Here is a 72089-nt window from a genome sequence, read left to right as displayed (position 1 = left end):
AATAAAAGTTTTAGTCACTCAGAATTGGAACACTGCATAAGGCATGGCAAAATGTGAAGGAAATTAGCTTCAAAGCCACAAATTCTCTTAACCCCATGACAAAATGTGTAGAAATGCAGGAAATTCACATTAAAACCGTAAAATGTTGTCTCTACCCATGGCAAAATGTGTAGAATTGTCTTAAATTAGCTTTAGCTTTTTTAGGCGAGGGAGCAGTATTCGGAAGTTTGGATGAATGAGGTGCACAAAGTAAAGTGCCAGTTACTAAAACCCAGAAGCTAGGATATGCATATAATTGGTAGATTTGGACAGAAAACTCTAAAGTTTCTAAAACTGTTCAAATTATGTCTGAGTATAACAGAACTGATATGGCAGGCGAAACCCGAGGACAAACCATCCCCCCACAAACAAAACAAAAATCAGCCTACCTCTATTTTCAATGGCTGTCACTTTGATTACAAGGCAAAGTCCTCCCAGATTGCAGTTCCTAGGGCTTTCACTAGATGTCAACAGTCTTTAGAAAGAGTTTCAGGCTGGTTTTTGGAAAGATTAGCCAGAAATTGTAGTTTTTCTAGGTGGCTCCCATTTTGGCTTTAGTGTTTCCAAGCACGTGGAAGAGAGCGCGTTCTTTGGTATTTTTCTCCGGTAAAGACTATAACAATTCACAGTCTTAAATTGTATAATTTATTTATGTATTAGGGTACCTAAGGTTTGATCATAAATTTTGTTTAACTTGTTTGGAATAGTTTATTAGTAACATTTGGGATTAATTTTGTATGCATTTTGATGGAGGGAAACTGGGTGGATTATTGACTGAAGCAAGCCAGCTTAACTGAGTTTTTATAGATATAAAGAAGGACATTATCAAACAAAAGGACCATTTGTGATGCAACTGGGACCTTTTGGAGTGCCAACAGAAGAAGATCAAAGGTAAGGCACTTTTTATATCGCTATTTCTGACTTTCGTGTTGCACCTGCCTGGTTGAAATATGTTTTTCATGTGTTTGTATGCGGGGCACTGTCCTCAGATAATCGCATGGTTTGCTTTCGCCGTAAAGCCTTTTTGAAACACGGCGGTTGGCTTAACAAGAAGTTAAGCTTCATTTTGATGTATTACACTTGTGATTTTATGAAAGTTAAATATTTATAATACCGTAGTTTGAATTGCGCCCTCTGCAATTTCACCGGATGTTGGGCAGGTGGGACAGTAGAACGATGTATAACACTTTTTATGAAATGTTTATTATGAATTTGGCGCTCTGCAATTTCACTGGATGTTGTCGAGGTCGGTCGCTATCAGCACGCCTGCGCCAAACAGGTTTAAAAACTTCGGACAAGAGCCAGGCCTTTAAAATTGTCTGAGACCATACCATTGGCTACACCCACTATGCCTTGTCTGGATAGAATCTAAGTATTCTGCATGTGCCAAATCCATCTCTTCTGCACCTCCTGCAGTATAAAACAAATTGAATGAAAATCCACTAAATAAAGCCATTTAGAAACATATGACTGTAAAAAAAAGTACCCTATATGGTCTACTTAATCTACTTGCATGAAATATTGCATTCCGTGTAGCACGGGTGAAGCAATAGATCGATATGACATTCACACACTGCTGGAGGTGGATTTTGTGCATGCGTACTAGGTCAAAAACAATACTTTTTCCAGAAAAGGCATTTTTTCAGTTGCATGTAACTTTTTATTTTGACCTTTAGAGAATGGATGCCTTTTGTTTTTACCCCCCCAGAAAAAAAGTATAGATTCTTCTCTATCCTAATTCAGAATACATAGTACATAGAATACAGAGCTATTGAAGGTTGAATTATTTTTTAAAGGCATGGACTTTTCTCTATCCTCCCGATTCAGAATATATCATTTTCATAGTCATGTAAAACTTGGAGTTATTGGAAATGAAACCCCCCCAAATGTTGTTTATAACAAATTCACGCACCAAAAAGGCATGTATTTTTCTCCATCCTCCCGATTTAGAATATATCATTTTTAGTCATGGCACGCTTTTTTGAAGAGCTATTGAAGATTTACATTTTCTTCAGGAGTTCAAACAAACAAAAAAGGTGTGGATTTTTCTCCATCCTCCCAATTCAGAATATATCATTTTTAGTCATGGCACGCTTCGTTAAAGAGCTATAAATATTGAAATCTGAAATCCTATTTTTTATTTGACAAAAAACAAGTGTAGATTCTTCTCCATCCACCCCTTCAAATTAGTGTATTTGGCTATTTCATTCTATATTGGTAGTAACCACCTGGATGTCACCATGATACAGTCTACACTGCTCAATGTGGAGAGTTTGCAGAGCAAGCCGACAACACAAAGAGGTACAGCACGTCCTTCGACCCCGGTTGCCGTAGTAAGGGAGAGGGAAGTAGCTAGATAGTGTAGCCCAGGGGTTTACAAAGTTTCTGTCCCGCGACCCCATTTGCTACTTTTTTTTGCAACCCCACCATGTAAAATAATAAATGTAAAAAGTGAGGTAATTAACACCCAATATATACTTTTTTAATTGGGGCTAGAACAATTAGTCTGACAGTACTTTTGACAGTATTCCAATCTGAAGGAAGTATGGTTTGAAGTGACAAATGCATCAGAAAAGGTATTGGGAAGTTCAGAAGATCGGGCAAGGGTCTTTTTGCAAGTCTGATTTAGTGCCTGCCACTGTGTTCTAATGAGTCCCGGCCGGCTTGTGGGCAATGTAGATGGGGAAAGAAACAGAAACCGCTCCTTACAACAAATGTGGCTCTGTTAATTACAATTCCATCTAGCGACTACCGGAGACTAGTACCGTAACCCAGGTTCTATGAACCAAGTGTGTTTTTTTATTACAGAGTCTCTCTCACGACCACATTTTAAAAGCAGGACCCCTAGTTTGGGAAATGCTAGCGTAGCCAATATCAGGCAAGGATGACAGCTAACGCACATTTCTTGTAGTGATTTTCACCGAACTACGGCATAAAAGGCTAACTCTATAAAAACAGAATGATTCTGAATACTCCCAAGTCCCAACTTCAGCAGACAAGTTTCAAATAATCGCTGAAGTTTCTAGCCACAATCATTAAACTAGCTAGCTGGGAACCAAGCTAACATTTCAAGGGAGAGAATGTTTTTGTAATGTTACTAATAATGTTCTGATGTTTGAGTGTCCAGTTTGCCATTAGTTATGTGAACATTCTATGTCAACAAAAACCTTCTGACAACCTATTTAGCATGTTTTGGAGTTAAGAGAGCATTTCCTTAAAGCAGGAATCTGCAGGTCGTGGCCTGTTCTATGTACTGTTAATGTCGGAAGGTTACATACACCTTAGCAAATACATTTAAACAATTCCTGACATTTAATCCTAGTAAAAATTCCCTGTCTTAGGTCAGTTAGGATCACCACTATTTTAAAATGTGAAATGTTAGAATAATAGTAGAGAAGGATTTATTTAGCTTTTATTTCATTCATCACATTCCCAGTGGGTCAGAAGATTACATACACTCAATTAGTATTTGGTAGCATTGCCTTTAAATTGATTAACTTGGGTCAAACGTTCCAGGTAGCCTTCCACAAGCTTCCGACAATAGGTTGGGTGAATTTTGGCCCATTCCTCCTGACAGAGCTGGTGTATCGGAGTCAGGTTTGTAGGCCTCATTGCTCGCAAAAACTTTTTCAGTTGTTCCCACAACTTATCTATGGGATTGAGGTCAAGGCTGTGGGATGACCACTCCAATACCTTGACTTTGTTGTCCTTAGGCCATTTTGCCACAACTTTGGAACTGTGCTTGGTGTCATTATCCATTTGGAAGACCCATTCGCAACCAAGCTTTAACTTCCCGACTGAGGTCTGAAGATGTTGCTTCAATATATCCACAATTTTCCTTCCTCATGACGCCATCTATTTTGTAAAGTGCACCAGTCTCTCTTGCAGCAAAGCACCCCCTCAACATGATGCTGCCACCCCCGTGACACAGTTGGAATGGTGTTTTTCAGCTTGCAAGCCTCCCCCGTTTTCCTCCTAACATAATGATGGTCAATATGGCCAAACAGGACATTTCTCCAAAAAGTACAATCTTTGTCCCCATGTGCAGTTGCAAACCATACTCTGGCTTTTTTATGGCAGTTTTGGAGCAGTGGCTTCGTTCTTTCTGAGCGGCCTTTCAGGTTATGTCGATATAGGACACGTTTTACTGTGGATATAGATACTTTTGTACCGGTTTCCTCCAGCATCTTCACAATGTCCTTCGCTGCTGTTCTGGGATTGATTTCTGTCTTCGCACCAAAGTACATTCATCTCTAGGAGACAGAACACATCTCCTTCCTGAGTGGTATGAAGACTGCGTGGTTCCACGGTGTTCATACTTGCGTACTATTGTTTGTACAGATGAACGTGGTACCTTCAGGCGTTTGGAAATTGCTCCCAAGGATGAACCAGACTTTGGGAGGTCTAAATAAAAATCTGAGGTCTTGGCTGACTTTCTGTCTTGGCTTTTGATTTTGCCATGATGTCAAGCAAAGAGGCACTGAGTTTTAAGGTCGGCCTTGAAATACATCCACAGGTACACCTCAAATTATGTCAATTAGCCTATCAGAAGCTTCTAAAGCCATGACATTACTTTCTGGAATTTTCCAAGCTGTTTAAAGGCACCATCAACTTAGTGTATGTAAACTTCTGGCTCACTGGAATTGTGATACAGTGAATTATAAGTGAAATAATCTGTAAACAATTGTTGGAAAAATTACTTAGGACATCTACTTTGCGCATAACACAACTGACTTGCCAGAACTATAGTTTGTTAACAAGACATTTGTGGAGTGGTTCAAAAACGAGTTTCAATGACGCCAACCTAAGTGTACGTGAACTTCTGACTTCAACTGTACGTGAAGGACACTTGTAACACTTATTTGGTGGTAATGTTCCCCCACGTAGTCAGAGAATTGATGGTTGAATTCATAAACGGTGCATACGTTTATTTATTTTTCTCCCCAATTTCATGGTATCCAATTGGTAGTTACAGTCTTGTCTCATCGCTGCAACTCCCATACAGACTCGGGAGAGGCGAAGGTCGAGAGCCGTGCGTCCTCCGAAACACAACCCAACCAAGCTGCTCTGTTTCTTGACACAATGCCCACTTAATCCGGAAGCCAGCCGCACCAATGTGTCGGAGGAAACACCGTACACCTGGTGACGTGTCAGCGGGCACTGCGCCCAGCCCGCCACAGGAGTCCCTAGCATGCGATGGGACAAGAACATGCCTGCCAGCCAAACCTCCCCTAAGCCAGACGACCACAGGTCTCTCGGGTCACGGGCCAATGGACTCGAACCCAGACTCGTGCACCACAGGTCTCATATTCCATCAATATTACATTATCAAATCAAAATCTAAGGGTATGCACGATACGCTGCATTGTACTGTTTACTATTGAAGTAACAATTTGTTTTCACGTGTTTTCATGTTTTCACACAGTGCCTGGACTCGCTCTTATCCAGAGCGACTTACAAATTGCATTCATTCCTTATGACATCCAGTAGAATAGTCACTTTACAATAGTGCATCTAAATCTTAGAGGGGGGGTGAGAAGGATTACTTATCCTATCCTAGGTATTCCTTAAAGAGGTGGGGTTTCAGGTGTCTCCGGAAGGTGGTGATTGACTCCGCTGTCCTGGCGTCGTGAGGGAGTTTGTTCCACCATTGGGGGCCAGAGCAGCGAACAGTTTTGACTGGGCTGAGCGGGAACTGTACTTCCTCAGTGGTAGGGAGGCGAGCAGGCCAGAGGTGGATGAACGCAGTGCCCTTGTTTGGGTGTAGGGCCTGATCAGAGCCTGGAGGTACTGAGGTGCCGTTCCCCTCACAGCTCCGTAGGCAAGCACCATGGTCTTGTAGCAGATGCGAGCTTCAACTGGAAGCCAGTGGAGAGAGCGGAGGAGCGGGGTGACGTGAGAGAACTTGGGAAGGTTGAACACCAGACGGGCTGCGGCGTTCTGGATGAGTTGTAGGGGTTTAATGGCACAGGCAGGGAGCCCAGCCAACAGCGAGTTGCAGTAGTCCAGACGGGAGATGACAAGTGCCTGGATTAGGACCTGCGCCGCTTCCTGTGTGAGGCAGGGTCGTACTCTGCGGATGAGCAAGAGTTTCTCAAGGAATTCAGTGCTAAGGGCTTGGGGGGAATTTTGTTTTACTCTTTGGCGTTTTAGGCTGGATTTCTGTACAGCACTTTGACATCAGCTGATGTAAGAAAGGCTTTATAAATACATTTGATTGAAAATACAGAATGGCAGCCATTATGCTCATTCCAAGTATATTTCAGTTATTGTCTTCAATAATAAGTGCATCGACAAAACGTCCCCACAATGACAATACGTACATATCCCAACCAGAAGCCATGGATTACAGGCAACATCTGCATTGAGTTAAAGCCTAGAGCTGCCGGTTTCAAGGACTAATCCAAATGATTGTAAGAAATCCTGCTACGCCCTCCAATGATCCATCAATCAGGCAAAGCATCAATACAGGACCAAGAACCAATCCTACTATATCTTCAGGGCCTGCAAACTATCACGGATAACAAACACAAGCCAAGCTGGGAGCTGTTCAGTCACACGAGCCAACCAGACGAGCTAAATACCTTGTATGCTTGTGCGGAGGCTAGCAACTGCGGAGGCTAGGAAAACTGAACCATGCATGAGAGCACCAGCTGTTCCCAAAAACTGTGTCATCACGCACCATAGCCGATGTGAGTAAGACCTTTTAAAATCAGGACACGTACACAGAGCATGTGCTAACAAGCTGGCAAGTGTCTTCACTCGATAACCCAGCATGTAATACCTACATGTTTCAAGCAGACTACCATAGTCCCTGTGCCCCAGAACACCAAGGTAACCTGTTTAAATGTCTACCACCCCATAGCACTCACATCTGTAGCCATGAAATGCTTTGTCTGTTTGGAGCTCACTGGAGTGGAAATTGAGGGCCCAGAATATTTTATACAATGTTGCAAGTTCGCAAGCTTGAGCTTCAGGCCAGACCCAAGTTAATAGTTGTTACAATGTTTCAAGTTCCTTGCAGACAAGCCATGAATAGTCAATGTGATTTATATGATAAAAAAAAAAAAAAATTATCGGGATAGTTTCTATGTAGAGTACTTTTTACCTAGTTGGCAATGGCAAAATAATTTACTTAGAGAATTTTGATTAATCACATAATTGAGATACGAAGACAAGTATAAATGAAATTGTTCCACAAAAAAGTCAATATAAAAATCATAACTGGCACTCCAAATGGAAAAGGTTGGCAACCCCTTGTGTAGCCTATTAAGAGCATAAGAGCAGGAGCGTAACCAGGTTATCTTTAGCTCTGGCTCCCTCAAGTCATTTGTGCCTTGATAAATTCATCAGTGTGCTTAAACATCAGACAAGCTCAGTTGCCGACATACAGTTGATTTTATTAAAACACATAGGGTGTGTCTATATTAGGGAAAAATACCTGTTTAAAAACTTTGACCAATCGAAATAACAGATGACTATGTTGAACCAACATTTTTGAAGGGCTCGGGGACAGCCCTACGTTCTAAACCAGGGCTCGACAATAACGCTTGTCTGCTTGTTCAGTGCAAGTAAAAAAATATATATATATAAATTTGTTAAAAGTCAGACAACCAGAATATAGATTTCAGTTGTCCAAATTACTCTGATCAGAATTGGATCAGGCAGCTCACAGCAAGGCAGTGCATTGAGTAAATTGTCTATATTCCTATAGCCTATTTCAATAAACATGTTATATTGACACAAAGCAAGAGAACAATGTAGAAGGAGCGAAGTATGAGTCTCACCAAATCAGCGGAAATTATCTGGTCAGAAAACGGAGAAAAGAATCTCTCGAACGTTGGATGATCTGTGGCAATAGCCAAATGTTATATTTAGCGGATACTCCGTTGTCTTGTTATAGAAGCCCAAATTCTCTCTTTTTGATAAAAGAATTGGCCTACTAAGTCACTCTTTCAGTTTAATGCATACTACATGATTTACATTTACATTTAAGTCATTTAGCAGACGCTCTTATCCAGAATTTCTCCTACTACACTATTTCATGATCAAACAATTAAAAGAAGCCTATAACTCTGCTAGATATCTCAAAGTTCTAAGTGTTTTTTTTTAATAACCACAAAACATGGGAGGCCTAAATTAATAATGAGAAAGACAGATTAAATAGTAGCAATATATAAAAAACTAATGAGAAAATGTCAACAAACCTTATAGTTGAGCAAAGCATTAGAAGACTGAAATAAGGCAGGCATGTAAGGCCAGAAAACAAATCCCTCCTTGCCATTGCGAACCAAGCAACCAAAAGCCTAATCCTACTAACTGAAATATCATAAAAGCAAATTAAGACAAATTAAAGTTAAGTATATTTTCCAAACTATTCTAATAAAGTATTTAAATGTCCTGAAGTTGTAGCTTTTAAAATGGGAATAACTATGAAAGTCAAGGTCTATGCTATTCTCATTCAAATATTGGTTGGCCAGAAAAATTGAAATTGAGCAAACAATACCTAGATGGAAAAACATAATGAGGAGTAAAAAAATACAAATAAAAAACTTTGACTACAGCTGAGAAAAGCTTTTGAAAGAAATGTAAAAATAGGCATAGGCCAACTACACATTATTCTACCAATGTGCAACCTAACTACAAAGCATTTAAACTCAGTAAAAAAAGAATCAACACCTTTTCAGGACCCTGTCTTTCAAAGATAATCCAAATAATGTCACAGATGTTCATTGTAAAGGGTTTAAACACTGTTTCCCATGCTTGTTCAATGAACCATAAACAATTACATGCACCTGTGAAACGGTCGTTAAGACACTAACAGCTTACAGAAGGTAGGCAATCGAGGTCACAGTTATGAAAACTTAGGACACTAAAGAGGCCTTGCTACAGACTCTGAAAAACACCAAAAGAAAGATGCCCAGGGTCCCTACTCATCTGCATGAACGTGCCTTGGGCACTCTGTAGGGAGGCATGAGGACTGCAGATGTGGCCAGGGCAATAAATTGCCATGTCTGTACTGTGAGAAGCCTAAGACAGCACTACAGAGAGACAAGACGGACAGCTGATCGTCCTTGCAGTGGCAGACCACGTGTAACCCCTGCACAGGATCGGTACATCTAAACATCACACCAGGGGGACAGGTACTGGATGGCAACAACTGCCCAAGTTACACCAGGAACGCACAATCCCTCCATCAGTGCTCAGACGCTCAGCCTATTGCAGACGGAGGCTGGACTGAGGGCTTGTAGGCCTGTTGTAAGGCAGGTCTTCATCAGACATCACCGGCAACCACATTACGTATGGGCACAAACCCACCGTCGCTGGACCAGACAGGACTGGCAAAAAGTGCTCTTCACTGACGAGTCGCGGTTGTCTCACCAGGGGTCATGGTCGGATTCGCATTTATCGAAGGAATGTGAGTTACACCGAGGCCTGTACTCTGGAGCGGGATCGATTTGGAGGTGGAGGGTCCGTCATGGTCTGGGGCAGTGTGTCACAGCATCATCGGACTGAGCTTGTCGTCATTGCAGGCAATCTCAACGCTGTGCTTTACAGGGAAGACATCCTCCTCCCTCATGTGGTACCCTTCCTGCAGGCTCATCCTGACATGACCCTCCAGCATGACAATACCACCAGCCATACTGCTTGTTCTGTGTGTGATTTCCTGCAAGACAGGACTGTCAGTGTTCTGCCATGGCCAGCAAAGAGCCCGGATCACAAACCCATTGAGCACGTCTGGGACTGTTGGATCTGAGGGTGAGGGCTAAGGCCATTCCCCCCCAGAAATGTCTGGGAACTTGCAGGTGCCTTGGTGGAAGAGTGGGGTAACATCGCACAGCAAGAACGGGAAAATCTGGTGCAGTCCATGAAGAGGAGATGCACTGCAGTACTTAATGCAGCTGGTGGCCACACCAGATACTGACTTACTTTTAATTTTGAGCCCCCCTTTGTTCAGGGACAAATTATTCAATTTCTGTTAGTCACATGTCTGTGAAACTTGTTCAGTTTGTCTCAGTTGCTGAAACTTGTTAATAAAAATATTTACACGTTACGTTTGCTGAAAATAAATGCAGTTGACAGTGAGAGGATGTTTTTTATTGCTGAGTTTATGAGCCTAATAAGAGAGGAGGATGAGGGGGGAAAATGCAATAATTATCCAGTTCTGAGAGCCCATGATTTTACACAAAACCCACTCTCTTCCACTCTTCCTATTCAAGGCTTCATCTTCTCTATCATCTATTTAATATCTCAATGTCCAAAGTTTAGCAGATTCCAAGACGCACAGCCAGTGAGGCTTGCTGACTCTGTCAGCCACTCCATCTGTACGCTTCGGCACACAGACATGCCTAGACTACTACTCGTCTTTCAGGCCACAGCTCCGCCAGTGGAATAGGCTGATCGAAAAAGATTTGTCTCCTCTCGTCCTTCCCGTAGCATGCCAGCCGCTACAGAGTGATAACATATAATTTTCAGTCACCCATTTGGTTGATGGTGTTACAGAGCTTTTTCTGGGGGGGTCCGAAAGACAAATGGCAAAAAAAGTTAATGTCAAGCCCTGTAAACAACATTGGACACATGAATGTTCTTGCAACATTCCCATGAAATGTGTCTACAAAAAATATATATATATTCTGAGAACACGGCAACCATGTTCTGTGTTTGTTTGGTATGATGTTGATGGGCGATTCTCCCAACTCTCAGAAAACTAACCTGGAATATTCTTGCACCGTTGCAATAAAAATGTCAGGGCTTAACATTAACTTTTTTTTTGCCACTTTTACATTGGACAAGACTCATGTTTTTATTGTCCAAAAAAACAGAAGAAATGTTCTTACTTGTGTATGATGCAAGGAACAAATACATTACTATCTTTTTTTTAACCATAATTTTTTCTAAGGATACCCTCTGGCTTCTTCACATATTCAAGCCTGTCTCAAAATACAACACTGCCCCTTTAAGGCTCTCCTGGAGAATGGTTGGCAACCCTTGGAAGCATATAAAATATTCCAACATTACAATAACAGCCAAATACTTGTAATGGCTTTATAAAAGAATTCCCTCCAGGGCTCAAAATTACCCATTGCCCTTTGGACGATGAAAACATGTCTACGGTTCAAAACCAACTCTGGGACAGTTCTGAGATGACAGATCTAAAATTCATAAAAACAATGTTGGAAAGCAATGAGGATCATGCAACAGAGCAGACTGTTGGCTAAAAATGTCTAGTTTTATTTATTCATATTACACTGAACAAAAATATAAAATGCAACATGTAAAGTGCCATGTTTCATGAGAAAAAAATAAAAAATAAAGCCCTTTCCTGGGGAGAAACAAATTCTGATTGGCTGGGCCTGGCTCCGCAGTATGTGGGCCTATGCCCTCCAAGGCCCACCCAAGGCTGCACCCCTGCCCACTCATGTGAAATCCTTAGATTAGGGCCTAATGAATTTATTTCAATTGACTGATTTCCATATATTAAGAATAACTCAGTCAATTATTTTTTAAATTGTTGCATGTTGCGTTTATTTTTGTTCAATATATATACATACACACACAGTGTATTCGGAAAGTATTCAGATCCCTTGACTTTTTCCACCTTTTATTATGTTACAGCCAAAATTGTTTACAAATTTATGAAAAATAAAAAATAAATCATGAAAATTAAGCTATTTTCAGCAGAATGTGTTGCACGGATGTATTTTCTGTGAAGTTAAACTATGGTTGTAAGTCCCTGATCACAATATTGAAGCAAAAAAATCATAAACTTTCAATATAAAACGCAACCCAGGTCAATACACTGCTGGACTCACCTTCTCCTGTTTTCTCCAGTAGTGGAATTTACAAACAAGCACTCAAAACCTCAACTGTTCTGGGGAAGTATAAAGCTCCATAATGTGAAAGGTGAAATGAAGAACATGCTTTATCTCCTTACACATTGCACAAGTTGGCTGCAAGTATTTATTTAAAAATAAGCTACAAATATTAACATTTCTTTAAAAACTAAAGTAATAGTAAACAGTGTTGAAAAAACACCCTGTGGCTATTTCCAAATACCCCGGTATAAGGTATACCGCCCAAGCCTAATAGATACGCTAGCCTACTAGCCACATAACTGACTTCTGATCCTTGCCCTTGCTAGTTTGATGATCTTGACATTCCCAACCCGAGTTGCATTCGTCCGTTTTTGTCAAAAATATTGAGTCATTTGAAACAAACAGTGCATCCTGAATGGAGGCTGCAAATAAATGTACCAGGCCAGCTGTGATTTACAACCTGATAGCTATATATTTTTTGGACTACCAAGAAAGTTATTGGCGAATTATATTAATCATGCATTGAACAGCATCAATCTATTCTGACAATGCCTTAATGTACATCATGCAATGTTTATTCAAACATAACCTATTTTTAAAACCTCTTATAAAGTTGGTTTTGCAGCATAAACTGGGAAATGTATATTTCACTGATTTAAGTGTGTTTCATATCAAATAAAATATTGGCAAGGCATATTTAGCATAGGTTATTGCGGGTTTTGCGAAATGCTTGTGTTCCTCGATGTAAAGTAATTAAAACGTTGTCAGTTTCCACTTTATGGGAAAATTCTAAAGTTGTGGGAATATTTGTTGTTGGCTGGGAAAGGCTCATCAGGATGGACTCTCTGCACGACGTAACGTCATCAATTTGGGGACCAGGCGATACCGTATTGCCTCCCTCGATTGTCATAGTCATGACAATCGAGGGAGCTATCGATTATAGAAAAAACGAATATCCCAATATAAAACTTATTATACCGGATTTGACATTAAACAAAAGCCACGGGTTTAATGGAGAATCGCCATATTCAACATCCCCTGTAAAGCCGGATTCTTGTTCAGGCATGTAACCAAAGACAGGCAGAAACTGATTCTCCATTAGGAATTCCCAATCACACTTGTCGGCGATGTCATGGCGACGTTGAATAGCTAAGCGCATGCGCACAAACACGTCATCGGATCGGTCGTCTCACGCCAAACAGCGCAGGCGCACGCAGTCGAATCAAAGGCACTCCTTTGATCTAAAGTTGTTCTTGACGAAAACGTGCCAGTTTGTCACTTTCACAAGGTTGGAGTAATAACATGTTAAACTACTTAAGACATTGGCTCGAATCTAGGTTGGGTCTTTCGTTTTCGGAAAAAAATTAACTAAGAAAGAATTATTTTCACTTCTCTCATTGCTTTCTCAAACCCAGGCCTGGTCTGTTTCGCGAACGTTCCCGGAAGTCTCGCAATTTGCGCCTCTGGATTTAGAAACTCTGATGTAACGTAGTATGTGTGTATAATACCGTTATAGGTTAGAAATACTGCCTCGTCACAGCTAACGCTAACTATCAAGCCTACTCTATCAAGTTAAAAACAGCCAATAATCACTGCAATAAAAGCTATTAACCAAGTTGGCTAGCTAGGTAATTTATTATCTGATATGATTCGTGTTAGCTCGCTAGCTAGTTCAGTCCTGCTAACTTGGCAAATCGCACGTCATGCCTAAAAATAATACATACGCCAAAACTAGCTACTAGTTACAATTTAGTTCATGTGCAGACTGAAGGGCTTCATACAACCTTACCAGTGTATTGAAGCGATAGATCTTGTATTTTCATCCAGTTGACATCGACCCATCAGCACCTCGTCAGCAACACTGAAGTACTTCCGGGTCACGGAATTGATAGTGTTCAAATTAAAGTCCTCCACGTAATAGAAAAGTGTCATTAACCTATAGTATTTTAAACCTGTATTTATGAATAATGTATGAAAAATATTTGTCTAAACATTAACAATGATATTTGTTCATATCTAATTTACATTTGCATTAAATGTTGGTTTTAAAACATGTTCCAATGTCAAATAAATGCCCCCAATGCAAATCACTGTATATGCATTACATATTGGCTTAATCTTCAAGCCTCATATCCACTGAATTGTCAATGAAGAAGTCCGCGTCGCAAGGTTGCGGTGCGTTCTGTGTAACACGTGTTCAATATTTTCAACTCGTGCATTGCTTGACTGGTGGTAAAAACGGAAGTTCATAAACAGTCAAGCCAGTTAGCTTGCTATCTAACAAAAAAGCTAACCACTTTTCTAGATAGTTTAGCTAAAAAACACATGGCAAAGGGTGCATTTGGTGTACATATGGCATTATTTTAATTTCACCTTTATTTACCTGGTAGGCTAGTTGAGAACAAGTTCTCATTTACAACTGCGACCTGGCCAAGATAAAGCAAAGCAGTGCGACACAAACAACAACCCAGAGTTACACATGGAATAAACAAACATGCAGTCAATAATACAATAGAAAAAGTCTATATACAGTGTGTGCAAATGAGGTAGGATAAGGGAGGCAAGACAATAAATAGGCCATAGTGGTGAAATAATTACAATATAGCAATTTAACACTGGAGAGATGGGTGTGCAGAAGATGAGTTATAAAGAGACTGTGGTACAAATATAGATTTATTTACATAAGTATTCAGACCCTTTACTATGAGACTTGGAAAGGGCACCAAAAAACTCTGCAGCATGAAGGTCCAAGAACACAGTGCCCTCTGTCATTCTTCAATGGAAGAAATTTGGAAATATAACATTATTTACATACGTATTCAGACCCTTTACTATGAGACTTGGAAAGGGTACCAAAAAACTCTGCAGCATGAAGGTCCAAGAACACAGTGCCCTCCAAAGAAATTTGGAACCACCAAGACACATCCTAGAACTGGCCGCATGGCCAAACTGTGCAATCGGGGGAGAAGGCCCTTGGTCAGGGAGGTGACCAAATACCGATGGTCACTCTGACAGCGCTCTAGAGTTCCTCTGTGGAGATGGGAGAACCTTCCAGAAGAACAACCATCTCTGCAGCACTCCACCAATCAGGCCTAGAGTGGCCCAGTCAGAGCCCGGACTTGAACCCGATCGAACATCTCTGGAGAGACCTGAAAATAGCTGTGCAGCAATGCTCCCCATCCAACCTGACAGAGCTTGAGAGGATCTGCAGAGAAGAATGGGAGAAACTCCCCAAATACAGGCGTGCCAAGCTTGGAGTGTCATACCCAAGAATACGCGAGGCTGTAATTGCTGCCAAAGGTGTTTCAACAAAGTACTGAGTAAAGGGTCTGAACACTTACGTAAATGTGATAGTTTTCATTTATGAATTTGCAAAAATGTTCTTGCTTTGTCATTATGTGGTATTGTGTGTAGATTGATGAGGGGAATAAAAACAATTTAATCCATTTTAGAATAAGGCTGTAACAATTTTTGGGGAAAAAGCCAAGTTTCCGAATGCACTGTATATCAACTGAACCCTAACCAGTTCATGTAACGGTTTTCTTCTGGTGAAAGAGAGGCGGACCAAAATGCAGCGTGGTTAGTTTTGTACATCTTTAATAAAGATTAAAATACAACAATCTACAAAACAAGAAACGTGAAAAAACCAAAACAGTCCTATCTGGTGCCACAAACACAAAGACAGCAACAATCACCCACAAGAGACCTAAAGAATATGGCTGCCTAAATATGGTTCCCCATCAGAGACAACGATAAACACCTGCCTCTGATTGAGAACCACTCTAGGCAACCATAGACTTTCCTAGAGTTAGGGTTTTAAGATCCCCACCAAGCACAGCCTGTGATTGGCTGACCAGGTCACATGACTCTAGCCAGGGAGGGTGTTCTGGAGGGGGCTTTGACAACCACTTAGCAACAGTAGCCATGGCCAGAGGTGTGAAACCGGGGCATGGTAGCCTCTGCTGGGGCCAGAAAGTCCTTAAGTTTGTTTCCAACACCCCCAAGGCCAGAGAGAGAGTATTCTAGAACAGGTGCTCTGCTCAGTGCTCACACAATCCAATCCTCACCCATTAGTCCTTCTGGTGGATTGGGTCAGGATTTAACATCTGAAACACTCCTTCAGGGTTTGTAAGCACATCACAGAACTTGACTAGCCACGAGCTACCCAGTGACATGAGCCTACCAGATGAACTAAATGACTTCTATGCTCGCTTCGAGGCAAGCAACACTGAAACATGCATGAGAGCATCAGCTATTCCGGACGACTGTGATCACCCTCTCCGGAGTAAAACCTTTAAACAGGTCAACATTCACATGGCCGCAGGGCCAGACGGATTATCAGGACGTGTACTCAAAACACGAGCTGACCAACTGGCAAGTGTCTTCACTGACATTTTCAACCTGTCCCTGACCAAGTCTGTAATACCATGTTTCAAGCAGACCACCATAGTCCCTGTGCCCAAGAACAACAAGGTAACCTGCCTAAATGACTACCGACCCGTAGCACCCACGTCGATAGCCATGAAGTGCTTTGAAAGTCTGGTCATGGCTCACATCAACACCATTATCCCAGAAACCCTAGACCTACTCCAATTTGCATACCACCCCAACAGATCCACAGATGATGCAATCTCTATTGCACTCCACACGGCCCTTTCCCAACTGGACAAAAGGAACACCCATGTGAGAATGCTATGATTGACTACAGCTCAGCGTTCAACACCATAGGACCCTCAAAGCTCATCACTTAGCTAAGGAGCCTGGGACTAAACACCTCCCTCTGCAACTGGATCCTGGACTTCCTGACAGTCCGCGGCCAGGTGGTGAGGGTAGGTAATTCTCAACTTGGGGGCCCCTCAGGGGTGCGTGCTCAGTCCACTCCTGTACTTCTTGTTCAACTATGACTGCATGGCCAAGCACAACTCCAACACCAACATTAAGTTTGCCTACGATGCAACAGTGGTAGGCCTGATCACTGTCGAGACAGCCTACAGGGAGGAGGTCAGAGTCCTGTCAGTGTGGGGCCAGGATAACAACCTCTCTCTCTATGTGATCAAGACAAGACAAAGGAGATAATTGTGGACTACAGGAAAAGGAAGAACGAATAGTCCGGCTACCCGGACTATTTGCATTGTCCCCATTTTTACGCTGCTACTATGCTCTGTTTATTATCTATGCATTGTCACTTTACCTCTACATATTACCTCAATTACCTCGACTAACCTGTGCCATCGCACATTGACTCTGTACCGGTACCCCCTGTATGTCGCCTCGCTACTGTTATTTATTGTTCCTTTATTGTCTATTTTCTTCTATTTATTTTTTACTTCAGTTTATTTTAGTAAATATTTTAACACTTTTTAACACATTTTTCAAAAAATGCATTGTTGGTTAAGGGCCTGTAAGTAAGCATATCACTGTAAGGTCTACCTACACCTGTTGTATTCAGTGCATGTGACAAATAACATTTGATTTAGATTATTTTAATTGACAAAGAATATAATTTCTCAAACACAAGTTAAGTGACATGGTCAGTCTGAGGCCTTCTCAGAGGTTAATCCCACGAAGGATCACAGTCATCACCTTAAAATTCCTGAGTGACGCAGCGGTCTAAGGCACTGCATCTCAGTGCAAGAGGCGTCACTATAGTACATGGTTCGAATCCAGGCTGTATCACATCTGGCTGTGATTGGGAGTCCCATAGGGCGGTGCACAATTTGCCCAGCGTCGTCCGGGTTTGGCCGGAGTAGGCCGTCATTGTAATTAAGAATTTGTTCTTAACCAACTTGCCGAGTTAATTTTTAAAAATCATTTGTACAATTTGCAGTTGCACTGATAAACCAAATATATTTGTTCTCTGTCTCTGATACATATTTCCACCCACAACTTACTTACTTTCGCCAGGTCATGCTTTTAGCCATGGCTAAATCAAAGTTTGCAAATAATGATGCATCTCTTCTCTGTCCTCACAGCTCCCACATGCCCTTGTGTATGCCCAGGTGGACAGCACTGTTTGGTCCTGGAGAGCAGGAAGAGCAGAGGATTGTGGAGAGTTTCACCTCAAGCAAAGGCTCTTTGTGCTCAATTCCCTCATAGAGCGGGCGTGTGAAGAGAAGTGGTACATTGAGGATGATGTCTTCACTGTCAAGAAGTTATACTCACATGAGCAGGAACATCACACAGAGAAAAATGTATTTAGTCTTGGGGCAAGAACTGTCCTTGTTCAGAAGGGCTTTTGGCAGGGCAGTGGCAGAAGCCTTGAAGTGGAAGACATTGAGGAAGTAGATGAGGATGATGACTATTATGATGACAATGACAGCGATTACGATGGCGATATTGATTGAAGGATAGATTAATGAGGCTGAGAGTGAGGCAGGGGGGTCTGCCTTGTCTATTTGTTGTCAGTTTTTTTGTTTTATTTAACATGTCCATTCTGTTTTAATTTAGGTCATTTTATTCCTTGTTTTTGTTTAAAATGTTATGTTTTATTGCTCTTTTTCAGTTAAAAGATTAAAAGAAGCACTAAGGATCTGTGGACATGTCTGTTTAATTGTTAGATGCGATTACAGGCCATTGTTGCAAGTCATTTATCATTTATGTCATTGTGAGGGGAACCTGAAGTGTGCCTGGTATACCCCAACCTGAGTCTAATAGAATAGACAGGTTTGCTTCCTCCAAGGTATTGTATTTTAAATTTACCTGTTAGTTGTGGAGTTTGTAAATATCAATTTAGATTATTTTGTAAATATTGTAATTTGAACATCTAGATCACCATTATCATCTGTAAATAAAATAACTTCTGCACCTGCAACATTTAACGGCCCCAAAATGGGTTTAGCAACTAAGGATTCTGGCTTTAAGCGTTAAGTATGTAGCCTACAGCTAAATCAAGTTAGAGATCATGCCTTGTAGACTTGTAATATCTGATAAATTGACTTTGCTGGGGAGACGAGACTCAAGGCCATGATGTGGTCGAAGTAGCACATTCAATAAATAGTTATTCTAAACAAACCACAAAGGGGTTAGAACTTCCGGTCTCTGCTGCAGGACACGATGCAACGTGAAACAGGCAGTTCTAGTTCTTCACAGAAACATTGCCATTTTTGTTTAGTAATCACAATCACGAAACACCCCTTAAACATATTATACAATGTTCTCACTACAATGTAGGACTCTTCGGGTGAATTTTATTTTTGATAAATAGCCCTATAGGCTTTTAGCTAGGGTTGAATATGCTCATCAGTAAACTTTCTAAACAGCTTGATTGTACTACTAGACACTCTTAATGATAAGAATAAGCATTTCTATAAAAATGGATCAGATGGGTTTTTCCACATGCCAAGGCAACAGGCTCTGGGCGAGTGCTTAAAACAAAAGTTTTCACAATCTGAACGCCTGAATCACTACATAGGCCAGGCTACACAGTCATATACAGCATACATAGGCCTACAAGTTGTAGGTCATATGAGTTTTAGGTCAGAGGCATGGTGCCGTCAGGCATTGCCTCACTTGAAGCTAACTGCTGCATGACTGAGTGACCCAAGATAAATGGTCATACAGAATTCCCTTCTGAACTCTGACCTCTCCTACCTGCTGTGGATGAAACAGCTTTAGCGGAGACTGCATTATCGGTAAATGCTGCATATGTCAGCTCAATCTAAAATGACCTTAAAATATACTGCGTATGTTTCAGATGTGATTCTTTCAGAATTTTCTGATTAATCAATTATTGTTGCTCTATCGTTGTTTCGTTTGATTCACAACTATGTTATCATATATGGATTGTTTTAAATAATGTACAGTGGGAGAACAAGTATTTGTGTCACGCCCTGGTCTAAGTATTTTGTGTTTTTCTTCATGTATTGGGTCAGGCCAGGGTGTGGCATGGAGTTTTTGTATTGTGGTGTGTTTTGTCTTGGGGTTTTGGTGTGTATGTATTTGGATTGTAGCTAGTGGGGTTATCTAGCAAAGTCTATGGCTGTCTGGAGTGGTTCTCAATCAGAAGCAGGTGCTTATCGTTGTCTCTGATTGGGAACCATATTTAGGCAGCCATATTCTTTGAGTTTGTCGTGGGTGATTGTCCTTAGTTCCTGTCGCTGTAGTTAGTTGACAAGTATAGGCTGTTTTGGTTTTCATTACGTTTTGTGTTTATTTGTATTTACGTATGTTTTCATTAAACATGGATTGCAATCTACACGCTGCAGTTTGGTCCGACTCTCCTTCACCACACCTAGAAAGCCGTTACAATTTGTTTGATACACTGCCAATTTCAGGTTTTCCCACTTACAAAGCATGTAGAGGTCTGTAATTTTTTTATCATAGGTACACTTCAACTGTGAGAGATGGAATCTAAAACAAAAATCCAGAAAATCACATTGTATGATTTTTAAGTAATTAATTTGCATGAATTACTAATGACATTGTTACAGAAGCCAGAAGAGATGTGAACTACAAACATGGCACCGTTTTGTAGTTTCTCCTAAACCTATTTGTTTACAAATCATTAAAGTGTGGTTACAATTGACCTTTGGAGTCGCCACTGAGCCCCCCCCCCCAGGGTTATGGGGTTGGAAAATTCTCTCAGAATCATCCCAAAGATGTATTTGTGCCAAACCCCAAGTCTGAGCTACAAAATACAATAAATATTTGGCTTGAGAAACACATAGGGTATTAAGGCATCAAAAGCTGAATAATAGGCCAAACAAGTATGTAAATGTATACATAAAACCAAAATTATATCGACATTAGAGCCTCAACAAACAAAAAACGCTATTTAGCCTTTATATCATATGTGTGGCCATTAAACCTCCTATAGCCTATACTGGCACATTATCATAGGCCCTATGTCTATTTAGGATATTGCTTGACAATGATGCACTGAATTCATTATCATGCAAATAGAAGGCCATGATTTTTGTTTTAACTTTTGATGATGTTTGCCAAGAACAAGTAGGGCTCAAGCAGATAGACATGTTCTCCACCCGCTGCAGGGCCATGTGATGCAAGCAGCCTACCACCATACGTTAGAACATTAAAACCATGCAAATAAGTGTGTTGCCATATAGATCGATGTCAAGTAGTAGCTTATAGAGCCCAAGCAGACATGCTCCTATCGCATCCTTGCGTCTATAATAAACTCCACTATAAAGATGTGCTTATTATCGCATAGGCCGATACCTTCAAATAGGCTATTGCGTAGGCTAAGTCAGCCATATAACATCGACTGTTCCTTGTTATGAATCGATTAAACATATTGGCCTTAATAAAATTAGCCTAATATTATGGAAAGTGAACTACCAGTGGTTCATTCTGTACCGCAGCTCCGTGTTTTGGATGTTAGGCCGATAATTTTTATCTTTATCCTTTTTTGACGTTGCTTACTTACTGTATATTTCTCTGACTTCTTGTCTGTCGGTCATACCCATGCAAATTCATCAGGAGAAAGTAATACCCCGGGACGCGCCCGGCTGTAGCCTTTAATGGTGCATCATTCAGCCCCTCCAAAATGCCCCAATTCATTTGACATACCCCTCACGCAGGTCCAATGTCAGAATCAGTATTTAAATGTCAAAATGCAACATTCTCATACATTTATGATTTTTTCTCATTAAGAGACATTCCCTAAGAGGCTATAAGTTGTTCAGACCAATGTGCTGCGCTAACATATTAACATCATGCAATGTGACTATACTGTAGCCGACATCTATAGTCTACTGTAAAATCATATGCTGCTTTAGGCTAAATACTATAGTTTGTGTGCTTCAATAGGACAAATAGAAAGAGTACCTACTGTATGTCCTACCATTTGAAATTGTGGTGTAGTGTACTTACAATACACTGCTTAAATGTATATGTTGGGTAACATTCCACTAAATAGGAGTGATACGGTTGGATAGGCCTTACTATTGCTGGATTTGGAAAGTCACATTTTAGAAAGGTATTATTGTAGTGTTGCAATGGGCAGAAATGTCTTTATACAGCTAAATAATTCACACATACTTACGTGGATGATGTCTCCGTAGTCTAGGACTGGAAGGAAAGTTGACCGAATGATCTGCTTCTACTACTTAGCGAGAGGCCATTTTCCTGCTGCTCCTATGAGCCGTTCTGGCTTGCACAAGCCAAGGCTCCTTCTTACTTACCTACATGGAGCCATTTGAACCCTGAAGCACACTCCACCACACCCTTTTCTTTATCTGGTGAGATGTTGTAGATCACCATCTACAGCCCATTAGTTAACATCCTAAATCAATGAGAAACATGCAGTTTAAAGTAATGTACCAAATGGATTGAGAAACGAAGATGCTACGTCCATCGCAATAGAGCAACACATGATTTCTATCTGGTTTATGTATCTCTAAATATATTGTGACATTTTCATTGTTCTCATAGCCCTTTAAGTAATGACATTAAGGACAGTGACCGTAATATAAGGTAGTATGCATGTGTGCTATGCTTACTGCTTCCAGAATTTATAAGAAACGTTTACAGTGAATGTCATTTTATCTGGACCATGGATGACAGCGCTGACAGTTTTAAACATATGGCTCAGTTGGTATGAGCAATACAAATAAAAATGTTTTTCTCTTTATTAACAATATGCATACATCCTATTCATAATACTGTACATGCAAACAACTGATTGCAGCATTACTGCAAAAAAGAAGGCACGTGAAAAGGGGAGAAAGTAGAGAACTTGTCTGTCTACCCTATATTAACAACCAAAATACAACTAGGAAGATTTGTTATATTTGAAATGTTCATGAAGTTGAGCGATAACCCCAGACACCCTGGTGACATTAGACATCTGTAACAAATGTATTAGGACTCATAAACAACTGCATATTTATGAAATTGACTAAAATAGTAACATGTACTGCCTTGCAGTTAAATATTATCCCACGCATAACATGTAAACAAACAAACTATTAATTAATTAAATTCATATATCACATAAACAGCAGGTAGAATAATTATCCTCATGATGGAAGCATTTCATGTCAATTTTTTGTACACTTAATTTTGGCCCATCCTACCCCTCACCTTCCCATGCATGCAAATGGGCCAACGTTTGATGATGTAATAGAGTTTGTGTTTTCAGTCAACTTGCTTGGTAAAAGAAGGGCCAATAAAGAAATACAAACTGCTGAAAGAAGTAGTAAAGGACAACATAGCTAAAAAAAAAAGAACATATCAATTCCTAGGTTAGACAAAATACAGCTAGGAATGCGTTCAGCCCAACGTTAGCTAATTCTTTACACGCAAATGGACTTCCAAGTGCAAATTCAAATCAAATGTGATTTGTCACATGCGCCGAATACCTTACAGTGAAATGCTTACTTACGAGCTCTCAAACGATTTCCCCTTTAAAAGCCTAATGACAAGTAGCTAGCTAACCAGATTTGATATGTCCCCTGTTGAAGGGTATTGTTGAACATAGGGAGAAGTCATTATTCAGTGGGAACAGATCAATTACATGTAGCTACAACGTGATGAGGATAGCTAGCTAATCTGTTTATAGCTAGCTCCTGAAACTAACATTATTTTGGCAATACTAGCTAATTTAGCTAGCTCAGAGACTATAAAGTAATTCAAGCATGCTTTTATAAGAATCATGCTAAACCTAAATACGATAGAATATATCATTGCCAGTGACATAATTACGTTGTAGAAAAACTTCCCCTTCCTGTAAATATTACACTGTACACCCCAGGTCAAAAGCTCAAACACAATTTCCCGCGAAACCCAGGAAAGTGACGGTAAAAACTCCCTGGAAACGTTTCGGCTTTGGGTTCTATGAAGCACACAGTACGATGGATGTGTGGTTCTGAATCACTATTAAAAGGTAACGCGAACCAGACATGTGCGGTACTATATGAATGTGATATGTACGATGATTTCTACCTTTTAATGGGGTGATTGTCGTCTAATCAGGTGCGAGCATACACACCACTCCGGACCACCCCACCGTTCACTCACTCAGTAACAACCAGGGGCCGGTTTCACAAAACCTTCTTAAGAAGAATTGTAATTCTTAACTGACATTTTTTCCTTAACTATAGACTTAAGAAGAAAGTTAAGCAAAGTTGTTATTCCTCAAAAATGTTGTTGGAAAGTCTCTTGCGCTATTACTTATGATTCTCCTGAAGCAAAAAGTTTAAAAGAAATTAGAATCTTGAAAATAAAGTTATTGAAAATGTTCTTAAATTCCAAGATAGCTAAACCCTTGTCTTAAACGGCTTGGCATGGCTTGGCGTCGCACCTCCGTCACGTGACGTGGCAGAGGTGCGACCTATGAATACACAGAAGCCTGATTTACCATGCACACTTATCCTCTCTTATCAGCACAATCAAACTTTACATAAAACCTTTCAATATTCTACCTTGACATGAGTGAATACCTGTGTGTAATATGCACTGACCGAAGTGCGCACAACTAAGTCATCAACTTCTGACCAAAGTTCCTGTCTTTCTGGTCAGGCGCAGTCTGTGGGCAGCTATGTTTGGGCTCCGTCTGTTGATTCTAATAGCCGTTTTCCGCTCTCTGCCTCTTGATTAATATCCACGATAGCTATCTTGACTCGAGGAGGTTGCAGCGTGTTCCTTCAGAACCATGGCGTCAGGCGAACCAAGAGCGAAGAAACTCCGACTGTCAGATGAGAAAAAGGAGAAGAAAACCCCAGAAAAGAAGACCCCAGAGAAAACTCCAGAGAGTTCAAGGAAAGCCCCGACCAAACTGGGGTAGCTATAGTTAACTCAATGCAGCTCTACTGAGCATGGCTACTTACGACACGAGTCTGGCTGCAGCTATAGCTAGTTAAATACTTTACACGTGCTTATGCTTTAGATGTTTGCCAAAACCTTGAGGCGTGGGCCTAAAACCTTGAGGCGAGGGGCTTGCTTGTGAACTCTGAATCAATGAGATATCGATCAAGCATTTAAACTTCAGCATCGTTCATTCATTATTAGTCTGATCACGTCAATGGAAAGAATGTAACATCAGCTAGCTAGTTTATGCAATGCGTACATGTTTTGTCCGCTAGCTGTGTGTGGAAGCATTATTTAGTTGTGCCTTCAGAGTATGTCACACAGTATGACATACTCTGGATGACCTAAAATTAATAAATATCATATCTTTCACACTCAGGCCAACCCAATGTGTACTGTGCAAGAAGCAAATAGTAGGCCTACTATTGAAACTGACCAATTAGGCTGTCAACTGAGTAAGAAATTCACAGGTTTCAGATTTTCCCTTTTTTTTATTGTTCAGGTTTTCTCTCTTCCACGCTTTAGTTTAAAAATGGAAAGACTGAACAAACTTGGAAGTTCTACATCAGTGCTTCCCAACCAAGGGGTACTGGCACCCCTAGGGGTACTTGGCCTATCCACATGGGGTACTTCAGAAGACTCATGAGACCATAGGCTGGTCTCTACTGCTAAAATACACTTGAGGGGTACTTAAGAAATAATCCGGGCAGAGCCAAATTCAGTTGGTGGGACAATAACTGTAACAGTAACAATGCTTAGACTACTTTTGAGGTCTGAGAAAAATGTACAAAATGTAGATTTGAGTGACCCTTTCCCTTACAGAAAAAAACAAGATTATCATAAACCTTTATTATAAGAATATTATAGTACTGGGCTCCACCTCTTCCCGCGGCATTGTCCATTATTTCCAACTTAATGTACAGAACGTCAGCGTTTATCCCTTATGGATTCATAGGCCTAAACAACCTATAGGCTACTGACGTTACAAATCATGTCTTATAGTTAATAAACATGTTTATTATCATTATTGAACAATTCCATCAAGTAAAGAAGATTAAATTACTGAATAAATATATAGGCCTATCAATCACAATGTAGATCTATATGATTTGGCTTCATTGTTGAGCTTGGACCTCATTATCTGTGGTTGAGTATTGGTTAAGTGGGACACTTACGCTTTGTAATGGATATTTTTAAATGTGTACAATAACAACCAACCATCAATGACTGTGTTAGTGAGGAAGTATGTGATGATAAAATGCGTTGGATGGGTGTGCCGTCATCATTGTGGGCGTGGTATCCCGTGTAATGACACGTGTCTCTAGAGTCATAGGCTGCATTCCAAACACTTAACAGACACACGCTCAGCCCTCAAATTAAGTGGACACTTTTGGCAACTTATGACGTCTGATGAGTTTACACTTGCAGAGCAAGGGGTGAGGGCGGAAGGAATACATTTTAAATGGACTGCCCTTGCCCGGAAATTCGTCACTCGTTCGTCCAGCGACGATTGTGTTTTCAGCCACCGGTAGCTTGTGGTACTCTATAAGCGTCACAGTCAATTATAATTGCATGTCTACTTATATTAACTATATAATTATTAATATACTCCTACTGTATGCCAGCTAGCAAATTAATTATCTAACTAACGTTAGCCTGTCTAGCTGGAACTTCTGAAGAAAGAAAATGTTTTCTTTGTAGAATTTCCTAAATTTAACCAAACAAAAACATAATTTAATACTTCTGAGAAGTGTTTGTGCATTAGTAGCACAATTTCTAACTTATTTACATTCGTTTTTACTTCCACTTGTTTGTTGACTCCATGTTGAGGTTTTAAGTTTTGGCTGACTTTGATAAATGGAATTTTGCCTCCCTTGATAAAAAATTAAGTATAAAATAATAGCCAATCAGCGTTGAGTTCAACTGTGAATGGTCCTGGAGAACCAAAAGAAAGTGTCAAGGGAAGCCCGTTTGTATTTGGCATCACTCCAATCGCATCAAGATAAATACGTTGATGTCCTCCAGTGGCTGGCAAGCTAGCTAAAATTGTCCTTTTCGTAATTTAGCCATGCATGGAGATGGGGATTTGGACTTGTGGTAAAAGCGTGTAGGCCTATGTATGGCATAGTCATATCGTTTCGTCATCATTAAAGAGAGAAGGATGGGACTGGCGTTTCTCTACAAGTAGGGTGAGTCAACAATTTTTTCTACTTGCACGAACGCAGGCACACACAAATCAGAACTGTGGACAGCCACATCATATTTGGTGTACATTGACGGGACTAAATTGCTTTTGTTAATCTTTTAGTTGTCACTGTATTAGACTAAGCATAGATGATTTGATGGTGTTGAAGTTGAAATGTTGCTGGAATAGTGGAGGCAACTCCTGTGTTCTTTGCGACTTGCGGTAACTCTCAGTGGTTCTAAATCAATAGTTGTTTAGTAGTCCAAAAATGATGAACATTAACTTGCTTGACCATGCTGTAGGTCATGTAACTGGTTGTTACTTTGTGGACAACCGGACAGAGGTTGCTCCGGTTTTGTGATGAAAAAAAAGGTGTGGTTGAATTTATTCTGCCACGGTCTTATTGTCTCGGCCTTAGGCCTATATATCACAGTCGCAAGGCATATGAACTAACAGGTTATAGAGCAAACAACGCAGTTATCACAACACATAGCTTCTAATATGTGACGCGTTTCAGGAAACTAGGCACATGTCACAAGTCACGACTTCACAGAAAATACATTTTAAAGTTTTTTTTTTTAATCAAAATGCATTTTTGGCAGAAATGCCATCTGGAAAATGTGAATTTTCATGTGCCTTAATAACAAACTTGTCTGACATCTGTAAATACGAATAAAATAGTTAAATTACGAGCCTTGTTGGTTAAGCCACAGAAAAAGCCGGCAACCTTCCCACTTGCCGTGTTTGGCTGAGATAATGAGTGGATTGGACATGCCAAGAGAGGAGTTCGAATTGGTCTGCCATATAAACTCAGCAAAAAAAATAACTGCGTTTATTTTCAGCAAACTTAATATGTGTAAATATTTGTATGAACATAACAAGATTCAACAATTGAGACATAAACTGAACAAGTTCCACAGACATGTGACTTAACAGAAATGGAATCATGTGTCCCTGAACAAAGGGGTGGGGTCAAAATCAAAAGTAAGTCAGTGTCTGGTGTGGACACCAACTGCATTAAGTACTGCAGTGCAACTCCTCCTCATGGACTGCACAAGATTTGCCAGTTCTTGCTGTGAGATGTTCCACCAAGGCACCTGCAAGTTCCCGGACATTTCTGGGGGGAATGGCCCTAGCCCTCACCCTCTAATCCAACGGGTCCCAGATGTGCTCAATGGGATTGAGATCCTGGCTCTTCGCTGGCCATGGCAGAACACTGACATTCCTGTCATGCAGGCAATCACAGAACGAGCAGTATGGCTGGTGGCATTGTCATGCTGAAAGGGTACCATGTGAGGGAGGAGGATGTCTTGTTCCCTGTAACGCACAGCGTTCAGATTGCCTACAATGACAACAAGCTCAGTCCAATGATGCTGTTACACACTGCCCCAGACCATGACGGACCCTCCACCTCCAAATCAATCCCGCTCCAGAGTACAGGCCTCTGTGTAACGCTCATTCCTTCGAGGATAAACGCGAATCCGACCATGACCCCTGGTGAGACAAAACTGCGACTCGTCAGTGAAGAGCACTTTTTGCCAGTCCTGTCTCGTCCAGCGACGGTGGGTTTGTGCCCATGGGCGACATTGTTGCCGGTAATGTCTGGTGGGCCTACAAGCCCTCAGTTCAGCCTATTGTCGACAGTCTGAGCACTGATGGAGGGATTGTGCGTTCCTGGTGTAACTTGGACAGTTGTTGTTGCCGCCATCCTGTACCTGTCCCACAGGTGTGATGTTAGGATGTACCAATCCTGTGCAGGTGTTACACGTGGTCTGCCACTGCGAGGATGCCTCCTTGCAGCATGCCTGAGGCATGTTCCCACAGATGAGCTGGGACCCTGGGCATCTTTTGGTGTTTTTCAGTCGGAAGAAAGGCTTTTTCAGTGTCCTAAGTTTTCATAACTGACCTTAATTGCCTACCTTCTGTAAGCTGTTAGTGTCTTAACGACCGTTTCACAGGTGCATGTAATTGTTTATGGTTCATTGAACAAGCATGGGAAACAGTGTTTAAACCCTTTACATTGATGATCTGTGAAGTTATTTTGATTTTTACGTTATATCTTTGAAAGATATAGCTTTGAATGGGCAGTTTTTTTTTGTTGCTGAGTTTAGAAGGTTTCTGTCTATTTGAGCTCGTAAGTCTGTGTTGGTAATCCTGTCGAACGCGTCTTTAAAAACAAATGTGTGGTGGAGCTGCATAAGTGTTGCTTTCCACTTTCTGGACGATCGAGTTGAGAAATCAGTGGAATTAGAAAACACCTGTCTTGCATCTTCAAACTAAGGGCAACCGTGGCGTGGCATCTGTGACAGGGAGACACGTCCATCATGCATGATGTTGTATGCGGACGGGTAAGATAGTCTAGACTTAGCAAGCTACATTTTCAGATATTACATGTTTCTAATTTTGACAAAGTGGTTTCATTTCAAGCTAAAGTGTACTGTTAGTTAGCTGGCTAGCTCTGTAGCTAACGTTATGTGTATGACATCATATTAAAGTAATCTTGGAGTCATGCGGTATGTTGTCTTAGCCTAGGCAACCGATAGTGGATGCTAGGATTGATGTGCCCAGCCGTTAATACACTCCTGTCCCCCGTGGGCCGGCTCGTACATAAAGCATCCACCATTCAGGCTGCAAAGGCATAATCTGCAAAGGCAGATTTTCTGACTTGTGGAACATCCTAAATTGTCTGAAAATGTTGGAGGAAAATTGTGTTTTATTAAGATGGTACACACGTTATTGAGTATCATAATTGTGGAGAATGAGCGGAGGGGGTTGCGCTGTTATTCAAAAACATTTCCCAATGTTGACAGGTCTGCTATTTGTGTGTTGAAATGCATCTGTGTAGGCTACATTTTGTTGTTGGTGACCCTGCATGCAGAAAACACTATTGTAAGCTACAACTGAAAGGTAATTTCACATTCCTTATATTAAGCGAACCAGATGTCAAGATTTGCTTGTTTTTTTAAATTAACGGATAGTCGGGCACACTCCAACACATCATTTACAAACTAAGCATTTGTGTTTGGTGAGTCCGCCAGATCAATGGTGGAACAAACTCCCTCACGACGCCAGGACAGCGGAGTCAATCACCACCTTCCGGAGACACCTGAAACCCCACCTCTTTAAGGAATACCTAGGATAGGATAAAGTAATCCTTCTCCCCCCCTTAAAAGATTTAGATGCACTATTGTAAAGTGGCTGTTCCACTGGATGTCATAAGGTGAATGCACCAATTTGTAAGTCGCTCTGGATAAGAGCGTCTGCTAAATGACTTAAATGTAAATGTAAATCAGAGGCAGTAGGGTTGATAAGTGTGTGAATTGGACCATTTTCCTGTCCTGCTAAGCATTCCAAATGTAAAGAGTACTTTTGGTTGTCAGGAAAAATGTATGGAGTAAAAAGTACATTCTTTCAATCAACTGTCTCATATGCATTATGAAGGTAACAATTAGATCTGCCATTCACAATACTGTATGCACAATAGGATGAGGATATTAAGTTGAGTAAGATGGGTGACTGAAGCTTACCCAAATGATTTACCTTTCCCTCCCAAGCACCTGCACTTCTTTGAGAAGCGATGGAAGCTCCACAAAACATTGTTAGATTTAGTCATTTTAAAACTAGGGAACACATTGTATTTTGGCGGTACAAACTAATTAATCAAATATAAAAGTAGTGTGTCAGGCTACAATAATATTTTAGGAAATTATATTTATACCACAGCATTGTTGAATACTCGTTTCTGATTAGCGAGAAGGGCGTTTTAGAATGGACATTAAAACCAGATAACGAGACAGTTGGAAAAGATACCGGGACACCTTGCAATCATGCAGACCGTATTTTGCCACAAAATGACAGAAAGCTAAACCCACAACTACACAAACTGAAATTGGATACATTGCACTCAGGTCCAACGAGGAAAGAACTTTGCTTAGCTTAGATTTGTTATTCCAGACATTGATGATTACCAAACGTGGTGAGTGATGAACACTAATTTATCTTGTCCCTACTGCTGCAGTCATGACACGTGGCACTATGCTGTCAATTTTATTTGTCACAATAGGTGTAGACCTTACCGTGAAATGCTTATTTCCAAGCTCTTAACCAACAAGGCAGTTTGAAGAAAATAGAACACCTAAAGTATCACAATAAAATAACAAAAATGAGGGACCAGGTGTTTTCAGCAACATGTATTTTGTTTTGTTTGTGATATTGGCAGGTTTGCATGCAACAAACTATTTAGCTAGCTTCTAGCCTAGTGTTAGATCTCCCTATAATTAACAGTCAGTGTTGACGAGTTTCCTGACAAGAAGGCAAACTTTTCTAGCTATGCCAGACAAAATTGGGCAGTATCAGCTCATTGTTATGGATGTATCATAGTGAATGTCAATATAAAACAGCTACTTGGCTGTTATTCTGGCTGCAGAAGTCTTGACTGTGTTAGCCATAGCTAGTTGGCTGGCTAGCGAGCTAGGAAACAATGGATAGGAATGTTGCTACCGAGCATGGCAACGGAACATAAAAACGAACAACTGGGTCAGCTCCATAAATATTGAACTAATCGAACAGACTGGGTCGCGTTTCTAGCAACCAAAATATGAGAATGTATGATTTTGTTTATATAAATATCAATAACAACAATGTGCTTAGTATTGTTTTCTTTGGCAACTGTGGTATAACCGGCTTAAATGCAACGGAATAAACTTTGCTGTTATTCTTGCTGCAGAGGTAGTGCCTGTGTAGTCGTAACAAGTTGGCTAGCTAGCAGCAAGTAAGGGATAAGATGGCAACGGAACTTGAAGAACGAACAACTGGGTTGTGTCTGTAAATATCGAACTAATCAAACAAACGATTGGGTTGCGTCTCTAGCAACCAAAAGACGAAAAAGTATGAATTAACTTACAAAAATAAATATCAACGAAAATAATTATTTCTACCAGTGAATGTGTGCTTTCATATTGTTTTCTTTGGCAACTGTGACATAAGTGGGATAAACGCCTCCGTTCTGTACATGACCATGGAAAATGAACTCTGCAAAGGGACTCGGCTCCAAGGTAATGTACAGAACTTCGGCGTTTTATCCCTTACTTATCCACTGTAGTGATTCAAGATGAAGTGCTACATGTGCCTGACTAGGCTACTCTTATACAATTCTAAATAGCCAAAATAGCTACTAAAAACAATTGGTAAAAGGCATATCTCATCAATACATTTTCATCATGTTATTCTCAACATATCCCTACGCTCTGTGTGAACATTCATTGGAGTCCACTCTGTTGCCATGACAGGCGAACTTGACTGGAACTAACATTAGGCGATGTTAGCTTCTATGCTAACAGAGTTTTATAAATTTAATTCAACTATATATATATATATATATATATATATATATATATATATATATAAAATGTCATCAAAATATAACAGTATCATTCAACTCTGCTGAACTTGGTGTTTCATATCATATGCTTTATAACTCGCTCACTGTGAAGATACGGATTAAAATGATTTGTTTATCTGGTGCTTCTCTCCAGTTTTCAGTTGGCTCTCTCATTCAACTGACTCGCTAGCGCGAAAGCCACTGTAGAGCGAGAGCACGTGATCCAACCACTAGAGCACGCGGCTCCCTCTGAGTGCAGAAACAAGCACACCCCTTGACCACAGATGGAACAATGAGTCAGATATTTCACCGGATGTATGAATCCGGTTGGCGTTTACACTCACTACCAAATATGGTGATGAGCGGAAGCCCAGTGGCCAGCAGTGGGAGAAGATGGAGCGAGATGGATTTTAGCCAACATTCTGCAAATATTCTCATCGATGAAACATTTGATCTCCATACAGTTTTCTTTTTCCAAAACTATAATCTGTACCTGAGTGGTCTGCGTTTTTGTAGACTTTACCAATGGTGTTTAGAAGGAGTGCAAGAGTGAATTGAGTTATTGCACACGTGCTCTTCAGAGTAGGTGTTCCCTAAAGGAAATATGCTAAAACATGCGACTAGGATCTCACTAGCTCGTGCTTGGCTCTGCCCACTATGATTTTATTTGCTCCCATTGGAAACGACCGGCTCTGGTCCATCTTGGGTTAGTTATACAAATATTTGCCTTGACTATACATGATTACAGAATGTAAAATATTAGGCTACCATATCTCACATTCTCCCACATTTGTTGTTGGCATACAGGGAACCCAAACATGTGCAAAAAATGTTGTCTTTGATGTTACAAAATAGGACCAACAATAGTAGCCTAATGCCTCTGACTTTATCAGAAACGTGCACATGGTGGTATATTTATTTAACTAGGCACGTTAGTTGAGAACAAATTCTTATTTACAACGACGGCCTACCAAAAATATAAATGTATCATTATAATACCATCCAACCTATTTTGACCTTGGTGGACTTGTTTATTTAATGCTTTATACTACCATTGTACCAAGGTAACGCACAATTAATAAAGATGGTACCATGTTTTTTTGCTACACTTTATCATAATTCTGAGGTACCATAGTAGAATGTATGGTGCAGGTTAAAACCATGGTATTTCCATGATCCACATCTTTGAAGAATAATAGTACTGCCATGCACCGAAACAATACCATGGTATTGCATCATTTATGCCATGGTATTATTTAGGTGCATGGCAGTACCATCATACCTCAAAGCTAAAACCATGGTACATTTTGATTATTCAGATCGATACCATGGTATAAGTAATGCAATACCATGGTAATATTTGAGTTGTGTAAATAGCATAGGGTCTAGCTATCTGAGATTGGTAAATAGATGTCAACTACATGTTAAACATGAGAATGATTTTGTATTTTGGTGCTATTCATATTTTTTAAAAATATGTTTGGGTAAATTTAAATCTATGAATATCCTGACATGTTGACTGTGAAGTCGCCTACTTGAATAGTTACACATGTTGTATTGAAGTAATCTAAATTGAATATGTATACACCACCTATCATTAGCCACACTCTTTATTTGAGTACATTTTTAAAAATGATTTGCGTAACTTAAATTCTACATAAGTCAAAGTGTGGAGTAGCTCTTCAATCCATTCAGTTGGAGTTGAGACATGGGCAGTTTTCTGCGATTTTATTTAATTAACATTGATTTTAAACGTAGATGCTCTGTATAATAAGCAGAAAAAGACAAACAAGCTGAACTTCAAATAAGACAATGAACAACAATGTTCTTCACTGAAAAAAGCACATTAATGATATGCATGCCATCGTTCATAAGCAGCTGGAAGAAATACTAAAAACTAGAATACTATCAAAACTCACTATAGGAATACTATAGATACTATATTTTGATTAATGATAGTACTATAATAATAATAATAATAATAATATATGCCATTTAGCGGACGCTTTTATCCAAAGCGACTTACATTCATGTGTGCATACATTCTACGTATGGGTGGTCCCGGGAATCGAACCCACTACCCTGGCGTTACAAGCGCCATGCTCTACCAACTGAGCTACAGAAGGACCACAAGTATAACAGAGAACATCGGACAGGAAATCCTATATGAAATCCTTGAATATTATGAATATATATATGAATATATATATGAATATATATATGAATATTATAGAGGGTGAGAACTTATGGGAAACTATAGTGCCCCCACTATAGGGTACTATAGAAATCCTATAATATCCTAATAGGAGTACTGTAGTTATTTTACGTAAGGGGTCATTTAAGTTCGCAGGCACCTAGTACTGTTGTTTAGTTAGCAGTTTTTCTGTAGCACATGAGATAGAGTTAGCAAAAAAATGCACTGGATTGATGCAAATAATCATATCATTCTGCCAGGTAGGCATGGGGTACTTTTGTAGCTAGTTAACATGTAATTTTTGGGAAAGCCTTTCCATCTACCAGAAGACTGTTAGGCCTATCATTATCACCGCTATATTTTTCCAGGTCTTTTACTTCATATAATGAGGCATGTCTTGCCTTGCTTCAAAGTAGCCTATTGCCAAAATCCCGCCTTTATAAAAGAAGTTTCAAAGACTTCCTCATATGCGTTCTCCTGTTCTATTGGTTTTCTTTCAACTTTGTTTAATTATCTAGCAGCCAAAGGCTTTATCCTAGTCATATTAGCAACCCATGATAGTTAATCCATCTTCAGATCTCCTCTCTCTAAGTTTCAAACAGATATTTCCATTTCTGTCTGTGAAACCGCTTGTATGTGCTGTGCGCATTTGAGGCGTTTTCCCGAAAATAGCATTTTAGAACATTCCTGCATAGGCCTACCACTGTGTGCACATTGTAGTGCCTAAAATGTCAAGAAATAAAAGTTAAACATTTTAAGCTAAACATTTTGATCTATTCCACATCAACCTTATTAATTGATACAGCATATAGCCACTACACTACTTTGATACGAATTGTGGGGATTAAGAAGTGAGTAGGCCTATACACAATGCCCACTGAGAAATTTGTGGGTATACAGTGCATTTGGAAAGTATTCAGACCCCTTGACTTTTTCCACATTTTTGTTATGTTACAGCCTTATTTTACATTTTTTCCCCCTTATCAATATACACACAATACCCCCATTATTACAAAGCAAAAACAGGTTTAGACATTTTTGCAGATTTATTAAAAATAAATCAATTACATTTACATACATTTTCAGACTCTTTGCTCAGTACTTTGTTGAAGCATCTTTGGCAGTGATTACAGCCTCAAGTCTTCTTGGGTATGACACTACAAGCTTTGGCACACCTGCATTTGTGGAATTTCTCCCATTCTTCTCTACAGATCATATCAAGCTCTGTCAGGTTGGATGGGGAGAGTCTCTGCACAGCTATTTTCAGATCTCTTCAGAGATGTTCGATTGGTTTTAAGTCCGGCTCAAGGACTCAAGGACATTGAGACTTGTCACGAAGCCACTCCTGCATTGCCTTGGCTGTGTGCTTAGTGTTGTTGTCCTGTTAGAAGGTGACCCTTCGCCCCAGTCTGAGTTCCTGAATGCTCTGGAGCAGGTTTTCATCAAGGATCTCTCTCTGTACTTTGCTTCATTCATTTTCCCCTCCATCCTGACTAGTCTCTGTCCCTGCCGCTGAAAAACATCCCCACGGCATGATGCTGCCACCACCATTCTTCACCGTAGGGATAGTGCCAGGTTTCCTCCAGACATGGCGCTTGGCATTCTGGCCAAATAGTTCAATCTCGATTTCGTCAGCCCACAGAATCTTGTTTCTCATGGTCTGAGAGTCCTTTAGGTGCCTTTTGGCAAACTCCAAGCGGGCTGTTGTGCCTTTTTACTGAGTGGCGGCGCCAGTCTGGCCACTCTACCATAAAGCCCTGATTGGTGGAGTGCTGCAGAGATGGTTGTCCTTCTGGAAGGTTCTCCCATCTCCACAGAGGAGCTCAGGAGCTCTGACAGAGTGACCATTGGGTTTTTGGTCACCTCCCTGACCAAAGCCTTTCACCCCCGATTACTCAGTTTGGCTGGGTGGCCAGCTCTAGGAAGAGTCTTGGTGGTTCCAAACTTCTTCCATTTAAGATTGATGGAGGCCACTGTGTTCTTGGGGACCTTCAATGCTGCAGACATTTGTTGATACCCTTTCCCAGATCTGTGCCTCGACACAATCATGTCTCTTAGCTCTACAGACAATTCCTCCGACCTCATAGCTTGGTTTTTGCTCTGACATGCACTGTCAACTGTGGGACCTTATATAGACAGGTGTGTGCCTTCTAAGTCATGTCCAATCAATTGAATTTACCACATGTGGACTCCAATCAAGTTGTAGAAACATCTCAAGGATGATCAATGGAAACAGGATGCACCTGAGCTCAATTTCGAGTCTCATAGCAAAGGGTCTGAATACTTATGTAAATATATAAGGTATTTCTGTTTTCGCTTTGTCTTGGGGTATTCTGTGTAAATTGATGGAAAAAATTATTGAATCTATTTTAGAATAACACTGTAACGTAACAAAATGTGTAAAAAGTCAAGGGGTCTGAATACTTTCCGAATGCACTGTACCTGCATATAGGCCTACCCTCCACTACACCACTGACATTATATATAGGTGAGGTCGCAGTGTGTTCCAATGTATAAAGCCTGCTCTGTGTGCTTACCGTTGGTGCAGACTTAATAGTAAATCAATGTCCACAGACACTGAATGCAATAGTCCTGCGTCCCATTTTGACATAGCTACACTCCATCGGCGGGGGACACACGGCCTGAACACACACATCCCCACAATTCCCAACCAATGCATCTTCTGTTCATTTGAATGTGTTGACAGTTGGAGAAATTACTTGTGCTGAGAATCGAAAAGTATGAAAGCCAACTGACCAATAGTCTAGAACACTGCTGTACATACATGTTTTGGACTCTGATAAACCCTTTACACTTCCGCTCCACTATAACATGCTGACCACACCGCTCGCGTTGCAAAATAAATGTGCACATGTTATTCAATCATTGCACCCACACTGCTAGTGAGCGTCTCAATAGAAATTGGTTTTATTTGTGACGCTCGTCCGGCCTCTCCCATCTCCTCATTGGTTTTTAGGAGCATATACCCACATGGGTGATTGAAAGATGAATTTAAGACTACACCGGTTGGTTGTAGTAATGCTGTAAAGTTGGTTGCAAACCGCCATATAAAGTCCAAAGAAGAAAAAGAAGCCTGAAGGAAGGAGGAGAGATGAGGAGAAACTAATTTGGTTGACCTTTTTAATCTGTGTATTGTCAGGGTAGAGGACCTTGTGCATTTCAGGTAAAATAACCCAATGTTTATATACCAGGACAAATTAGCTAGCAACAGCAAGCTAGCTAGCTAAATTGCCATAAATGTTTACTGCTTTTTGACCTGTCCCCAAATTAATATAATTGGTTGAGTTTGTTTTGATATTTCAACCTGCGTGTCCTGGTCGCTTCTGGTGTGGGTGAACAAAATCAACTTGCACGTGATGGCGGTTTGGTCAGCATGTAAGCTGTTGCTTGAAGTTCTACCTGCTACACAGAGTGCGTTGTTTTGGGAGAGGAGCAGAGGGGAAGAGCATAATATAATAATATAATAATAATAATAATAATATATGCCATTTAGCTGACGCTTTTATCCAAAGCGACTTACAGTCATGTGTGCATACATTCTACGTATGGGTGGTCCCGGGAATCGAACCCACTACCCTGGCGTTACAAGCGCCATGCTCTACCAACTGAGCCACAGAAGGACCATATATATATTTTCCCCTACTCTACTGTACTGTACTAAATTAATCTGTGTAAGTACAGTATATTTGGTCCAGTTTTCTCAAGTACTCATTAAATTGTTGTGAGTGATTGTACTAAATTATCCTCTAATTGCACAAGTTGCATTTGTTTACATTGTGAACCTAGCTAGTCAATGTAGCTAGCTCGTAGTAGTAGTAGCTTCTTGACTTCAGAAATCTTAGTAAAATAACCAGTGGTGTATGCAACCAAAATCAATTTTATTTCTCATTATTTCAATTCACAAGATGGAACGGGAAAATGTATGGAGTAAAAAGTATTATATTTTCTTAAGGTATGTATAATAGTAAAAACAAATATGAAACCCCTCAAAAATAACGACTAAAGTACTTTACACTACTGCTAAATGTCCATGAATGTTTCTACCTGTCCCCAAATGAATGTAGTTGGTGTGGATGGACAAAATCAACATGCGCACGCGCGTGGCCGGTGTAGTTAGCGTGTGAAGTTCTCTGCGTTCATAGTAGGTTAGGGGTCAGGGGTAGGGGCTCAATGCACTTCTCACCCAAGTCTCGGTCTGTCTGTGACTCAAAGTCCTTGAAGCACCGACGAAACTAATGTTTAGTCTGAGGCAGAGTAGCGCTTTCCTCGGCATAATTTCAATGTCACTCGTGTCACGGGGAACTACCCACTCCGCTAGCTCGTCGTCTAGGCTCGCTAACGTCAGCTAATTATAATTTACAGAATGTGTTTTCTGAGTTGCTCTAATAACGACTTGAACGTTATTTAGTAAATGTAAGCATGCCACCCGCGTGTTCACAATTTAATCATTGCATCATTATTATGCGCTATTTTCTAAAGACTTGTACATTTCCCTCTAATTTAGTTAGAAACACACCAAATATCAGAATAGCTGCACATTTTGTCACACACATTACGCTCTAATAATGAACGCCCGGGAGACAAAATAGTGAAGCTCGCCAATCACAGATCCAGACAGCAGTACTTTGTCACTCCCTCTTCTCGCGTAGCCTATCAGATCAGGTCGAAAGGAGGGTCCAGGCTTTCAGAAAAAAAAATCGATTCAAGCGATTCATCAAGGGAGATTTTAAACCCGAGGTTTGGGACGGAGAGTCCTTTTTGGCTGGTTTGTCTGAGGCGGCCAACAGGTCTGTTACACAGAGTGAAACTGTTACTGAGACAAAAAGACGCACACCATGCCAGCAGCACGGTAAGGACACTAGACTAGGGAGAGGACCTGATGTTCATTGTGTTATATAGTCTGTAAAGTGGTTCAATGCTGAGGTGTTGGGTCTATCTATACAGTGGATGGTAGGATGCTGAAATTATGGTGTAGCTGGTCTGCTGGTAGGGAAATTGGCTCACCACTCTGTAATCTTAAGCGAGCAGATGGAGAGCTTGTTCAGTAGGAACCTGTGTGTATTAAGGGTGGGGTGTCAATGAAACACTGATTATTTTATTAAGAACGGGCCAACTCCCCAGAGGCCTATTAACATAGTGTATTAATGAAGACTATATATAGTAAGTTACATTTTATTAAAGTGTCACTGCACACTGATACAATTTGAGAATACAAAATACAGAGTTAAAAAAAAAACTACATTGTGGACCACTCAGAGTTTTGAGACACTAAAAAACAATCATAATCAAACATGGTACATATTTCCTTTGGCGTGACAATACATTTAATCCTCTATAGTGTATATATTAGTATCAGTTATTATACATTATATCATTTATAAACATGTATGCAAAACAATTAAGTACAGTAGATGAAAGGACATTTAGACATTTATAAAGAAATGACTCCGTTGGAGGATAAGGTAGCAGGCTTAGGCGCAGGAATTTACGTTATTGTTACCTGATACATTTTCACACTTCTACAAGGCTGTGCAGAAAGAAACGGCTGAAACGGGGAGGGAATAACCTGAACTTGTCCATCAAGAAACACTTATTTTCGTTTTGCTACGGTGTGCAGTGTGCACTAATGAATACACCCCAGATGTACAGTAGCGAGAGAGTTCAACAAGGTTCACCCTGACCCTGCACAGCCTGTCCTCTTTTCTTTTTCTTAAGGTTGAATATTATACCAAAGGTGTGTGTGTGTGAACTGAAGCCTGATTTAATATGCTTATCACTCTGGCACTGTGTCCCTCAGTGGTGTCAGTCTTTTGACCCGTATCTGAAACTCCCTGACACTCTCCCACACACAAACGCAGGCAGGCAGGTTTGTTTGTTTAGTCTTCTGTTTTACCATTGGGTCTCAGAGGGGGAGGAGAGGTGGGTAAGGAGAGATGTTGGTTTAGAAACATGTTTGGGATAACGCTCGTCACAAGACTCTACAACTGTTACAAAATAAAGCTTTGTGTTCAACTCATCCCTGGAAGACACACTGCTATCCTCCTGCTTGTGCCTTTTTGTGAAATATGTCATGTGATGATGCATGAATGAATATAGGGCTTCTATCACATCTGTGTTAACACCATCTGTGTTCACAGTCCATATTCTCACCTATTGACGTGAGACGGTTTAGGCCTACCTATAATTCTGCCGTTGCGTGAATGGTACACTTATGGACGGTCAATGGAACGCATAGACTATGTTATTCCACCATATGCATATGACATTATCTTATGGTTTGTAACAATACAAAACTAATGTTGTGACTGATAATAATTGTGTGTGTTTTACAGCCCTAATTCTCTGTTCGGGATGGGGAACCCCCTGCTGGACATCTCAGCCGTCGTGGACAAGGACTTCCTGGAGAAGTGAGTCACTGGGAAGGGGCGTAGGTGGCTTTCACACCTAGTTCGTTAGGATTTTTTTTTTTTTTTAAATTCTGGTGCGTTTACCCCCTATGTTTGGTTCGTTTGAACAGGTGTGAATACCATCTGGACTCTGATGTGCACTACACAAGCGCACAGTTAGTTGAGGTAGTATGTACATGTAGGTAGAGTTATTACAGTGACTACACATAGATGACAAAAGAGACCTGCAGTGGTGTAAAGAGGGGGGAGGGGGCATTGCAAAACTTTTGGGTAGCCATTTGACTAGATGTTCAGGAGTCTTATGGCTTGGGGGTAGAAGCAGTTTAGAAGCCTCTTGGACCTAGACTTGGCGCTCCAGTACTGCTTGCCTTGCGGTAGCAGAGATAAGTCTTACTTGGGTGGCTGGAGTCTTTGACAATTTTTAGGGCCTTCCTCTAACACTGCGTGGTATAGAGGTCCTGGATGGCAGGAAGCTTGGCCCCAGTGATATACTGGGTCGTTCGCCCTACCCTCTGTAGTGCCTTGTGGTCGGAGGCCGAGCAGTTGCCGTACCAGGCAGTGATGTAACCAGTCAGAATGCTCTTGATGGTGCAGCTGTAGAACCTTTTGAGGATCTGAGGACCATGCCAAATCTTCTCAGTCTCCTGAGGAGGAATAGGTTTTGTCATGCCATCTTCACGACAGTCTTGGTGTGTGTGGACCATGTTAGTTTGTTGGTGATGTGCACACCAAGGAATTTGAAGCTCTCAACCTGCTCCACTGCAGCCCCATCTATGCTCGGCCCTCTTTTTCCTGTAGTCCACAATCATCTCCTTTTTCTTGATCACGTTGAGGGAGAGGTTGTCCTGGCACCACACGGCCAGGTCTCTGACCTCCTCCCTATAGGCTGTCTTGTTGTTTTCGGTGATCAGGCCTATTGTTGTGTCATCCGCAAATTTTAATGATGGTGTTGGTGTCGTGCCTGGCCATGCAGTCATAAGTGAACATGGAGTACAGGAAGGGACTGCACACGCATCCCTGATGGGCCCCTGTGTTGAGCAACAGTGTGGCGGATGTGTTGTTACCACCTGTGGGCGGCCCGTCAGGAAGTCCAGGATCCAGTTGCAGAGGGAGGTGTTTAGTCCCAGGGTCCTTAACTTATTGATGAGCTTTGAGGGCACTATGGTGTTGAACGCTGAGCTTGGTTGAAATTGATTGTTGATCATTGATAGAGAACTGTTTTCAAGTCTTTCCATAGATTTTCAAGCAGACTTAAGTTAAAGCTCCCGAGTGGTGCAGTGGTCTAAGGCACTCTATCTCATTGCAAGAGGTGTCACTTCAGTCCCTGGTTCGAATCCAGTCAGTATCACATCCGGCTGTGATTGGGAGTCCCATAGGGCGGCGCACAATTGGCCCAGCGTCGTCCAGGTTTGGCCGGGTTTGGCCGTCATTGTAAATTAAAAATGTGATCTTAACTGACTAGTTGAATAAAATAAAAATAACATTTTAAAAAACTAACTCAGCCACTCTGGAACATTCACTGTCTTGGTAAGCAACTCCAGTGTAGATTTGGTCTGGTTTTTTAGGTTATTGTCCTGCTGAATGGTGAATTCATCTCCCAGTGTCTGGTAGAAAGCAGACTGAACCAGGTTTTCCTCTAGGATCTTTCCTGTGCTTAGCTCTATTCCGTTTCTTTTTTTATTCTACAAAACCTCCGCAGCCCTTAACGATTACAAGCATACCTATAACATGATGCAGCCACCACAATCTTTGAAAATATGGAGAGTGGTACTCAGTAATGTGTTTGGGGCAAATGCAATACAACTCCTAGTATATAGGACAAAAAGTGGGGGGAAAGCCACATTTTTTTGCAGTATTACTTTAGTGACTTTTTGCACCAGGATGAATGTTTTGTAGTATTTTTATTCTGTGCAGGCCTCCTTCTTTTCACCCTGTCAATTAGGTTATTGTGGAGTAACTACAATGTTGTTGATTCATCCTCAGTGTTCTCCTATCACAGCCATTAAACTCTGTAACTGTTTAAAGTCACCATTGGCCTCATGGCAGTTTCCTTCCTCTCTGGCAACTGAGTTAGGAAGGACACTTGTATCTTTGTGGTGACTGGGTGTAATGATACACCATCCAAAGTGTAATTAATAACTTCACCATGCTCAAAGGGATATTCAATGTCTGCTTTTTCTATTTTTACCATCTACCAATAGGTTCCCTTATTTGTGAGGAATTGGAAAACATCCCTGTTCTTTGTGGTTGAATCTGTGTTTGAAATTCACTGCTCAACTGAAGGACCTTAAATTGATCTGTATGTGTGGGTTACAGTGATGAGGCAGTCATAAAAAAAAAATGTTAAACACTTATTGCACAGTGAGTCCATGCAACTTATGTGACTCCTGAACATATTTAGGCTTGCATAACAAAGGGGTTGAATACTTATTGACTCAAGACATTTCAGCTTTTCATTTTATATTAAGTTGTAGAGAAACAATTAAGTTGTAGAGAAACATCATTCCACTTAATCAATTTTAATTTCAGGCTGTAACGCAACAAAATGTGGGAAAAAGTCAAGGGGTGTGAGTACCTTCTCAAAAGCACTGTATAACATACTTTTCAATGTAAATTTTGTCGGATCAACCAAAAAGTTGTTTATTGCAGCTTTTAACCATTGTATGTCAAAATAAATAATTTAGATCCAATAATAAAAACAAATAAACAGTTCTACAACTGAACATCAATAATCAAGAAAGTACCTGCCCTGCAACAAAATGCTGAGTGATACAGCGTATTTAAGCAATAAGGCCCGAGGGGGTGCGGTAAATGGTCAATATACCAAGGCTAAGGGCTGTTCTTAAGCACAACGCAACGCAGAGTGCCTGGATACAACACTTAGCCGTGGTAAGCTGTTCATGAATAAACGTTTTTGGAAGTGATCCATGCTAAAGGAGCTCCTTAAACCTGACTTTGATCTCAGATGGATTAGACCCTTTCTTCTTAAAGGTTTCTGCCCCATATCATCGCAAAGCCTATCTCCAACCTTTTTAACCTTTCTCTCCTTTGGGGAGGTTCCCATTGGTTCCCTTTATTTAAAGGGGGAGATCAAGCTGATCCTAACTGTTATAGGCCTATTTCTGTTTTGCCCTGTTTATCAAAAGTGTTGGAAAAAATAGTCAATAATCAACTGACTGACTTTCTTGATGTCTATAGTATTCTCTTGGGTATGCAATCTGGTTTCCGCTCGGGTTGTGGATGTGTCACTGCAACCTTAAAGGTCCTCAATGATGTCACCATTGCCCTCGATTCTAAACAATATTGTGCTGCTATTTTTATTGACTTGGCCAAAGCTTTTGATACGGTTTACCATTCCATTCTTGTGGGCTAGCTAAGGAGTATTGGTGTCTCTGAGGGGTCTTTGGCCTGGTTTATTAACTACTTCAGAGTGCAGTATATCAAGTCAGAAAATCTGCTGTCTCAGCCACTACCTGTCACCGAGGGAGTACCCCAAGGCTCGATCCTAGGCCCCACGCTCTTCTTAATTTACATCAACAACATGCTCAGGCAGTAGGAAGCTCTCTCATCCATTTATATGCAGATGATACAGTCTTGTACTCGGCTGGACCCTCCACGGATTTTGTGTTAAATGCTCTACAACAAAGCCAACATGCTTTCTCTGGTAGTCACCACATACAAGTACTTGGGAGTAATGCTAGATGGTGCATTGTCCTTCTCTTAGCACATTGCCTTTTGGTAGGCCATCATTGTAAATAAGAATTTGTTCTTAACTGACTCGCCTAGTTAAATAAATAAAAAATGCACAATCACGTACAATCATACGGCCTCCCGAGTGGGGCAGTGGTCTAAGGCACTGTATCGCAGTGCTAGTTGTGCCACTAGAGATTCTGGGTTAGAGTCCAGGCTCTGTAGCAGCCGGCCGCGATCGGGAGACCAATGGGGTGGCGCACAATTTCCCCAGCGTCGTCCTGGTTAGGGGAGGGTTTGGCCGGCAGGGATGTCCCATCGCTACTCCTGTGGCGGGCTGGGTGCAGTGCACGCTGACACGGTCGCCGGGTGCACGGTGTTTCCTACGACACAATGGTGCGGCTGGCTTCCGGGTTAAGCAACCATTGTGTCAAGAAGCAACTGTGGCTTGGTTGGGTTGTGTTTCGGAGGACGCACTGCTCTCGACCTTTGCCTCTCCTGAGTCTGTACGGGAGTTGCAGCGATGAGACAAGACTGTAACTACCAATTGGATAACTGGGATAAATTGGAGAGGAAAAAGGTGTAAAAAAAAAAACCGTTAGGTGAGACACAATTTCATTTGGCCTTTTAAGGGAAGGGCTGTTATGTTAACATGGTAATTTGGGCACTCCCTGGTCTGTGATTTTGTTTTAAATCTCAGACTGCAATGTCTTCCTAGCGGCAGACAGTTGCAACAAACTCAAACTAACATCGAAAAACAACCTAGCATGTGAACAAAATTATTTAACTGACCAAGAAACACGTCAACATTTCGTCATTTCGACCTGCTTCTTTCTAAACTTGGGCTTTGGATTATTTTTTTAAATTATTGTTCCCGAACGCTCTGTGTGACCACCTGCCAACGTGGTTGGCGGAATATACTTTCATACAAAATCTACCCTCATTTGGCTGGTGTTAAATTCCAACCATGGTGACAATATTACCAAATTGAGAATGAAGAGACTGATGATCAGCGCAGCATGCATTGACTCAAAAGGGAACAGAGTTTACCAAATAGCACTTATTTCATATCCTCCTACAGAAGTCGATGCAGGACAGACGTTTTGATTGCTATACCCTATCGTAAAGAGAAGATTCCAAGGTTTCTAATTAACCTATTTTTGCCAAACAGCTCTACAAATTTTGCTGATGGTCTCTCTGTTTCATAACTTTTTCCTAGAATAACCATGGCTCCATGCCCATGTGGGTACAGGTGACAATCAGCAACAGCTATTTGGGATTTTATTTTTCTGTTATATTCCATTATAAATTTACTGTAAAGTATGTGTTGACTGTGGTAGGGCATGGCGCAGCCATAGATTTGCATGGCTCAGCCATGCACAGATAAATACAATTATGTAATCACTAATTGTGAATGAAGAACAGGGTGGGCCACATTGTATTAATATTGTCTAATTATACTCTCAAAACAGTTTACCCTTTATCAGTCCACCAAATCCAAGCAGTCTTATTAGTTCACTCTAGGTCTATTTGGAGTAGGTTACACAGTGAGCGCGTGCGTAATTTACAATGAGAAGAGCAAGACGAATGGATGAACATGCTGCATTGGCGTTACTACAAGATTTGAACGAGAACGACTTGGATAGCGGGGAAGAAATGGATCACGACATCTCTGATTATCCTTCTGATTAGTGCTGAACAGCTTTCCATATCTGGGAAAGACTCATATCGGGCAGCAGGTGAGCGAGTGTTGGATAATGTGGTGGTGATGCTTGTGGAACCTTATATTGGCAAGGGGCAAAATGTCACCATGGACAATTTCTTCACTGTCATTGGCAAACAAGCCTGGTCGGCACCATAAACAAAGGAGATGGGAGCTCCCTCCCTTAGTGCAAAAATAAGGCAACTGCACAGTAGCAGTTTCCCACAACCTAGTTAAATAAAGGTTAAATAAATAATTATTCTAACAGTGCTTCGGAATTGCAAGCCAACACTCGCACATTACCAAGGCAAGAAATAACATTTGAGTCTTGAGCACCATACATCCGACAGTCGACAGTTGCCATTGATCGGGACACAACGAGAAAACCGGAGACTATTGCATACTGCAACGAACAAAGGTATGTCACTATTACGTAATACACATCGCCATATATAGATAAACATATGCAATGCATTATGCTCTTCTGTATCACACTTGTTGTTTTTCCTATGAGAAAATTATCCTCACCATTTTTATTCTATTCCATAGGTCGGTGTGGATGTTTTGAATTAGATGGCACTGCTGTACTCGGTGAAAGGTGGAACTCGCCGCTGGCTTGTTGCTGTGTTCAACAACCTGCTTGACTTGGCTGCTAACAACGCACACGTGGTGTTCAAGCAGTAGTTTAACAAAACCATGAACCGGAGAGACTTTATCTGGCACACGGCTACGTGAGAGATATATGAGGGCCAAGGCAGCAGCAAAGATTCCACGCGAGCCATTGCGCAAGCAAAATTGCATTCAGCTCCCGGGGAAGAGAAACTGCCAGGTAGGCAGATGCACTCGGAACAGAACCCGCGACACCAGTTTCAGCTGAAAGTGACTTGTTTGTGGGAAGTGTTGCAAGTGAAAGTGACAAAGATTTGTGTCGATTGTTAGGACAAGGGATTGTTATCCCTAAACGAGATCCAACTGTTGGGTGAAGACGCACACCATACTGTAAGCACGAGCGAAGCAAAAAATGTGTCCAATATCTTGCTGACTTGGTTTGGGTATTTTTATTTGTTTTGTCGTTATAAAAATGAGCTTTTACTGTGTTCCAACGTATATTTTTGATTCATAGTTGTAACAAAGGCACTGTACAAATAAAATGTATTTGACACTTGAAATTCTGTTTATTTTATATATATATATATATATATATATATTTTTACATATAGCCAGAATACAGTAACATAAGGAAAAGTTATGTTCTTTTGAATAAAAATGTTTCCGGATTGTAATGTTACCTAAGACCTTTAGAAACCCATCCAAATGATTATTTTTCCAATCACATATATTTAATATATTTATTAGACTGTTAGAATGTTGACATCCAAAAGACGTGTCATTGGCTGCTATTGGTACTCGTCTAGGCCCTGCTATTCATACAGTCATACAGTCGTGTCATGGCTCTTTTGAGAATGAAATGCTTAAAGTTATTGTATTTTATGATATTTATCTCAAAGTACTCCTATAGTGTAAAATACACATATTTAGGGAAAGTCGGGAACAGGTAGGTTAAAGGTTTTTATTGAAATTAAGTTATTGAAATTACTAAATTGAAAATGGTCAGATTGACCATTTGGCCGTTTCTACTATGTTTTGGTATTTTTTCATTAGCCCATTGTTGATAAAGTCCCAAAATGTTTAGAATGTCAGCAAGTCAAGTTTTCAAGATATAGGATTTTAATTTTCACTGCGTTTTGCGTCATGGCGATACAATTTTCTCTATGATGTGGCAAGTGAAACTTTGCTTCTTGAAAATTCTATATCTTTAAAACTTGACTGCTGACATGCTAAACATACTGCAAGATAGTTTGAGTGGATTATTAGTTTAAGCCTACCTATCACACTGTCTACTTGAAATGAATGTAGTCCAGTAATAACCAGGCAATTGATTTAAACAATATTTATTATTCAACAGCTTATACTTTGTCAGTACAACTTTTTATATAACCATCCCAAATTAAGCATAAAGGCTAACTATGATGCTATAATTCTACATGGCTTGACCTAGCAATTTGAAAATAGGTTTGAAATACAGCTCTCCCTTTGCCGTTTTCAACAAACATAATTGTTCATGGATAGCCTCCCATAATTCAAACAATGAAAATACCAAGACATGCCTATTTTCTTTACTTCCGCCACCTATAAAAACAGAGGAATTCACCTCATCTCAATGTTCTGAGATGCTAACATGAATTGACTAGGTAGATAACCTCTTCCAAAGAAGTCACACATTTCTATCTTACAATTATTTGGCTACAACGCACTCTAGATTGGGAGGAATAGGCTAAGTACTGTGACAACCAGCCCCGGTCTCCCCTATTCACAGCAATCGGGGGTTATTGCGTTTCCTCCCGCATGTTGTTGCTGTCTTTTATATGAATTCCCAACCTTTTGGACAGACACCACACCCATATGCACCTGAGTGGCTGGAAGCGGCAACTGTCAGCCACTGAGCAGGTTAGGGTAACAGATGATCCATCCTCAAGGCCACAAACTGCAGTAGGTGGCCCCTTCTCTGAAATATATTTTCTTAGTTTAACAAAATGTTAAACAGTAAGCCTACATGTTACACAAACCTTTTGGGGGGGGCAGTTTTGGAAATGCTATATTGTAAAACTGAATAAACAGAAACTGACTTGAACTGGAAGTTTGGAACAAGAACCCTTTTGGCTCACAAAAGCTACATGCTCCGCCTCAGTTGCTAGCTACCACTTACCCAGTCTACCCTGACTGAGACCATGCCCCAGTGCTCCACAGTGTGCGTGGAAGGAAGTGTCCTGTACTGACACGTAGGGCTGACCGTCCGATCATTCCAAAAGGCCAGGGCCAAACTATTTTCACTGGCCTCATTTCTCCCCCACTCCTCGCCCTCTCTTCATCCCCCCTCTCCTCCCCCACCCCTGTCCTATCAGTGGCGTCTTGGCTGGCATGGGCTCAGAGATATCACGTGTACACTACCGGTCAAAAATTTAGAACACCTACTCATTCAAGGGTTTGTCTTTATTTTGTACTATTTTCTACATTGTAAAATAATAGGGAAGACATCAAAACACTAATGGAATCATGTAGTAATATTTTAGATTCTTCAAAGTAGCCATCCTTTGAATTGATGACAGCTTTGCACATGCTTGGCATTCTCTCAACCAGCTTCATGAGGGGGGTGTATACAGAAGATAGCCCTATTTGGCAAAAGACCAAGTTCATATTATGGCAAAATAAGCTTGAATAAGCAAAGAGAAACGACAGTCCATCATTACTTTAAGACAATATGGAACATGTGTTATTTCATAGTTTTGTTGTCTTCACTATTATTCTACAGTGTAGAAAATAGTAAAACATTAAGAAAAACCCTTGAATGAGTAGGTGTTCTAAAACGTTTTACCGGTAGTGTATGTGTGAGATATAGCTAGCAGGCTGGCACGGAGACGGCCATAGTAAGGGACCAGATTGCGTGTGTGTGTGTCACTCCTCTGGCCTGTACCATCATGTTACAGTGCTATGAAGTTGTATGTCATCAAATGAAGAGAAAAGGGGAGAGATGATGAGTTCAGAGTGGAGGAAATGTATCTGGACTGAATCATTGGGGTTATTGGCCTGCTACACTAGACCTGTAACTCTTTCCGAGCGTGAGACGCTCCTCGATGCGCTGGTGTAGCTCCTATGTTGGGGTAGTAGCTGTATGTAGTGAGAGCATGTTAAGGGTTAGATGGGGTTTGGATAAAGTTTATATAGGTTTAGTAGTTGTATGTAGTGGGAGCGGATCAAAGGCCTCTGCTAGATTACAGCCCCGAGACCAGTCTGTCTCAGACCACTTACGTAAACAATGGATTAGAACTAGAATGTGACCAGACCTCGAACATTCTTTGGTTTTATGGAACAATCATTTTAGTCTAGACTCACATTCAACACACACACACACACACACACACAAAGCTGATAAATACAGAGAGAGCTGTGGTGTAAAGTAATCAACTAGATCCTGATCAAAGTGGAGTGGGTTTTAATCACCTTGTTGTGTGCGTATGTATATAATCAGAGGGGATTTCTGTGTGTCGTAGAAAATGACATTTAAAGGGCACAGACTCAGACTTTGTTCCCTGAAGCTCTCCTGTTTTTTTCATCCTCAATGACTGAAAGATACTCATCTCTTTCTTTCGTTCCCTCTCCCCCTTCCTGCCCCTTCTCTCTCTTTCTCTCTCTCAGGTACGGTCTGAAGCCCAACGACCAGATCCTGGCCGAGGACAAGCATAAAGCATTGTGAGTACCTCCTACCACTCACATTAATTCAATCAATCATTCAACATCGTCCGAGATTCATCTAAAGTCTTAGTTGCCTCACATTTGCCTTATTTATTTATTTATTGCATAAAGAAGTGTTTTTCCATTTTAAACTCCTGAATGTCTGTGGTCGCTGTTCAGGCACACATATAGGGTCCGTAAGTTCACACACTGAGCTGTTCTCTTTCCTGGAGTGGGCTGGACAGAACAGGCACGTTCTAAAATTCACCAGCACGAGTCTAGCCAATGATGGGGCAGGAGGTTCAGAACTAGCCAATAGAAGGGCAAGAGGCCTAACCTCCCCCACCTGGCCGGACCAAAGCAGTTTGAGGAAGAAAGTCTACATTTAATCACATAGAGATAAGAAGACAGCTGCGGTGAAGGAAAGGACCGTGGAAGTTTTCTCCGTGGTTCAGTAGGGTAAAACCAACATTGCCTTCGGATCAGATCTGTATATCATATGAATGTTGTACCATAAAACATTGAGCACTTATTTTGGCATTGGGAGATTAATTTGGCATGTAGCTAGCTAAATAAGCATTTAGCTTGCTTCGTCAGATATTAGGCTTTTGGAAAGAGCTTGACATCAGCAAGTTCTCGTCCTGGTTGTCAGTCGGACTACTGTCATCACCATTATAGATGGCAAGCAAATCAATCAATATTTGGATATAGCCATCTAGTTTATTTCCTGAAAGTTAGCTTGTTAACTACCCTACCGGTCAAAAGTTTTAGAACACCTACTGGTTGCAGGGTTATTCTTTAATTTTTTACTATTTTCTACATTGTAGAATAACAGTGAAGACATCAAAACTATGAAATAACACATATGGAATCATGTAGTAACCAAAAAAGTGTTAAACAAACATTAAGAAGGAAAGAAATTCCACAAATTAACTTTTATGTAGGCACACGTGTTAATTGAAATGCATTCCAGGTGACTACCTAAGGACCTCATGAAGCTGGTTGAGAGAATGTCAAGAGTGTGCAAAGCAGTCATTAGTTCTACTTACCACTATGTGTAGCCAAATGTACAAAGTTTATACCGGTACATTGCAAAGTAAACATTATCAGCCAACAGTACATCGGCAAAGGCGCCCTTCTGCTGCTTGACAGGCAGAGTCCACAAAGTATGGGAAATTAAGCTAAACCACTCATACTTGTCAGGTATAGTTAACTTTTATTTTATATCACTCAAACATCAAATTAATGGTGACTGATATCGTGAGGCTTCCCTCGCGTGTCTGAATTTACACGATCAATTGATGTTTACTGATCATGAAAAGCATGTAGTTACTTGCTGTATAACTCTGATGATAGAGCTAAATGTGAGCAATTGTTTTGCATCCAAGTAATGCTCTTCAATAGGTGATGCTCTTCAATAGGTGATGATATTCCAACTAAATATTTAACATTTATTTAACAATCCCTTGAAAACGACACAGTTGTCAATAGTTTTAGTGGAGCTGGGAGTCTCCTTGCCCTCCAGCAAGCAAATTATTGATAAGGACCTACTAAGCGTCTCAGAGAAGGAGTGCTGATTTGGGATCAGTTTTGCCAATTAGATCAAAATTAATATGATTACATGGACAAGGGGAACCTGATCCTAGATCAGCACTCTTAGGGGGCTTTTCACGTCAAATTGTTTTGGAGCGTTTCTTTTACAACTCTAGTGCGTTTCCCCCTAATTCGGTTTGTTTGGATTGGTGTGAACGCTATTGCACTCGGGAGCGCACTAAATAATGCACCGTGGTTCACTGCAGGTGAGAACTTATGATTGGTTGCAAAATGCATGCATCATCATAACTTGACATGTCTGAAACATTCTGAGTATAAGCTCATCCGATTAGGGGCGATGTGGGCTATAAGGGTTAGGGTTGGAATGGCTATTCTACATACGTAGAATGTATGCACACATGACTGTAAGTCGCTTTGGATAAAAGCGTCTGCTAAATGGCATATATTATTATATTATTATTATTATATTATTGCTCAGTTTCCTCCCGCATGTTGGAAGACCAAAGCGAAAGTACTATGAAGATTGGGACACGCAAGTGATGCTCACAGATGGATTTAACGTGAGCATTTTTTCCAATAAACAAATGACTTGCATGGACACGTGGTTTTTGTTTAGGACTTTTTTTTAGTTTGACATTTGGCAATGTGAAACCAACCGGACCAAAAAAAAGGAATACAATGTAACAAAAAAATCGGACTCTGATTCAAACTATAACTCAAAACTATATGGGAAAGCCCTTTACTCTGAGACATTTGATTCATTCTGCCCCAGAAAATCTGTACATAATTAGTATATCTGGAGCATGTCCAGACAGAGGGAGCAACAGTCTCAGCTGTGCAGAGTTTTGTTGTAGCCTTGGGAGTTTCCCTCCACTCTAATCCAGGCATTCTTATTGGTCGAGGAGAAACGTCTCACTGCAGGAGGCTTATTGAGACTAAGAAGTGTAACATTCATGACGTTGCAGATATAAATTAGTCGATTTATTCTTCTCTTCAGACAATCAATCATTTATGTTCTACACAATACATTTATATCTGAACGTTTTGTAACTTTGTGTCATTCTGAACGGACCCCAGGTTTAGGTGTTTGAGCTGTGTCCTAGGTGTGTTGGCCCCCTTCTCCCCCAGCCTTAGTCCATTCCTGTCCAGATGTTTGAGTTGTGACCAATACTGACATCAGCTGTTCTGTTAGCACACAACCACCCTGCTCTAGTTGAGTCAGCAGACAGACTGGGCAGTAAACAAACCACTAAGGTTGGGAAATAGCTGTGCTGGAGGGGGAAGGCCTCTGATTCACTCCTGTGCGTCTCTTTCAGCCAATGGCGCAAACAGTCTCGCAAAATCTCATCCTCACCTCCTTAGCTCTGTTCTGCTGGGCCAGCCCTATTTTAGTCCGTTTTACATGCATCCCCCCATTAATACACACGTGGACCCGCATATGTACGCACGCAAACACCTCCCTCTCTCCCCCTCTACCATCCCCTCTCCATCTCTCACACTCTCTCTGTCCGTCTGTGTGTGTTATCAGTAGGTGATAAGGCTCCTATATATAGAGAACAGAACATGTTACTTGGAGCTACTGGGGCCATAATGGTCTTTAGCTCTGTCTCAGAAGAAAAAATGTTATGTTTCTCATACCATATGTACTGAATCCTGGTAAAGCTTGAAACCATACAACAAACATCCCTGTTGTCTTAAACATTGTACGTGCATGTGTGTTGTAGGTTTGAAGAGATTGTCAAGAAGTTTAAAGTAGAGTACCATGCCGGAGGAGCTACACAGAACTCTATAAAAATCGCCCAGGTATGAGACGTAGACACACACTTAGTCATTACACTATCTCACTGTACCTTTTTCAAAATGTGTAAAGGTTGCCCAGGTATGTTTCATTCAGACACACTGACACACACCACACGCGCTAACTTACTTAAACACACACACAGTGGATGATCCAGGATCCCCACAAGGTGTGTACGTTCTTCGGCTGTATCGGAGAGGATAAGTTTGGGGAGATTCTGAAGCAGAAGGCAGACGAGGCCCACGTGGACGCCTACTACTATGAGCAGACAGAGGAGCCTACAGGGACCTGCGCCGCATGCATCACCGGAGACCACAGGTAAAACACGTCACTCACTCACTCTCATAATACACACACTCAAGGACAACAGGTCAAGGCTCCACTCCATCTACAGTGGCAAGAAAGTATGGAAACCCTTTGGAATTACCTGGATTTCTGCATAATTTGGTCATAACATTAGTCACAACAATAAATAAACACAGTGTGCTTACACTAATAACACACTGATCATTGTATTTGTATTGTATATATTGAATTCATCATTTGAACATTCACAGTGTAGGTTGGAAAAAGTATGTGAACCCCTAGGCTAATGACTTCTCCAAAAGCTAATTTGAGTCTGGAGTCGGCTAACCTGGAGTCCCAATCAATGAGACAAGATTGGAGATGTTGGTTAGAGTTAGAGCCCTGCCCTGTAAAAAACACTCACAAAATTTGAGTTTGCTATTCACAAGAAGCAATGCCTGATGTGAACCATGCCTCGTACAAAGATCTCAGAAGACCTCAGATTAAGAATTGTTGACTTGCATAAAGCTGGAAAGGGTTACCAAAGTATCTCTAAAAGTATTGATGTTCATCAGTCCACTAAGACAAATTGTCTATAAATGGAGAAAGTTCAGCACTGTTGCAACTCTCCCTAGGAGTTGCCGTCCTGCAAAGATGACTGCAAGAGCACAGCGCAGAATGCTCAATGAGGTTAAGAAGAATCCTAAAGTGTCAGCTAAGACTTACAGAAATCTCTGGAACATGCTAGCATCTCTGTTGACGAGTCTACAATTTGTTCAAGACGAAACAAGAATGGTGTTCATGGGAGGACACCACGGAAGAAGCCACTCCTGTCTGAAGTTCGCAAAAGAGCATCTGGATGTTCTACAGCGTTTCTGGCGAAATATTCTGTGGACAGATTAAACTAAATGTGAGCGTACCAAGTAATTAGGCGTCACTCTAAAGCGGGAAGGTGGAATAAACGAGTCAGGAGTAGGTTTTTCTGATTGAACACGGTTCTCTATTGAGGGTATTTTGTCAACAAAAACATTCTAACATAATCAATAAAAAATCTTCCAAGGAAAAACACACATCTTCTTCTCCAGATGAAACAAGAACACAATAGGATAATCTTTAAACTACAACAAACATAAATCACGGGTTTGTCACCATCTTCGTGGTTCTTTCAGCACAGCTTCTCTCTCTCGGTGGCCATCTTCCAGAGATAGTTTTCCCCCTCTCTGCTGGTTCCATTCTCTCTTTTATAGGGGAAGGAGAGTATCTCATTAGTACCGTCAGCTGTGCTTAATTGACTCTGGTTACCTTGTCTCCCATGCTTTGTTGGGCTACTATCCATGAGCCCAGCCTGCCCTCTAGTGGTCCTTCCACATAAAGTTGAGTTGTTTGGAAGGAACACACAACACTATTTGTGGAGGAAAAAAAGGCACAGCACACCAACATCAAAACCTCATCCCAAATGTAAAGTATGGTGGTGGAAGCCTCAGGGTTTGGGGCTGCTTTGCTGCCTCGAGGCCTGGACAGCTTGCTATCATCAACGGTTTATCAAGACATTTTGCAGGAGAATGTAAGGCTATCATCTGTCCGGCAATTGAAGCGCAACAGAAGTTTGTTGATGCAACAGGACAACGACCCAAAACGCAGAAGTAAATCAACAACAGAATGGCTTCAACAGAAGAAAATACGCATTCTGGAGTGGCCCAGTCAGAGTCCTGAACTCAACCCGATTTAAAATGCTGTGGAATGACCTTGAGAGCGGTTCACACCAGACATCCTAAGAATATTGATGAACAGAAACAGTTTTGTAAAGATGAATGGTCCAAAATGCCTCCTGTGTAACGGTTTTCTTTAGGTGAAGTAGAGGCGGACCAAAATGCAGCGTGGTTGTTATTCATTGTACTTTAATAAAGAAACTGTACACGAATAAACTAACAAAACAACAAACGTGTGAAAACCTAAAACAGTCCTATCTGGTGCAAAACACAGAGACCGGAACAATCACCCACAAACACACAGTGAAACCCAGGCTACCTAAATATGGTTCCCAATCAGAGACAATGACTAGCACCTGCCTCTGATTGAGAACCATATCAGGACAGACATAGAAATAGACTAACAAGACATCCAACATAGAATGCCCACTCAGATCACACCCTGACCAACCAAAACATAGAAACATACAAAGCAAACTATGGTCAGGGTGTGACATCCTGACTGTTGTGCAAGTCTGATCCGCAACTACAGAATATGTTTGGTTGAGGTTATTGCTTTCAAAGGAGGGTCAACCAGTTATTAAATCCAAGGTTTCACATACTTTTTCCACTCTACACTATGAATGTATTCAATAAAGACATGAAAACGTATAATTGTTTGTGTGTTATTAGTTTAAGCAGACTGTGTCTGTCTATTGTTGTGACTTAGATGAAGATCAGATCAAATTTCATGACCAATTTGTGCAGAAATCCAGGTAATTCCAAAGGGTTCACATACTTTGTCTTACCACTGTAACTCCACTGTGTCCCTCTCATCAACTCCACTCGTTCTTCTCTTCCTTCCCCCCTTCCTCTCTCAGGTCCCTGGTAGCTAACCTAGCGGCAGCTAACTGTTATAAGAAGGACAAACATCTGGACTTGAAGGAGAACTGGAAACTGGTGGAAAAAGCCAAAGTTTACTATATCGCTGTATGTAACAAAGACCACACACACAGGCTGAGTAGCATTGGTTATAACATACTGTGTAGCATGGATTATATCAGGCTGTGAATAATTGATTATAACAGGCTTAGTAGCATGGAATAATAACATACTGTGTAGCATGGATTATAACAGGCTGTGTAGCATTGGTTATAACACTGTGTAGCATGGATTATAACAGGCTGTGTAGCATTGATTTTAACAGGCTTAGTTACATGGAATAATAACATACTGTGTAGCATTGATTATAACAGGCTGTGAATAATTGATTATAACATACTGTGTAGCATTGATTATAACAGGCTGTGTAGCATTGATTATTACAGGCTTAGTAGCATTGATTATAACAGGCTTAGTAGCATTGATTATTACAGGCTTGGTAGCATTGATTATAACAGGCTTAGTAGCATGGAATAATAACATACTGTGTAGCATGGATTAAAACAGGCTGTGAATAATTGAATATAACAGGCTTAGTAGCATGGAATAATAACACACTGTGTAGCATGGATTATAACAGGCTGTGTAGCATGGATTATAACAGGCTTAGTAGCATTGATTATAACAGGCTTAGTAGCATGGAATAATAACACACTGTGTAGCATTGATTATAACAGGCTGTGTAGCATTGATTATAACCGGCTTAGTAGCATGGAATAATAACACACTGTGTAGCATTGATTATAACCGGCTTAGTAGCATGGAATAATAACACACTGTGTAGCATTGATTATAACCGGCTGTGTAGCATTGATTATAACAGGCTTAGTAGCATTGATTATAACAGGCTTAGTAGCATGGAATAATAACATACTGTGTAGCATTGATTATAACAGGCTGTGTAGCATTGATTATAACAGGCTTAGTAGCATTGATTATAACAGGCTTAGTAGCATGGAATAATAACATACTGTGTAGCATTGATTATAACCGGCTGTGTAGCATTGATTATAACAGGCTGTGTAGCATTGATTATAACAGGCTTAGTAGCATTGATTATAACAGGCTTAGTAGCATGGAATAATAACACACTGTGTAGCATTGATTATAACAGGCTGTGTAGCATTGATTATAACAGGCTTAGTAGCATTGATTATAACAGGCTTAGTAGCATGGAATAATAACATACTGTGTAGCATTGATTATAACAGGCTGTGTAGCATGGATTATAACAGGCTTAGTAGCATTGATTATAACAGGCTTAGTAGCATGGAATAATAACACACTGTGTAGCATTGATTATAACCGGCTGTGTAGCATTGATTATAACAGGCTTAGTAGCATTGATTATAACAGGCTTAGTAGCATGGAATAATAACACACTGTGTAGCATTGATTATAACCGGCTGTGTAGCATTAATTATAACAGGCTTAGTAGAATTGCTTATAACATACTGTGGCGCATTGATTATAACATACTGTGTAGCATTGATTATAACGGGCTCAGTAGCATTGGTTATAACATACTGTGAAGCATTGGTTATAACATACTGTGGAGCATTGATTATAACATACTGTGGAGCATTGATTATAACATACTGTGGAGCATTGATTATAACATACTGTGGAGCATTGATTATAACATACTGTGGAGCATTGATTATAACATACCGTGGAGCATTGGTTATAACAATGTGGAGCATTGATTAAAACATGCTGTGGAGCATTGATTATAACATGCTGTGGAGCATTGATTATAACATGCTGTGGAGCATTGATTATAACAGGCTGTGTAGCATTGATTATAACAGGCTGTGTAGCATTGATTATAACAGGCTGTGGAGCATTGATTATAACATACCGTGGAGCATTGATTATAACATACCGTGGAGCATTGGTTATAACATACCGTGGAGCATTGATTATAACATACTGTGGAGTATTGATTAAAACATGCTGTGGATCATTGATTAAAACATGCTGTGGAGCATTGATTATAACATGCGGTGTAGCGTAATTACAGGCTCTGTGTAGCATTACAACTGGCTGTGTAGCAGTGATAACAGGCTTTATTATCTCCTCCGTAGGGTTTCTTCCTGACTGTGTCTCTGGAGTCCATACTGAAAGTGGCCAAACACGCTTCTGAGAACAACAAGCTGTTCACTCTGAACCTCTCCGCTCCCTTCATCTCTCAGTTCTTCAAAGATGCCCTCATGGAGGTCATGCCCTATGTGGACGTGCTGTTCGGCAACGAGACGGTACACACACACACCCTCATTCATTAATTTTTCCAGTATCTAGGTACTTCTGGAGAGAGCGAGAGACAGACAGACTGAATGGTAGAGGGACAGAGTGACGGAAAGAAAGAGACCAACTGGCAAATAGGCAGAGAAAGGGCGACAGACACAAGTAGACAGATGGGGAGCGAGAGGACGATGGAGAGAGAGACCGACAGGCAGACGAGATAGGACGACATGGAGAAATACACTGAATGTACAAAACATTAGGAACACCTTCCTTTTGCCCTCAGACTCAATTTGTCAGGGCATGGACTCTACAAGGTGTCGAAAGCGTTCCACAGGGATGCTGGCCCATGTTGTCTCCAATGTTTCCCACAGTTGTGTGAAGTTGGCTGGATGTCCTTTGGGTGGTGGACCGTTCTTGGAACTATTGAGCCTGACAAACCCAGGAGCGTTGCAGTTCATGACACCATACTCCTTTCGAAGGCACTTAAAACCTTTTGTCTTGCCCATTCACCCTCTGAATGGCACGCATAAAAATTCATGTCTCAAGGCTTAAAATTCCTTCTTTAACCTGTCTCCTCCCCTTTACCTACACTGATATGAATTGGGATTTAACAGGGGACGTCAGTAAGGGATCATAGACTGACTAGGTGAAAGTTATGTCATGAAAAGAGCAGGTGTTCCTAATATGTTTTGTACACTCCCGTGTAAATGGAAACGAATGGAATATTTCTGTTTTTCAGGAGGCGGCCACGTTTTCAAAAGAGCAAGGCTTTCAGGTGAGTGGACTGCGATTTGAAACACAAACACACACACACTCTTGTATATTAGTATAGCTTGTTTGTGACTATGGTGTGTGTTTGTAGACTGAGGACATCGAGGAGATTGCTAAAAAGGCAGAGGCTCTGCCCAAAGTCAACAAGAAGAGACCGAGAATCGTTGTCTTTACTCAGGGGAAGGACGGAACCATCATGACCAAAGGTAACTACACACACACGTTGACAGACACACACACTGTCACTCGCACACTGATTTGAGTGCAGAAACTAGCCTACCTTCAGCAACTCGTTGGAATTGGCCATTATGTATAAGGCGAAATTGAAATGTTTCTTACACAAGAAATATGTAACAATTTGTTTCAGTTTGGAGATAATGGGAAAATTATTCAACTAAAGGTGAGGACACAACAGTTCACCGGACGCAAGACTGAATCCAAACATTACACTGTTGATTTTATGTGCATTTTACATTTACCATGCTTTTCGCCACATTTGTTGATAATGAAATCTGAAAACACTGATTCAATAACATAAGACTATTCCTGAAAAATGTGTGGTAGGTGCAACATAAGACAACTAAAATTACAAGGGTTTGAATGAGAGGACTAACTGGTGTCTGTCTCCAAGTGGCCACACACATCGAGAAACGTGTGTACAGTTTCTAAGCAATTTCAATGCACTTTTATGACTCAAAGAAGAGTCTTCAACTATAAGATGCTTTTTTGGAGCTCTCCTAGCTGCGCCTTTGAGGAACTAGAGCAAGCACACATAGTAATTGTTTTGTTTGGAACACAATCCTGCATCCCTGCCATCAAACAATTACTGTTGTTTACGTTATCCCAAAACGGGTCCATTATAAATCACAATCTGGGTCAGGTGGGCATCATTTGAAAGCGTGTTCTTTTGACTAGCTAAGTTATAAAATATGATCTTACAGTGTTAGGCTTTCACAAGGCAATTCAGAGAAACAGATCGTAATCTTGGTGCTCCTAGAAAGGAGTTATGAGTGCATTCAGGTGCATGTGCCGCAGTGAATTTTCTTCACAATAAACAAACATGGGCTCATTCTGTTCGGAACAACCCAGAGTATGACATCATATCATCATGTATCTGTACATCAAACATGGATCATAAACATTGACACTGTATGACATCAAAGCATTATTTTATTTATAATCCTCTTATTCTCAACGTCTCATCGTTCAAAATACATTGAGTCATCGCAATTTACATCATTGCCCTCACTGACAACAAAATTAATTGTGTGCAATGCTTAAATTCAGAACGGCTGTCAGTCAACACCCATACAGATGTAGGATCTTAACTTGAGCACTCTTTTGTTGCCGTGATTTTCCTGCACAGCAAGAAATGCATACTTGTATTGTATTTTAGGTTTAAAATGGCTTCTAAAGTTGGTAATTTCCACTTTAAAATGTTCAACTTGATTTGCCCAAACATGAAAATGTATTAACCCCTACAAACAATGTTTGTTAATTATAATACACATAATATTTCACAGTTCCTGTTGCTGCAGGAATATTTTCCTGCAGTAGCAAATGGCTCAAAATATGATCCTATATCTGTACAGCGCTGTGAAGCGTAGAGCCAGAGTTCTGACATGTATAGCATGATACTGTACAGCCACTACATTCCAATTAAGGTGCCTATTAGTGCCCAAATTTGCCATTTTCTACCCGTATACTGTGTGTGTGTTTAGCTTTGCCATTTTCAACCCATTGTGTGTGTGTGTGTGTGTGTGTGTGTGTGTGTGTGTGTGTGTGTGTGTGTGTGTGTGTGTGTGTGTGTGTGTGTGTGTGTGTGTGTGTGTGTGTGTGTGTGTGTGTGTGTGTGTGTGTGTGTGTGTGTGTGTGTGTGTGTGTGTGTGTGTGTGTGTGTGAAGGAGGTGACAAGGTGGAGACGTTCCCAGTGCTGAAGATTGACCAGAAGGACATTGTGGACACAAATGGAGCCGGAGATGCCTTTGTAGGAGGTACGTGTGTGTGTGTTTGTCTATGTGCATGAACATTTTGGGTGGGATATTTGTCTGGTCCTTGGAGTTGGTCCTTGAGAAAGTTGAATAAGTGTGTGTGTGTGTCATGCAGGATTCCTGTCAGAGTTGGTCCAGGACAAGGAGTTGGAACAGTGTGTGAAAGCAGGACACTACGCTGCCAACGTCATCATCAGACGAGCAGGATGCACCTTCCCCGAAAAACCAGACTTCCACTGATGACCTGTAACCTTAATTGCTGACCTCTTACCCCTACCCCTAACCCATCCACCCTTACCTTCCAACTGAATGAAACCAGGTCCCCCCTGTCCTTTTTTTTCTTTCAACCATCCATCCATGCCTTCATCCAATCCATCCATATATCTGTCATTGCTTTCATCCCTTCTTCCCTTGTCTTTCTGCAACCAGACTTCTGTGCCTATTCTTCTTGTCCTACGCTAGAGGATGCTCTCGGGCCACACTGCCTGATACAGCAGTATCTGTTTATACTGATGTTCAACTGCCCTCCCTAAGAACTTCTGAAGTCTACTGCCCTCTGTAAACACAGTTAGACCTTAGGTACCAACGTAATACTGCCGATTCACAGTTAACTATCAGCCTCTCAATAAACTGTCATGTTTACACACACTGCAGGATGCTGCTGGAATCCGACTGCTGTCCAGTCTTCTCCTTGGAGACCGAGCTAAAGCCAAGTTAGTGAGTCAGGATTAGGTAACAGGTTAGGGACATGGTTAATGGGTTAGTTACAGATGGGTGAACACTGCGCATAGAAATTAGATAGGCGGTGTCATCGTGGTTTAGATTTGATCATTGTTTTCATTGATTGATGTTTTATTGTGACTGGAGGCTTATTGAAGCGGAGAAGTGTTGTTGCAGGGTAGTGTTGCTGTAAAACCAAACGGATTCCTTAACCTTAAAGCGCACAGTAAAAGTGTAAAGTTCTCTGTACACTTTGTAAATGTGTAAAGGCCTCTGTGCACTTTGTAAACGTGTCAAAGCCTCTTGAGTCATTAGTGATTTTTATGGCTGTTTTACAAATTATTCATATTTAAATCATGCATTTTAAAGTGCGGGTGTAGCCTGTAGATATTGGCTAATAAACACATTTCAGTTGGTCTAAAACAAAATATCATAATAAGCTTTTTATAATTTTATAAACAGCCTTTGTATAAGTCTCATAACACTCTAGGAACCTTTGTGCGAATGTTTAGTTTGTAAATGGGGAACTTGGTCTGCAGGGGCTGTGAGGCTTAGGGCAGAAGTAAGCACCTCTCATGTGTATGGTTGTTGATATCATTGAGTCTGCGTGCGGTATTGTGACTTGCTGCTTCTATAGAATACTTCACTCATTGTCCATTGACACAGGCTAGCGATAATTAAAATAAAATAAAAATCACTTATGATTCAGGAAAGGATCCTATGTATCCTCGATATGAGCTGCTAACCCAAATTACCAAGGATATTTAATAACACATTTATTTTTGTCTTAATTTCCCCAGGTAAATTGAGAACACATTAATTGATAGGTGCCATCGCCATATTGCTTTCAAAATATGAATGAAATGACAATATGGTTGATTTTTTAAAGTGTATTTACTGTGTAATAATTTAACATTATGGCAATATACACATCTAACAAAGTACAATGGAGTTGAAAATACAAGCAGTGAGCATTCAGACAGATTATTATAGTTTATTCCATTCATGTTGTTATAGTCCATCTCCTGTTTGCTTCTCTACTGATGAATGTGTGTGTTTCAGTGTCTTAGTATGTCCTCCTGTAGTTGTATATCCAGGTCTGTCAGTTGTTGCAGGAAGCTTTGATTGGGCAGGACGTAGTGTCGACCAGTTCCCTCACTCGATCATCATATACCCCAGGACCAGCTCCACTGACCCGTCACACAGTGCACCAAGATCTTGCCTGATTTACAGAATTGATATGCACTCACAGGCATAAATCTGAGTCAGAACTTTTTGCTCACTACCACTTCCCCTTAAACAACCACCTCTCTTGGTTACAGTGTCTACTGATCTCTCTCTACTCCAGGGTTCCCCAACTGGTGATTTTATTTGCTCCCGAAGTTTTCTGGACACCAGCCAATCAGCTCCAAGTCATATTAATTTGGGAAATCTGTTCCAAAGTATTCCCACGCATAATAGATCTGGTATTGTGAAAAATCACTTACGTGTATTAAAGTAGTAAAAAGATAAGTATTTTTTTTAAATAAGAAAATGTTTCTAAACACTACATTTACATTTAAGTCATTTAGCAGACGCTCTTATCCAGAGCGACTTACAAATTGGTGCATTCACCTTATGACATCCAGTGGAACAGCCACTTTACAATAGTGCATCTAAATCTTTTAAGGGGGGTGAGAAGGATTACTTTATCCTATCCTAGGTATTCCTTAAAGAGGTGGGGTTTCAGGTGTCTCCGGAAGGTGGTGATTGACTCCGCTGTCCTGGCGTCGTGAGGGAGTTTGTTCCACCATTGGGGGGCCAGAGCAGCGAACAGTTTTGACTGGGCTGAGCGGGAACTGTACTTCCTCAGTGGTAGGGAGGCGAGCAGGCCAGAGGTGGATGAACGCAGTGCCCTTGTTTGGGTGTAGGGCCTGATCAGAGCCTGGAGGTACTGAGGTGCCGTTCCCCTCACAGCTCCGTAGGCAAGCACCATGGTCTTGTAGCGGATGCGAGCTTCAACTGGAAGCCAGTGGAGAGAGCGGAGGAGCGGGGTGACGTGAGAGAACTGAACACCAGACGGGCTGCGGCGTTCTGGATGAGTTGTAGGGGTTTAATGGCACAGGCAGGGAGCCCAGCCAACAGCGAGTTGCAGTAATCCAGACAGGAGATGACAAGTGCCTGGATTAGGACCTGCGCCGCTTCCTGTGTGAGGCAAGGTCGTACTCTGCGGATGTTGTAGAGCATGAACCTACAGGAACGGGCCACCGCCTTGATGTTAGTTGAGAACGACAGGGTGTTGTCCAGGATCACGCCAAGGTTCTTAGCGCTCTGGGAGGAGGACACAATGGAGTTGTCAACCGTGATGGCGAGATCATGGAACGGGCAGTCCTTCCCCGGGAGGAAGAGCAGCTCCGTCTTGCCGAGGTTCAGCTTGAGGTGGTGATCCGTCATCCACACTGATATGTCTGCCAGACATGCAGAGATGCGATTCGCCACCTGGTCATCATCAGAAGGGGGAAAGGAGAAGATTAATTGTGTGTCGTCTGCATAGCAATGATAGGAGAGACCATGTGAGGTTATGACAGAGCCAAGTGACTTGGTGTATAGCGAGAATAGGAGAGGGCCTAGAACAGAGCCCTGGGGGACACCAGTGGTGAGAGCGCGTGGTGAGGAGACAGATTCTCGCCATGCCACCTGGTAGGAGCAACCTGTCAGGTAGGACGCAATCCAAGCGTGGGCCGCGCCGGAGATGCCCAACTCGGAGAGGGTGGAGAGGAGGATCTGATGGTTCACAGTATCGAAGGCAGCCGATAGGTCTAGAAGGATGAGAGCAGAGGAGAGAGTTAGCTTTAGCAGTGCGGAGTGCCTCCGTGATACAGAGAAGAGCAGTCTCTGTTGAATGACTAGTCTTGAAACCTGACTGATTTGGATCAAGAAGGTCATTCTGAGAGAGATAGCGGGAGAGCTGGCCAAGGACGGCACGTTCTAGAGAATGAATGTGGATGCTACCATTATTAGATAATGTTGAATAATGATCAATGACAAAAGTTAGAAGCACAAATGCTTAACCTCCCCTGTTATTGCATTATATATTTGTGCATTTGTAGTCTTCTCACTCATCCACGATTCATTCTGGATTATCCGTAATCATGGTAAACATCCACATTATTGTAGAATTATTTAGAGACATATAATTTACAATAAAAGTGACTCAAATGACACAATACATGATTTACCATTCAATTTATATTGGGCACAAAATGATCTGAAACAGCAAACGATTTCAACAAATGTGTAGAAACACAAGCTTGATGTAGTCATTGCATGCTATGAATATGCGACCAAATATTTCACATTTCACTACTTTAATACACACAAGTGAATTTGTCCCAATACTTTTGGTCCCCTAAAATGGGTGGTCTATGTACAAAAAAGTGCTGTAATTTCTGACCGGTTCACCCTGACAGCCAGGTGTAAACAGAAGACTGCTGTATGGACCGTCGTTTGGTACTATATACTGCTGCAACCTATATGCATCATCCGGGACTAGCATTCATAAGCATTAAAACCACATAAGCATGGCGGTGGAAAATGGTTTCATAAAAAAAGTACATATATCTTGCCCAATATTTTTCACGATTTCTTGCCTTTAAATCCAGTTAAGGAGGAAATCGACACATTTGCAGCATGAATGGAGAATGTTTGGGATACCCTCCGTGGAAAGGTTTGTAAGAGTTGGCAGCTGCAACCAATGCGTTTGGACGGTAAAGACAAACGATTCAACATCGCCATCTGCTGGGGAAATGTGAAAGAGTACTCCTTTGCCCTGTAAACAAATCACAGATTGAACAAAATGATTTGGAACATTTCTCATTCGCTGGCTATACCGATCACCAATTCAGTATATTTAAAATGAGCGGTAATTCATAACTCGCACATTCCTGAATTAACTAGTTAGTTTAATTTTGATTGTTCGTCTAAACTTGGCTAGTAGGTCAATGTCAAACGTAAACACTCGTTTCATACTTCAATGATCGAATTTTACATTCAGATCAAAGTAATTTGTTGAAAATGTTCACATAATATGTTGACAAAATAAACGTTAAAGTCTTCTCCCAGGAAATGGCCAAATGAAAACTATTTTTCGTCACTCCACACGTCACGTGACACAGAATAATCCCAGTTTTCTTCGATGAGATTTACCGGCGGTTGGCATCCAATATATTGCATTACCTTATACTTTTCTTTAAAAATAAATAAACAAATATACCATCTAAATAACACTAAACTCCCTACATAAACAATAATAATACCACACTACTCCACTATCTATTTAGTTCTACCTCATGCCAACAACCTGAAAGGATGGGACATCACCACTTAATACACCATGGAACTCTTCTGATGTCAAATCTCACACACCCAAATACTACTCTGCTGCTGCCACCACAACCACCATTTTCCGCGATTTATGTTCCATCCCTGCAGTACAGTTGATAACCATGGCTAAAATTGCAAAGAATCCAATCTTACTGAAACATATATAACTTGTTGCCCTATCCCTCTGTACTGGTACAGATCTACTACTACATCATGTTATGGATATGCTTGTAATCATTAAGGGCTGGGGAGTTTGTCAGAATAAAACAAAACAAAATGGAGTTAAGCACAGGCAAAATCCTAGAGGAAACCTGGTTCAGTCTGCTTTTCATCAGGCACTGGGAGATTAATTCACCTTTCAGCAGGACAATAACATAAAACACAAAATCAAAACTGCACAGTTGCTTAGCAAGAAAACAGTGAATATTCCTGAGTTACAGTTTTGACTTAAATATGCTTGAAAATGTCATGACTTGAAAATGGTTGTCTAGCAATGTTCAACAACCAATTTGACAGAGCTTGAAGAATTTTGAAAATAATAATTGGCAAATATTGTACAATCCAGGTGTGCAAAAAAAGCTAATCTCATCAATGTTATTCTCACAAATAATCCTGACAGGTATCAGTCTGGTGTTTTCTGTAATGACCTTGGTGATCACTGTTTTACAGCCTGTGTTCATAATGGCTGCTCAGTGAAACGACCTGTCCTGATTTGTCGCTTGCTAAAAAACTTTAATGAGCAAGCCTTCCTTCATGAACTATCCTCTGTAAAATGGTACAGAATCACACTGTCGAAGTTGCTTGGACCTTCTTTTTTGATATTTTCAGTGGTATTGTTAACAAAACAAAACAAAATGAGAATTAAAAACAGGTTCAGCCCCTGGTTCGGCCATGATCTTGCAGAGTTACTCCACCTCAAAAATTGCATTTGGTGAAAGGCTCGGCACACGCACACTCAGGCTGACTGGCTCTTGTTCAGACAAATGAGAAATAAGTGCACTCAGGCTATCCGGAAGGCTAAAGCTAGTTACTTTAAAGAGCAGTTCTCTCTCTGTGGGTCTAATCCCAAGAAGTTCTGGAAAACAGTTAAAGACCTGGAGAATAAACCCTCCTCCTCACAGCTACCCATATCCCTTAATGTTGATGATGTCGTTGTTACTGACAAGAAACACATGGCTGAGCTCTTTAATCACCATTTCATTAAGTCAGGGTTCCTATTTGACTCATCCATGCCTTCTTGCCCATCCAACATTTCCTCATCTCCCACCCCTTCTAACACGACTAGCCCCGATGCTCCTCCCTCTTTTCCCCCTTTCCCCGCTACAAAGTTTCTCCCTGCAGGCGGTCACTGAGTCCGAGGTGCTAAAGGAGCTCCCTAAACTTAATCCGCAAAAACCTTATGGTTCAGATGGTTTAGACCAGTGGTCACCAAACTTTTCTGAGTCAAGATCACATTCTGAGTTAAAATGCATGCCGAGATCTACCGCTTTATTAACATGACTTTAAAAAATGTAAGCCTATGCAACATTAACCAATTAAAGACAGTACTGTAGCAATGAGGTTTGTACAGTAAGCTACAGGCCCAATACATTATCACTGCATACTGGCTTTGCTTGAATTTACCTGCCAATGCATTGTTGTTCAGGACATTTTTTTTTTTTTTAAAGAGAGATTTCAAAATTTGAGGTAGGCTATATGATCACACCGGTAATAGATCAATTGTTGTATTACTTGCCGAGTGAGCATACATTTAAATAATTAGCTTTTTATTTTACTGGGCTGATGGTGCCTGCATCTGATGGTCAGTCTCAGTGGAGGGAGAGAGCAGCAGACTGAGGATCTGTCTCTCAACATCCCTCCACTCTCTCTTTCCTCCACTGACACTGACCAAAAAGGGACACTGTCATCCAGTGTTGACAGTGCTGATTAAGAATTTAAACATGAACTCAGTCATAAAAACAGCAGCTCTTTGCTGTATTCGTTGACAGTCTCTCTCTACTCATGGTTTAAACATTAGGAAATCTCACAGTATCAATTTTGCCGTAGCTTTCTTTCTTGCCTCCTACGATACTGCAGACTCGGTCATGTGAGCAATCTGATTGGCCAGCAGAGGCATAGAGCACTTGATTTCCTCTCCAGGCCCACTGGGAAGGCAGAGTTTGTACCTTCCGACACATGAAATGGCAACAGTTTGCCTACCCGGCACGCAGGGCAGCTGAATTGGCTGCACCTACCAACAACAGCCTGAGAGTTTTTACAGAAATGTTTGGCGATCAACTATAAATGCTTTGGAGATTGACAAGTCGATCACGATCGATAGGTTGGTGACCACTGGTTTAGACCCTTTCTTCTTTAAGGTTTAAATGTAAAATGTAAAAGGTTGCTGCCCCTAGCATCGCCAAGCCTATCTCTGACCTTTTTAACCTGTCTCTCCTTTCTGGGGAGGTTCCCATTGCTTGGAAGGCAGCCACGTCCTTTACTTAAAGGGGGAGATCAACCTGATCCTAACTCTTATAGGCCTATTTCTATTTTGCCCTGTTTATCAAAATTGTCAAAGAACTTGTCAATAATCAACTGACTGGCTTTCTTGATTTCTATAGTATTCTCTCTGGTATGCAATCTGGTTTCTGCTCAGGTTATGGATGTGTCACTGCAACCTTAAAGGTCCTCAATGATGTCACCACTGCCCTTGATTCTAAGCAATGTTGTGCTGCTATTTTTATTGACGTGGCCAAAGCTTTTGATACGGTAGACCATTCCATTCTTGTGGGCCGGCTATGGAGTATTGGTGTCTCTGAGGGGTCTTTGGCCTGGTTTGCTAACTACCTCTCTCAAAGAGTGCAGTGTATAAAGTCAGAACATCTGCTGTCTCAGCCACTGCCTGTCACCGAGGGTTTACCCCAAGACTCGGTCCTATGCCCCACGCTCTTCTCAATTTACACCAACAACATGCTCGGGCAGTAGGAAGCTCTCTCGTCCATTTATATGCAGATGATAGAGTCTTATACTCAGCTGGCCCGTCCCCGGATTTTGTGTCCAACAAGCTTTTTCTGCCCTTAACCTGGTTCTGAACAGCTCCGAAACAAAGGTAATTTGGTTTGGTTAGAAGAATGTCCCTCTCCCCACAGGTGTGATTACTTTCGGAAAATCTGACCAGGACTCCATTTTGTTGCTCCCAGCCTATAGACAGAAACTAAAACAGGAAACGCCCGTGCTCAGGTCTGTTCAACGCTGGTCTGACTAATTGGATTCCACGCTTCAAGATTGCTTTGATCACGTGGACTGGGATATGCTCCCGGATAGCCTCAGACAATAATATTGATGTATATGCTGATTTGGTGAGCGAGTTTATTAGCAAGTGCATCGGTGATGTTGTACATTTGCAATATGGAGATCCTCATCAATCATACAGGTAATGCCAGCGTCCCTTATGCTGTGTAGGTACCAGAAAAATATTTTCTGCCATGTTCACAAAAAAGTGCAGAATTATGTTTTTGAAATTTGTGACCCAGAAATGGTGTCTCCCTTCATGGAGAAACTACTGCTTTGCCGTATAGGTACTAAAAAATATATTTCCTGCCATGTTCACAAAAAAGTGCAGAAAAATACATTTCAAATTCCTAACCCAGAAACGATGTCTCCATCATGACGAACTAGCGGCATGGGGCCTAAAAAAAGATTTTCAAAAAGGGTCAGAAAATAAGTTTCAAATTCGTTTCCATACATTGTTCTAACATGCCAGAGGCTGTTCACTTTGGAGACCTGCTGTGGATATGGGTACGGCCTGGCGGGAGATTTACACCCTCTCCCCGGATTTTCAAGGGCCAGCGAAAGCTCACAATACGCCGCCGGAACCGTGATGCTTTCCAGGGCTTGGGCCCCTCTCTCGGGGCGAACCCATTCCAGGGCTCCCTGTCCTTCACTAAGAAAAGAGAACTCCACCCGGGACTCCCACCAGCTTCTCCGGGATCGGTCGTTTTACCGCACTTGACACCTCGCGGCGCCCGTCTCCGCCACTCCGGATTCGGTGGTTTGAACCGACTCCCTTTCGAACGGCCGGGGGCGACGGAGGCCATCACTCCCTTCCGAACGGCGTCCGCACATCTCTTAAGATTGACTGACCCATGTTCAACTGCTGTTCACATGGAACCCTTCTCCACTTCGGCCTTCAAAGTTCTCATTTGAATATTTGCTACCACCAAGATCTGCACCCGCGGCGGCTCCACCCGGGCCCGTGCCCTAGGCTTCCTTGCTCACCGCGGCGGCCCTCCTACTCGTCCTGGCATAGCCCTCGAGGATCCCGTGGCCGGCGACGGCCGGGTATGGGCCTGACAATCCAGCGCCATCCATTTTCAGGACGAGTTGATTCGGCAGGTGAGTTGTTACACACTCCTTAACGAATTCCGACTTCCAAGGCTACCATCCTGCTGTCTATATTGACCAACACCTTTCCTGGGGTCTTATGAGCATCGGCATCAGGAGCCTTAATCCGGCGTTCGGTTCATCCCGTAGCGCCAGTTCTGCTTACCAAAAGTGGCCCACTGGGCTTCTTACCCATTTAAAGTTTGAGAATAGGTGGAGATCGTTTCGGCCTCAAGACCACTAATCATTCGCTTTTCCAGATAAAACTGTGAGACTTAGAGCGCCAGATATCCTGAGGGAAGATTCGGAGGGAACCAGCTACTAGATGGTTCGATTAGTCTTTCACCCCTTTACCCAGGTCGGACGACCGATTTGCAAGTCAGGACCGCTACGGACCTCCACCAGAGTGGGTTGCCGACATCGCCGCTGACCCCTGGCGCCAGTTTACGTGAGCCGATCCCCGCCCTGGCGACGCAACGCGGTCGGGTGCGCACTGAGGACAGTCCGACGCGGTTGACAGTCGCTCCGGGGGCAGGTGTCCCCCGGGTTAGTTTCTTCCAAACTGGAAGTCTTCCGACTAGCTTGGAAGGACAGTACCATGCAGTATCGAAGAGTTTCTTTACTACTGCTCGATCATCCTATTTTTCCAACTGAATTGAGGAAAATAAGAACAATCCAAAATGTATTTTTGAGAGTGTCGCAAAGCTAACTAAAAGCAGCATTCCCCAAGTGAGGATGGCTTTCACTTCAGCAGTAATAAATTCATGAACTTCTTTTGAGGAAAAGATCATGATTAATAGAAAGCAAATTACGGACTCCTCTTTAAATCTGCGTATTCCTTCAAAACTCAGTTGTCCTGAGTCTGCACAACTCTGCC

At 41.3% G+C, this 72089-nt stretch overlaps 2 protein-coding genes and 1 long non-coding RNA gene across 4 annotated transcripts in view; 2 read left to right on the top strand and 1 right to left on the bottom strand.

The window, feature by feature from the left end:
* The window catches only part of erlin1 (ER lipid raft associated 1), a 19434-nt gene extending 5641 nt beyond the window's left edge, over window positions 1–13793 (bottom strand). Inside the window, exon 1 of the mRNA XM_052498294.1 lies at window positions 13645–13793. The gene's annotated coding sequence lies outside the window, so the exon portion shown is untranslated. The remainder of the gene's footprint in view (window positions 1–13644) is intronic.
* Window positions 13794–24344: 10551 nt separating this feature from the next.
* On the top strand, window positions 24345–62419 carry LOC118369447 (adenosine kinase-like). Of its 2 annotated transcripts, none has more exons than XM_052498292.1 (11): window positions 24345–24596; window positions 40736–40810; window positions 50457–50510; window positions 53771–53849; window positions 53990–54162; window positions 56699–56807; window positions 58847–59017; window positions 59746–59781; window positions 59869–59983; window positions 61682–61771; window positions 61884–62419. In XM_052498292.1, exons 1-11 carry the CDS (start codon window positions 24469–24471, stop codon window positions 62006–62008), a joined length of 1155 nt encoding a protein of 384 aa, XP_052354252.1. In that variant the 5' UTR covers window positions 24345–24468; the 3' UTR covers window positions 62009–62419. The 2 variants fall into 2 exon arrangements, with proteins under 2 accessions (XP_052354252.1, XP_052354253.1); XM_052498293.1 differs by lacking the exon at window positions 24345–24596 and adding an exon at window positions 39091–39252.
* Window positions 40840–47371, top strand: LOC118369448 (uncharacterized). Its single transcript, XR_004822603.2, has 2 exons — window positions 40840–46620; window positions 46752–47371. It is a non-coding gene; the product is annotated as an uncharacterized LOC118369448 (long non-coding RNA).
* Window positions 62420–72089: the final 9670 nt, after the last annotated feature.

This window comes from Oncorhynchus keta, chromosome 36 (genome assembly GCF_023373465.1).
Source record: "Oncorhynchus keta strain PuntledgeMale-10-30-2019 chromosome 36, Oket_V2, whole genome shotgun sequence".
Classification (NCBI taxonomy): domain Eukaryota; kingdom Metazoa; phylum Chordata; class Actinopteri; order Salmoniformes; family Salmonidae; genus Oncorhynchus; species Oncorhynchus keta.
Note: the sequence above shows the minus strand (reverse complement) of the source record. Positions and strands in the feature narration are given on the sequence as shown.

What these genes read in the sequence shown, in the direction of transcription:
- LOC118369447 (XM_052498292.1), top strand. Translation starts at nt 24,469, where the DNA reads ATGGCGTCAGGCGAACCAAGAGCGAAGAAACTCCGACTGTCAGATGAG. An exon ending in TGCTGTTCGGCAACGAGACG is followed by an intron (nt 59,018 to 59,745) that starts GTACACACACAC and finishes TCTGTTTTTCAG; the next exon opens with GAGGCGGCCACGTTTTCAAA. An exon ending in CGGAGATGCCTTTGTAGGAG is followed by an intron (nt 61,772 to 61,883) that starts GTACGTGTGTGT and finishes TGTGTCATGCAG; the next exon opens with GATTCCTGTCAGAGTTGGTC.